Source organism: Corvus cornix, chromosome 2 (assembly GCF_000738735.6).
Source record: "Corvus cornix cornix isolate S_Up_H32 chromosome 2, ASM73873v5, whole genome shotgun sequence".
NCBI lineage: Eukaryota > Metazoa > Chordata > Aves > Passeriformes > Corvidae > Corvus > Corvus cornix.
Genome location: NC_046333.1, coordinates 142,023,441 through 142,095,529, shown reverse-complemented (window position 1 = coordinate 142,095,529; position 72,089 = coordinate 142,023,441). Strand labels below are relative to the sequence as shown.

At 41.2% G+C, this 72,089-nt stretch overlaps 1 long non-coding RNA gene across 1 annotated transcript; it reads left to right on the top strand.

Annotated features, from left to right (window-relative positions):
• The first annotated feature begins 31,817 nt into the window (after positions 1 to 31,817).
• On the top strand, positions 31,818 to 63,080 carry LOC109145405. Its single transcript, XR_002046768.1, has 3 exons — positions 31,818 to 32,053; positions 33,929 to 34,195; positions 62,515 to 63,080. It is a non-coding gene; the product is annotated as an uncharacterized LOC109145405 (long non-coding RNA).
• The last annotated feature ends 9,009 nt before the right edge of the window (positions 63,081 to 72,089 follow it).

Here is a 72,089-nt window from a genome sequence, read left to right as displayed (position 1 = left end):
AACTGTAACTTGAAGCAATTTTGACCTTTCACGGGAGGAGAGAAAACAGAGAGGAAGAAGGGTATGTGTATATTCATTATAGGCCTTAAAGTTTACAGAAACACAGGCTCCCAAGAGCCTTCTCAATAATGGTTTTAGTCAAATATTTATATTTCTATAACTTTATATGTTTAATGATTTTCCCCATTAAGGTTTTTGTGGTTTACCAAGGAAAATCCAAATATTCTTGATGATGATTGGTGAGTTAAAATCTCTTGTAGCAAGACAGTGTATAAAAACCTCTCAAAAAAACTGCCTTTTTCACACATCTGGAAAGACTCCATTTTTTTATCTGCTGGAGCCTTACAAGGGCAGCTTATTGCATAAATAAACAGAAGAATACATGCAGTCACAGAATGACTGAATTGAGTATAATCTTACAAAAACAAACCCTGTCTCAATACTCCTTTGTTTGTTGCTTTTTGGCACTATTATTGACTCTCCTGTGTGTATTGTATAATCATTACTGCCCCCACTTTCTCCCTGATGTGAAACATGTCCAGGTGGTCAGCAACAAGGCCAAGGCTCGCCTAGCACTGCAACCTTCTGGAGCTGAGTGCATCCTGGGAATGGGATCTCTGGTTCTCACTCATTTTCCAAGTGCTTAAGAGCACCATCACTGTTCAAGAACTTATAGATGATGTATATAAAAAATCTGACCTGCTGAGGCACCAGTAATTTCTTCTCAGAGACTCTACAAAGAAGGTAAGGGACCTGAAACATAGAATCATAGAATTATTTTGGTTTGAAAGGACCTCTAAGGTTCTTGAGTCCAGCCATGGCCATGAACATCCCAAAAAGTACTTTGTACTGGAACACTAATTCTGTCAGATGGAAGGAGAAAGCTCATGAGCACTCATAGGGGAGAAAATATTCCCAGAAACCAGAGGGAATTCACTCCTGTGTGAATTAAAACCATCTTCTAGTCTCTTGCAGATCCATCTATGAATGCCACTTGCCACTGAGAGAAGATGCTGTCACATTATTCCCATTCAACAGGCACTCTGTAGGGTGTTAACTCCCACTCAGTCCTTTGATGGGAAGGGAACTGTGCTGCTGCAGCACACCAGGCCCAACTATAAATGTCTGTTTCATACACTCATTGGTGAAACATGACCCTGCTGGGTCAGGACTGCATTACAAAATCTGGCACCTTCTGGCACTGAAAAGATTGGAACACTCTGAAAGCATGGGATGTACTTCCATATATAGAAGGTACATGGCATTATAACTCTGGCAGCAGAGATATTTTAGTTTCTGTGTATATTTGTAATTTCAACAATTTTATTTAGTAGAGCAAAACAGAAAATAAAAGGTATTAAATGTATTTTCTTATTGCTATCTATCTTAATCTGGTCCTAGAAGCAATAAAAAGGCACACAAAAAACTGAGTAGTCTAATCAGATGACATTTACTGAAAACACATTTTCATTTCCGTCTGTTAAGATAACTTTTATTTTTTGAGTCATGATTTCTGTGATACAGCTCTATTCATTCACCCTATTGCAACAAATACCAGCTACACAGATAAAGGCTTATCTCCTGCATTTCTTGAAGCTTGGGAAAGCAAGGAAGTTACTTCCCAGTAATGCCTTTAACACAGAGTTCATAATTTAGCAACATTTGTGTGATGCTGCCACTTAAAGTGAAGGTAAGTTAGGAAGTGTGTGCCTGAAGTTCAGACTTGTCTACAAGTATTCATGTGTTGGCTGAAGGAATTAAGTTCCAATATGTAAGTAAAGTTCAGCCCAAACCCTGGAAACCCAAAACTGAAAATAATTTTTCTGCTTGGCATCATCTTAACTGTAGGCTCTGTGCTCCCCCAGGCACAGCAGTTTGGAAATGAGAAACCTCAGGCTGCAATTGCTCAAAGCTTAGGGTGCCACATGTGGTTCTTGCTCTGCTTCTGCCGTGGCTCTGACAGAGGAGGGAGGCTGAGGTAGGATGCTGTATCTGGGACATCACACATTTAGCTGCCTGCACAGCTCTGTGGCTGCTCTGGTACCCTGGGACTCAGCAGCTCAGAGCGGCCGGCGCAGGGCAGGGATACTCACCATGTGTAACACAGCAAGGCAAAACAGAAGAGAAGCCATGCTGCTTCACAGGCAACCTGAGCTACCCCCACAATCAGCTAGAAATGTAGGAAGCAGATGGAAGGGTCACAAAACCAGAAGTTCTGGGACATAAACACAACATTGTGAAGTAGGAGGACCTCGACCTGTGGAATTGCAAATGTCATCTTTCATAGCCAGCCACCAACCCGTGTCCAGCCAGAAATAAGCCCATAGATCTCAGGGACAGGAACAGGGGCAGAATGCCTGGCAGTGCTCCTGAACACCATCTGGGGAGCACAGGGGCATAAAACACCCAGAAGAGTAACACATTGTTTTGCTTGTCATTAGAAAGTTAAGCCAGTTCCAAAATGGCAAACACCCACATATAGTGAACTCAGCTTTCCACATTTATGGAGCTGAGTACTGAAAAGGACTCATTTAGGGGAGAAGACAGTGAGCTATTTTGCTAAGATCCTTCAGATGCCATGGTTTAAATGTGTTCACCACGTTAACCCAGCTCTGCTTCACTGAATTGTGTGCTGCAAACAGGCACTCCACACACACCTCTGATCAACCCTGTCATTACAATTTGCCACACACTTCATTTCACATTCGGTGTTCTATGCTATGTCCTCCATATCGCTGTAGGCTGGAGCAAAGCATGAATGGGGGTGGGGATAGAAAGAAGGAATGGGAGGACAGAAAAGAAGGAAATTGCAGGTATCAGAAACTACCAAATTTCCTCTGGAGGTCTGACATTTCTAGTAGAAATAAATCAGTGCCCTGACAGTGAACACAGTATAGTGGAGGCATGCTCAAGCTGATTTAAAGGTACCGTCAGCATCCTCAAACCCATGGAAAGAGGAGCTGGTTACAAAATCAGCAGAGCTGCGTAGTGAATGCTCAGCTCTGAACCACCATGGAGAGACAGCTGTCAGCATCTGGATCTGCCAGTCTAATGTTAGAATGGCCACATCACTCTGCAACATAACCAAATGGAGCATGTGGACACATCTACAAGGAAAGATGCATCTTTGCTGCATCTTCTTTTGAATCTTAACCTGTTACCCATCACCTGTCACATGTTTGTACATTCTCTTTGGGGCAGTAAGGCCAAAGCATACAACAAAGGAGATGTAGTTTGATTTTTAAAATTATTTTCATTTTGTTGGGTTTTTCCTTCTCCTGATGTCAAGTCATTCCTTCAAAAAGGTAAAAATATCTATAAAGTAAAAATTGCCATGTATTTGCAGAAAACTTAGCAAAGTGTTGTACTCAAGTTTATGTAAAATATGATACTGGTTCCAGTCCTAGGGCATCCATGCAAACCTCTTTTTTAATTTTACTGATCTAATAGCATTTAGTTTTGCCTTGGAAAAAAAGCCGGTGATGAAAAACAAAAGTAACAAAAGCAGAACAGTGAGAGGACATAATTTCCATTCCACAAGTAATACTGATATTTGATATCACTTTGCCTGAAATCAGAAGACAACTAATTTTCAACTGAAGTTGGAATATTTTTTAAAAAATCAGCTATACACTTTGGGTCGCTGAAAGAGCTTAAGTTCGGGAAAATGAAAAGAGTTCAGTACAGAATGTCTCCTCTTCAATTAATAATTGCTTCCGTTTCATTCTATTTCTAAAGTGAACTCTAGAAAAATAATCAAATGAAAAATAGAATTTCAAGTTAAGTGTTTGAGTTCCCCTAATTTCTCAAGAAAAATGTACTGAAATACTTTTCCAACTCAGTAAAAAGTCCTTAATGCACAGCTTACATCCATAATGCAAAAGGCAAAAAAAGTCACAGTCAGATAAATATATGGCTTGAGACAATAACCAGGCTGTGGAAAGGTTGCTAAAATCAGGAAAGTGTTCTGGTGTGAACAGCTGTGGCAGAATCACAGAATCATAGAATTGCTGAGGTTGGAAAAGACTTTTAAGGTTACTGAGTCCAACTGTAAACCTAACACTGCCAGATCCACTCATCTTTTAGCAGCATTCTTAGGATAATCCTTCTCCCCTAGCATTCACTTTGATGGAGAGAAATAAGCTGTCAGTAAGAACACAATTTTTCTCAGCAGAAATACGTGGGCTTTTGTTAAACTGTCTGTATATGAAGCACTTACAAAAACCCCTCAGCATAAGCCTCACTTACGGCAAATTGCCTGCAGCTTTTGTCAGCAAAACACGCAAGAAAAGGAAAAGTCATCCTAGATAACTCTACCTAATGGTTTCTCCTGATTTTGTTACCCCAACAAAAACCAAAACAAATCCCTCCTCCATCCTCCACCCATTCCCTCCTACGTTAAAAGAGAGGCAGCAGCCTGCTCAGGCTATAAAAGTTTGCAGTCTTTTCATAGCCCCAGTCCCCAAGGACTGGTTGAGCAGCCAGCTCCCACTAACCTCCTTCCAAAGAACACCCCCACCCCTAGTGAGTCAGTCATTTTCATAGGGCTCCCCAGGGTCTTCCAGGCTGCTTTTGCCCAGAAATCCTGCTCCCCTGCTCCAGGCTTTCCACCTGTGAGGAGGTGGCCTGCAGGAGACCGGGCACGTTTAGGTTACCTCCTCACCTACCAGATGCAGGGTGGGGTCTCTCACACTCCTACATTGCATGATGTCAAAGCTCTTTTTTTTTTTCTTTTTAACTTAAAATTTAAAAATCCTCTGTGTTTACATTTCAGGAACTTTTAATTCTCCTTCTCATGCTTTGTATATTGTATTGAACTGGTGAATCTTTCTCATTCCCTGAGGCTGATTAGAAAATCTTTGATGTTACTTGTATGGGTTTTTTCAACTGGAAAATGTAGTTGTTTTAAAATCAAAATGCCATATGTAAAATCATTGCAGTTATGTTTGAATCTCCTTTTGAAAGTGAACCAGGAATAAATGGTCTGACTCAGCTGAAATCTCTGTCCCACTTCAGCATTTTTTGTGATGAGTCTTTGTCCCATTTCAACATTTGTTATGATGAGTCTCTTGAGTATTCCATTCAAAATAACCTTGAGTTTATGACATTTTTCTATTTTGTATGTTGTATGCCTCTATGAAAATGTCCCAAATCAAAATGAAACACTTTGTTCAATGCAACAATATTTGTATCCAATTTCTCTTAGAGTTTCAAAACTTGGTGGTTTTGTTCTGAATTGACAAAAAAGTACTTTTATGGAGATAAAAAAATGTGTATTATGACCAAATGCCTGTGTGAGGAGAGTGCTTGGGCAATGTCTATTTTTTAAAGCTCTACTTGTGGAAAGCCACCTGTGACTGTCTTCCTGTGACTGTAATTATCTGAACAACACATTTTTGTAGCACACAACCTGCAGTATTTACTTTGCATCCCTCCCCCATCAGTGCTGATCTCCAGGATTTAGTGCTTTTCAGCTCTCAGCATTACATCGCTGAATTTTCAGGCCCAGACCATATATCCGTAAGCCTAAGAGAGATGTTCGTGCCCTGAGCGAGTAGGCTGGAGCTAACAAGTGTGAACAAAGGAGCAGAATGCTGGCCAAAAGCAGTGCTTTGAGGAAATAAATTCACTAGAAACATCAGAGAACAAGGGGATTTCTTAAGTCCCTCTCCACTCTGCAGTAGCCTTGGATAGCTACTTTCCCCACTAGATGATGTTACTTTCCTTGGAGGATTCATGCCTCAAACTCTGCTGAGAAAGGGGGAAACTATGACATTGAAAATACAATGTTAGCAGCAACATTATATTTTCCAGATTTATTTTCTGCCCTTATTGCTCTGATTATGTCCAGGTCAAGATCTGACCAGACATGAGCTGGCAATGTGCACTTGCAGCCCAGAAAGCCTGGGCTGCATCAGAAGCCCCATGGGCGGCAGGTCAAGGGAAAGGATTCTGCCTTTCTACTCCACTGTCCTGAGACTCCACCCTTAGCACTGCACCCATCTCTGGGGTCCTCAACACAGGAAGGACATGGACCAGTTGGAGCAAGTCCAGAGGAGGCCACAAAGATGATCAGAGGGCTGGAGCATCTCTCCTATGAGAAGAGGCTGGGAGAATTGGGATTGTTCAGCCTGGAGAAGGGAAAGACCTTACTGCACCTTCCAGTACCTGATGGGTGCTTACAAGAGAGCTGGAGAAAGACTTTTTATAAGAGCATGTAGTGACAGAAGAAGGGGTAAGGACTTTACACTAAAAGAGGGTAGTTTCAGAGCGGTTATTAGAAAGAAATTCTTGACTGTGAGGATGGTGGGGCACTGGCACAGGTTGCCCAGAGAAGCTGTGGATGCCTCATCCCAGGAACTGTTAAAGGCCAGACTGGAGCCCTGAGCAACCTGATCTAGTGGAAGGTGTCCCTGACCATGGCAGGAGGGTTGGAACTGGATGATATTTAAAGGACTTTTCCAACCCAAACCATTCCATGATTCTAATATTGATCTGTTCTCCTGCTGCTGGCATGAAATTCAGCAGAAAATCTGGCAAGTGCCCACATGCTGAGGCTGATCTGGAGTCATGGAGCTGGGGAGTACTGCACTGTGCAGGTCTTGTGGTAATGATGGGGAAGTCACAAATGCCAGTAAATTTTTAACTGAGTCCTTCTTTGGAATTCATTTTTAGCAACTCTCTGACACACAAGTGGGTGCCTCCCCACAAACCTTACCGAGTCCTGCTTTCACAGGATTACAGAATCAAATAAGTTGGGAAGGTCCTTTGAGATCATCAAGTCCACCACCACTTTGCATAGTGCACAGAAAAAGGGTGGGAAGTTCCTTCTAAACTTGGGGTTTTTTTCAGAGGATAAGAATGCTTAAGGTTAAAATCTAAATTGTTTTCAGGCAAAGATATGTTTGGGAGATTTTGAATGTCCACAGAAGTCAATTTCATAGCAGTTTTAACACTACTGGAGAAATCATATCTCTGACTGTGCAGCAGAACTAAATCATCAATTTTGCTTCACAAAGCTGCTTTTTATTGTGTAAGGACAGCAGGAAAAACCCTCAAAGAGCTCCCCAAGCATCATGAGAGAGAGAGAGAGAGAGATGTTGTGACTCGTCTCCATGGCAACTGGGGCTGATGACGTGAGTGGACACTCTGGATTATTCTTGTTTAGCAACAAGACTACAATTCATAAATGCATGTTTAGTGACTAGAGTGTTACAAAGAAAATGATCAGTTGTCTGCAGATCCTTATCCATTGAACTAGCCAGTAAACCTGTGGGTGATAGAGATTACTGGAAACCAACATGGCTAATAACAGGAGCTGCTGTTCTGCTGGTTTAATTTTCCTTTTAATATGAAGATAAACAGAAGGAAGTTATAGTATCCCTAAAGGATTTTGTTCTGGAAGAATTAAGAGGTTACTTTAATTGTTATTTATTTTTTAGGATGCAGCCTACATTGACAGGTGTTAAAATCTATGCCTGTGTGATGACCCTCTCCTGGGCTGTGACAGAGGTGTGATGTGGGAGCCCGGAGCTGCCAACTGTCCACCACCATCTGTCAGCAAAAGGAAACGACTGTTGCGTTTGAACCACTGGGATGTTTTTTCACATCTGCATGAACTGCACACACATAGTTGCAGCCATAGTGTGCACTCAGGCAAGAGCAGGCTTTTCACAAGCTACTCTAGCCATTGAATTTCTTTACTGAGTATGGAAAATGCATATTGTGGTAATGATGTCCTTTTTATAGATCCTTTCTAAGAAATATGAAGAAATGCCCTGCTCTGTAGCAATTAAAAATGTTTTTTTCTTTTCTTCCTGAAAAAGAGATTACTTCCTGTTTTAAAAGGACCCACACCCCTACCTTATGCATCCCACCTGCATTTCTATAATACCTCTCTATTTAATCTGTAGCACTTTCCCATGTGTCCAAGGAGTATCACTTCTCTTCAGAGTGCCCTTTCCAAGCTATGTGCACTTCTGCACCTGGGTGGCAGGTCAGACCCTTGGAGCAGCTCTGCTTTGTAACTGAGTCATAGCAGACAGTAATGCTGCAATGGAGAGGATGTCCTTTCACTCAAGTAGCTGTCACTGTCTAACTCATACCTATGACCAGACTGGAAGTGACTGAGATGTCTGAGATGAAATATCTAAGCTGACTGTGACTCTAGAGGCAGGAAGCACAGCTAGATGAACCACCACTATGACATTTTCTTTGTTGCTGTGACCTGTAAGCCTTTATCTACTAATCAAAGTACTTTTCAAACTGTTTTTCCATATCCCCTTTTTCCAATCAGGCAGACTTTTTCCCTTCCCCTTTATGGGGGAAGCCCCCTACCTCAATTGGTATTGTGGCTTCCAGGTAATAACACAAAATAATAACACAAAAGAGTTACATCCATTTCGGAAGCACCTCATGCGAGGCAGCAACTCAGAATGGGGAAATCAATTCTTTTTGCTGAACTGTGGATCAATTATAAAATACATCCTCGCCAATATTAAATCAGAATTATGATAGGGAGAGAGTGAGCAACAGGCAGCCTACCACAGCATGAGACAGCCCTGCACACATAAAGCCTTACTGAAAGGCACACAATGCTAAATCCTCCACCACAGCCAGAGGAAACAAAAGTCACCTCCATGCTGAAGGAGGCTGTTTCCAAATGAAAGCAGTCTGGCAGCTCTCCTGGAGTGAGCAAGTATCTGGCTGCACAGCAATTTGGACAGCTTATCTCCCTGTTTGCCTGGCAGCTGGAGATGCAAGACATGCTTCATTAAGAAGGATCACTAGATAGGGATGGGCTTGTTTTTTAAAACAGAAAATAAGCAACATTCCTGTTACTTTAAAGTATCGGTTTTCTTTGGAAATTTAGCAGAGGCCTGGTAACAATTACCATATTTTAATGGTTATCAACAAAGGGAATATGTAAGTCAGAGCAAAATTTTAGAAAATAGTTGGTGGTTCTGAAAACATACATTTTTGGTGCATGACTTGCATGAGTTCTCCGGAGCCTGATTTTCAAAGGTCCAAATGTTCAGTGCTTTCAGAAAATGAGATGGATTTATAACTTGGATCAAAAACCAGGAGGCATTCAAACGCATAAATTTGAAAATCTCGACATTGTATGGGCTATTTGTGCCTGCTTATCCAATTAACTTCCCATTATGTGCACAGCTACCAAATGGACTGTCAGAACCTGTACCTGTGCTCCTGCTACTGTCGTCTTGCCAATCCAGAGAGTTTAAGTATTATAAATCAGCTTCTTCTCTCCACAAAAAAAAAAAAAACCAAAAAAACCAAACTTAAAAAAACTAAGAAAAAAAGGAAAAAAAAAGAAAAAAAGAAATTTTTTGCTAAATGTATAGGTATTTTTCTCCAAAATGTTTGAGTTGATCTACAAGACCTATTGAGGTACCTTCCAATTTAAACTATTCTCTGATTGTCTCATCCTAATCATGTATGAGTTTGGTCCTTTCCTTTCCTTTTTGTGCTATCTACCATTCCCAGCAGTCATAGGAAAGAATTCTTCCAGCTTCCCTCTGCACATGCTGGTGTAAAGTTGAGCTTCCCAAGGTCCCACAGGCTCCAGCTGGCTCTCAAAGTTTGTATCAATCTGAACTACTTTCTGCATGTTGAAGCAATATTCAGCTCTTATGCAGATAAAAAAGTTGGCATCAGTTGGCCATCCCTTCCGATGCCATCCTTGTCTATTGCTGCCACTAATTTTATGCCTGAGTGTCTCAGCTGAGACCACTGATCTGAGCCTTGGACAAGCAATGACCAGGGACGAATCCCTCCTCAAGCAATTGCATACTAAATGTAAGACCAGGATAAAAAATAGATATAAACAACCAGAAAGAAAGAGTGAGACAACGTTGATCAGAGAGAAAGGCAGAATATCCATGATTTTAGCGGTCTAGCAGCTTTTATAGTGGGATGGGGACTGATGAGTTTAACTTGCAGGAGTTTACAGGAGCTCTTCCTGAGACCAGAAGGAAGCTGGGGGGAAGAATGCTGAAGGTTCTACTTGAAATTACACAAATAAAAGGTGAGTTGTTCAGAGCTGGAAATGGATCTTCCTACAGTGAGCAACAGATGATAAATGATCCAGTTGAAGGTAATGAAGATCCCTGAAAGCACAGATGTCAGTGTGGTGGATTAGTTAGAGAAGGTTGGTTTGGAAACATTCAGAGAAACAGGAATGCTAACTATTTGTGCCCACTTTAGCTCCCAGTTAATTTCTACAATTTTTCATTTATTTAATCAGAATCCCACAGTTGCTGTTCACAATCAGTGCTGTCCTCAGTCTGCCCACACTTGTTTTCTGTCCCCAGCTTCATTCCTGTGCCTCCAGTGTTATCCATCTTTATAATTTATGTTTTCAGCCCTCAAGCATCTGGTGTCAGAGACTGCTCTTCCTTTCCCTGGCCACAGCTCAATTCAGTTTCCCCTGTGCACTTTATAAGATTATCACAATCTTTTTCTGTGCGTCTGACAAAAAGGTCAAACCAGGTAAACAAAATTGATCTCCTCCCACAGTGCTCAAGTATGTTTGCCCACTGGTGGAATGGACTGACCTCTTTGCAAGCGTGTGATATCATATGGATATTTCCAACTTCAATTAATAGAAAATAATGATTATTATCAGAAAATCTAAGTAAAAGTTTAACATTTTCCAAGCTTGTAAAAAACAACCTCAAGCTTTCTTTTCACTTTTCATTATGAGGAACTCAAATACTTTTAACTGACATAGGAAGGTGTTGAGATGATTGCTTTGAGGATCAAGTGGCTGCAGTCAGAGGGACAAGATGTATAGGACTGGTGTTAAACCAGTAAGTATAGCTGCAAAATAGCAGGCAAGCTTTCATTGCTCTCAGGTCTGAAATGAGAATGGTGATCTTCCCAACTCAATAACAGGTTAATAATAACTCCTCCAGGTTTGACTTGACCATTTCAGAAAAAACAGAGACAAAAACTTGTGGGCAAATGATGGGTAAGGGATTTTCAAGCAAAGCAAATGAGAGTTTTGAACAGTATGTTACAAATAGACAATCATTAACAAGACCAGTGATGTTATCTAATTTTAGAAAAACTCCAAACACCAGATTATGTCATTGTGCATTTTAATTTTCTCCAGAAAGAGATTGGAAAGAAAGACTGTGGCAAGGGAAGGTAACCAAAACAAATCTGTATTTTAAGAAAGTGAGGGAAACTAATATCCTTGTGTCCACTGGAGCTCTCTCATATCCCAGATTTGTCAGGTGTATTTAATTCCTGACAACGAATACAAATGTATCTCAAATAGAGCAAGGTTAAGAGAGGAAATATTGCTAAATATTTTTTTTGCAAGATTTTTTTCATTTTTTTTACAAGAATTTTGCATCTTTTACAAGAATAGTCTTTGAAAATCATATTATGGAAGTCTAAAAATTATTTGTATCCAGCACCTCAGGAATTCAAATTCTTTCTGAGCATAGGGCTGGATTTATTACTATATCTACTTTGGAAAACTAGTCTGGGTGGGTAGCTGACCCCTGCCATTTTATGGCTCACTGGCTCTTTGACAGCTACTTCTGGGTGGCTGTAGGTTATGACACAAATATTTCTTCAGTAACCATTTACCTGCTCCCTTGTGCATTTCCCTTCCTCAATGTCTCCCTGGCTTCTCATGAAGGACTGGAAAGTCATCACATGTGAGTTTGTAAAATCATGGGCAAAGGGAAGTGACTGACTAACAAAAGATCCCAAACAACTTCTAGCTCAGCTCTTTCTGTAAGGGTCACATACATGGAGTTTGTTTCAGGAACTTCGTTAAAAGATGAGAAAACCCCAACATGCTCATGTTGCCTATCTCATCTTTTTTCCTGGATTTTGCATGCAAATATAATGCTGACTGGAAGAAAAGAATGTTAGAACATTTAACTCTTATTAGGCTTTTCAGTGCAAGCTAAAAAGGAATCTGTCATGCTCAGTGGCTTTGTTCTGTTTAATCAGAATCAGATGAAATGTTTGTTGGGAGATTTCTGCAGAAACGTGAAATGTATTCACTGACAATTTGTGAAAAAAATTCTGCATTTCAAAAATTAAGGAAGCCAGCAAGGTTCATTTATTTCTTCATTCTATGTTTCCTGTAAAAGCTAATCTAGAAATTCTCAAGAATATATTGCATGTAATTTATATGTTATTAGTTTGGGATGTTATCCCTTTTTACAACTGTAGGACCTGTTTTGACACATCAGAAAGGGATCCTGACCTGAACAGGTATCTCTGAATTGCTGACAGGTGAGAATTGCTGCTAATAAAAGCTGTGCAGTAGTCCTAATCATGACATTTGATTTAGCATTTTTCACCAAGTGAATTCAAGTAATGTTACATCATGGAAACGAAACGGAGCAACGTCTGCTTTAAAAGGCTTTGGGTACTGCTTTGTTAAGAAAACTCATGTAACAGACACAGGCCCCTAGACCACAGCCCTCTCCCTCAAGACAGTTGTCCAGGCTCATGTGCTGCACCAGTGATCTCAGCTGGACTTTGCACAGCTTTAGCATCTCTAGGAAGATGAATTTGCAGAAACGGGGTTAATTTTAAAACCACTGATAATTTGCCATTTTTGCATACTTTTTACTTTCTCTCTAACATCTGTTTTCTGCTATTGTGTTTTCAAAACTAGTAGTTTATACTGTCAACAGATTACATCTGAAAAGGAGTGGGTCTCTAAGTTTTTCTGCATTTCTTTCATAAAATACAATTCCTTAACCAAGACAAGGAGGAGAAATACAGCTATTATCCCACATCCAGGTCAGTGTCCAGTGTTGCCACTATTCTACTGGCTACTCCACTGGGAGAGCTTTTTTCTCAATGAAAATGTGTTCATAACAGATCCATATGTGGGAAAAGTCAGACTTGGGTGAATCATCTTTTTTTGCTAGGAAAACTTTCAACTGAAGAAATCCTGATCAGACCTCAAACTGAAGCTATAATGTCATATTGGAAAGAGGTTTTTGGTAATTTGGCTCTTATCCCTTTGTCTCACTCTCTCAGATTGATCAAAAACATGCAGCTCAGACCTAAGCATAAGAAAAGCCCTTCCAGTTAAAATGCTGTCAATGTCAAGATTGTTTTAACATTGCGTATCTTAATTCTCTTAATTCTTAGACAAACAGCATTAAACCCTTTTTTTTTTTTTCAATTGTGTTTTAACTAGAATATTTTTTTTCCTCTAAGGACATAAAAGGTACATTTTCACTTGGCCAAGTCAATAAATGAGCAAAGTTGCCATATTGGTTATTGTCCTTGTAGCAAAGAAATTACATTATATCAAACACACACACAGTTGTACCAGCAGTATTTTAGGATACAAGCTTCTTGGGCTTTCATCCAATCAAAAATCCAGAGAGAAAATGAAAATGTATGTCTTGGACACTTTATGGTTAATTATAAAGAGGCCTAGAAACACTAACTTAATAAGCAGCCTTTGTAAGGAGTATATGCTATTAAAATACACTTGTCAATGCCCAGTTCTAATGATGAATGAATGAATAACACTTCTGTGATGTATGAGGTGGTGGCAAAAGGGAATGATAAGAAGGATATGATAGCTAAAGGATTAAATTAAGTAATTTGAGGAGGGCTACACCACACAGAGAGTCTCCCTAGATGCCCTGCCTGCAAAGGAGGACAGCTATCATCATTCATACCTGTACTTCTCCTGTCTCTGCTCCCATGCAGGTCCTTGCACATGTCTAGGATCACTTCCAAAGGCCATCCTAATTTTTCCAGAATCCAGTATGATTTTTACTTTGTACAAATCTCACAAACATGTTCTGAGATTTGATTTCGCTTGTAAATTATATGTGGCAATAGGGCAGGGGAGTTGGCAAATTTAGCTTTTATTTCTGAACAATTTATGAGTCTTTGGTGAACATGATTTAATTTCAGGTGGATAACTAAAACAGTTCTGCCTATTATCATCATGTTGTCTTTGGAAAAATAAGAAATTACCTGAAAAAAACCCCCATACTAACATGTGTTCTGTCAGAATCATACATGATCATAATATTAAAGCCATTAAAACTTTTTATTGTCTCATCAATGAATATACAAAAGCCTTAGTTACAGTGGATTGTACTCCTCCAATGATTTTAATAGGAGTAACATTTTCTTCTTATTCAAGGCTGGCTCTGATTCTCCTCAAGCTCCTTATTTTATGTCGTAAATATCAGAAAGACTAGGTAAGGACTAAACTTGTTGGTATTCAGAAATTACTAAAAAATATCCCAAAAATATTTCTTGGCAAATATTGCCAGTAAGCTAGAAATAAGAAATGTAGAAAGTATAATAGAAGGTGATTAATTTTCTATATTTAAAAATAAGGAGAGTCAGATTTTCTGATGATGATGCCAACTCAAGCCACCCATATGGCTGGATCCTTGTTTTGCCTCCCTTCTCCTTTTGCTCTGTCGCTTGAAGCCCTCACCTTCTGACTACTGGTTCCACTGCCTCTGGGCCCATGTTGGGCTTTGAATTAATGAAATGTTCTGGGTAAAATTATTGTGCTTTTTTCTTTTTAAATTAAGTCTGAATAATTTAACTGAAATTGTTTCTACTACATGCCTTGTTCCAACAGAAGACAGGATTCAGTGCCAGGGGACAGGGAGCCAGCACTGGACAATGTGAGCACACCTTCACACAGCACCTCTGGTCATCAGAACTTCAGGAAAAACACTTTGATCTTGTTTCACTAACAGAGAAAACGATGTAATCTGAAGTAAATGAAGTAATCTGAAGTGTTTTGGCTCCTTAAAATACAATTTTCTTAGTTTGGTGCTAAATCACAGAACTTTTGGCTGCAAGAAACTTTTCGCAGTGTTCAAGTATCACTGCTGTGTTTCTGGCTGGCCCAACAAATTAATTTTGTCTTGAGAAGACAAAGGACCCAAATGGTCCACAAAGACCAGAAATGATCTGCCAGTCTTTTGTATTGCATGCAGCACATTCTTCTCTGTGAACATAATTAGGTGCTATCATTACATCCAACTGAAGTGATACAAATGTACAGTAAATAATCTACTTTGGCTTTGGAGCCACTGTAAAATAACCACCATCAAAACTCACGAAGAACACAAATATCACTCCTTAAGAAATATTACTACTACTCTATCTATGAAACCAGAAACTCCGTTTCTTACCTTGTTATTGCAAATCCAGAGGGCTCTTTTCCTTCTCTAAGGAACTAAAAAAAGCACCCCTCCCCCCCAGCCCCCACCCCCCCAATTATTATGAATAAGGAAAAAAGCTTTAGAGACGTGAAGGAGGGGGAGAAGGTTCAGTGAATAGCTAAACAGGAGAGTGTCTTGAGTACATCTTCCTGGACATTCCCAGGGCAGTATGACAGTGCTAGTGCAGCTTATGAGCCACTTGGATTATTAAGACCCAGCTATCAATCTGAAGGGATCCACATCAAGGCACATAACAGACCTATAACCCTATTTCAGTTTGAACAATTGTCAACCTAATGCTCATCCTTCTGTGAAGAAATCCTTTTTTTTTTTTTCCAAAACCTCCTTTTTTCTCCTCACTTTCTGTTTGTAGGATTACAGAGGCAACCTTGCCGTACAATCCACCACCACCACTACAGGACAGACAGTGTTATGATGCACTGCCTGGAAATATAGCAGTTGTAGGACTGGGAAAACATTTTCCTTTCGACAAAGGCGTAAATGGTTTACACTGCAGTGCACTAATAGACGGTTTAAAGGTGTTTTTGATTTTTTGTGACTTTGTTTTGTATACATCGCATGTGCACAAGCCCTGGGTGTTGTAAGCTTAATGTGTGTGTATGTGTGTGTATGTTTCAATAAAACAGATTTGTGTAACACAGAAAAACAAAAAAAATGTATGCACAAATGAAACATAAGTTGCCCATGTTTTTCAGTAATCTATGTTAAATATTGAACACTACCATCTGTTCTGGAGGGAGAAAAAGAAGTTGTTCACAGAAATAACTTGCTCTAGAAGAAAATCACCTGTAACCCCCTATTCATTAGAGGTTGATTTGTGCACAAAAGCCTGAGGGTTTCTAACCTTTCCAAAAGTCTTAGATATATTTGTTTTATAAACAGTTTTCTGAAAAAATAAAAAATCAGTTTTGTTCATATAGTTCACCCTAATAGTGAGCCTAATAGTTTGCTGAGATTATATTGATAAAATGGTCTGGACAAATCATACAGAGTGACTTATATTTTACATCATTGGAAAGGCAGCTTGTTTGCTTGGATCAAGCCCCATCAGGATGGTCAGTGACTCCATCTCTACCAGACAATAAAGCAGTACCAAACAACCTCTGGAAATGGGAACTCAGTGGTCTCTACTCACAGGCTGTTCAGGTGGTCCATGGCACTCTGTTGGTTGGGTTCAACTCCCATATAATCCCCAGGCAGTGCTTAGATTTTAGTGCAGGCCAAGGACATTTCCTTTTGGTGGAGGCAGTATAGACCCCTTGAGTCCAATGTCTGCCTGGTGGTCTTACACCCATGGACTGGTCCTGGGCATCTATAATTAACCACTGCAAATACTGTTATATTAGGCACACTGCATCTCTCTATTTGTCTGTGTCTTTATCTATTGTTTCCCAGGTTATAGAGTGCAAGCATTTTGCAGCAAGGACTTTGTTCTCTTTGATCATGCAGCCCACTAAGACTGTGGTTCATGGCTGTATACTCTTCTGCAGTCCAAATAAAAGATAATTCTAAAACTAATTCAGAATAATGCTTCAGACTAGGGTATAGTAAAGCATAGTATAGGACAGAGCTATCAAAAGGCAGAGAAGAAAGCAAATAGCTACCTTATTCACTGTGGAAACCATTTATTTACTTACCTTTGTTATCTGTGGGCAGTTATGTTGTTCACAAAACAAGCAACTAAAGGAAGGTGAGAATATATTTTTTAGCTATTGCTAGTGCTGAAACTATGTGCAGCTGCTGTCATGTAAGACACTTGATGCAGTCATGAAGAAGTCCCTCCTCACACCGTGTGTTAGGAGGCTGGAATGAGGGCTGACTGCCATGAGCTTTCCTATTATAATTTTCCTTTTTCCTCTTGACATTTCTGAACAAAAACAATTGTAATCACTTCTAGAAGGCAACCCTGTGTTCATGCAAAGCAGCAAGGGATTCCAGCAGCAAGACAGATACATCTGGACAATTTGGTAACCTCCCAAGCTTTGATTTAACTATTAAATTGTTGACCATATTTCTCTGCAGTCCATGTGGAAATCTTCAGTCTGGAGCTTTGGAGGGCTGGTGTTGACATTTTTTTGATGCATTCAGGGCACTCCCAAACACTGCAGATGTTCAGATGCACCAGTTGGAGTTCTGACATTAATGAAAATGTAAAAATATTACAAACAATCTGATTTCAAAACTCAGAGATAGGACCAATTCATTTGGGAAGTGTTTCTTTATGAAAGGCAAAAATATTATACCCCAGAAGTAATTTGGCATGAAAATGTGTCTTGAAGGATACTACATTGTGTCTGAGAAAACACATTAATTTTTGAAAGTTTACTGGGGAAAAACTCAACCATTTTGCCTCAGGGATAAAATGCAGTGGCCAGGTCAACACATGACGAAAGCTCATTATGTCATACATTACATCAGTGAAGGCCCTCTGCTTCAAACATGCAGCTTATTATCTTCAATAGATAGGAAGGTGAAACTTTTCCATGGGATTTGAGTTAATGAAAACAAATATAGTGTTGGGATTTTTAATTCAGCTGAGACTCCACTCCTAATTAATTAATTATGTTAATTCAATGTTTTTTCACGGTGTATAAATCAAACAACTGTGTCTTTTGCTCTAAGGCAACTCTAAAATCCAGCTTGGAGATTTTTCCTTTGACCCTTTAAATCAGCCTTAGCTGGTTACATTCCAGAACTGTGCCTTTGGGAACAGTTTGTCAAAAATAAAGAGAAAAAATCTCAGAAGAGAAATTTCAGGCTGTATTTTTAGCCCTTTTATGTTTCAACATTTTCATTGACTTCAGTGGTATTTGCCTACCTGCATCTGGCTCACAATATTCAAGCCTCTAAGACTGGACTTCCCAGCATTACCTGTGAACATAACTTCCATGGCAGAAACTGCTCCAGGCTTTCACTTTCCTATTGTGTCCTGGATCTAATAAACCTTCTCTGCTGTTTGTGGACTTCTAGAGCTAAGAGTCTGGGCTTTGCTGAAAGTCATCCTAACCTCAAACACAAGTTACAGATCTGAAGGAGGGATTACTAGGTGATATTTTATGCAGTAAATCCAATTATAATAATAATTCCATTTATAAAAGAGATATCAGCTCCCTGTCTTTTGATTGTGTTCTGAGGTTTTAATGAATATTTCTATCCATCATGATAAAAGGCATAAAAATTGCTTTAAAAAGGCATGTGTATCCTACATCTGATCAAATCTGTAAACTCCAAGATCTACTATTCTGGGATACTTCAATAAAATTACCCCATGAAAGAAAGTTGAGTGTGCCAGATAAAGGTAACAGAGATTTTTTGCCTCCACTTTCAACCACAGACAAAGATACTTAAGAAGGACCACAGCATGAGAAATACCCCAATATGTCCATGAGACTCCACAGCAAGGTATTCAAGGGACTATTATTATCCCACATCAGTCACATATGAAGTGACTTATTCAAATTTGGTCAAAGATTTTAGACTGCTATATAACTTTTGAGTATGTTGCATAATTTTGAAAGAGCCTTGACTTCCTGAGAGGCTGAAAAAATAGTTTGTTTGTTAAAATTATGGATATTCAGCAGTTTATAACTTTTTCCCAATGCACAAGTTTTTGTGACTGTGGTTTCAAAAAATATATTAAAGGGAAAATTATTTTTTTTAAAGTTATGGACAATCAATATCTATCCTGATCTTCTTCCCCATAACCTCTTAACTTCTAGTCTCCTATGAACATTAGGAAAATTGAGATGTGGTTGTCTATCTTGGAAAAATACTGTGGTTCCTTTTTCATTTTCTGCAACACCATGAGTTATAGATGGTGTTGTCAAGCACAGCAGTTTTTCTTGGCTATATCTTGGATATGCTTCCTCTTGTACTGAACTGGAAATAAGTATCTATAGTGCTGAATTTTCCTCACTGTCACTGGTAAAGGGCTATTGGAAAAAAGTTGGTTTTGCTTCCGTCTGTTGTTGACTGCACCTGCTGATTACGTTGGCGTGCTGTCTTTGTCAGCCCAGTGGCTGTGCTGCTGAGGAAGTGAAGTTCATTTGCTTCATAACAAGAATAATAACATTCTCAAAGGGTATATTTTGAAAGAAAACAGGCCATTGTGAGATCAGTCAAACAAGTGGGCTGTTCAGAGCAAGCATTTGCCTTTTTGGTCATAATGCATATGCCAGCATCTAAACTGGAAAACACGTGTGAGCCCACAGCAATGGTAGGACAAACAGCTGCCTTGCTCTGCCCTGCAGGCAAAAAAAAATAGCACAGGAAGTTTTATTTTGAGTTTTCATACACTTATTGGAAAATGCAGTAAAACAAGTTGAATTACAGATGATATACTTTGGCTGAAGTTTTCACATCTGCCTAGGAGATTTCGTTATTGAGTTCCTAAGCTTTAACACGGACAATGGTCCAACATCTTTGCACAACTTTGGAAATCTCAGTCAGAACATGTAAAATAAACACATAAAACTCACAGATATTAAAAGATCCTGTTTTTCTACCATATCCTGAGAATCTCATGTGCTGGCTAAGAGATCATCCATTCCACCCTTTTTACTCTCCACTTTGCTCTGCATGATTGATGTAGTTACTCAGTTCAGCTGAGCAGTTTTTTCATATGGCATGGAGATCAGGGTAGTATCCTACCTTGTTTCACACAAGCAGAAACTTACACAGTTTGAATTATTGCTGGAAATCTGCTGAGTACTTCTTGGAGCTAGAGCTAAACTGTGCATGTTCCTGGTAAAGTTAGCAGAGAAAAGGATGTGCCTGGATCTGGCTGAGCTGCAGGAGTTGACAGTGAGGACCTCCCAAATGCAAAGCACCTTTGTGTACCTTAAGGATGAGTTAGTTTAGTGTGAGAATTTTAGTTGCATCAGAAAGGTTGTAAAACAAGGTGTGTGTTCTGTGAGACACAGACCATTCCTTAAAGCGTTCTGCCTAGCAATGTGTCTGTTTTTGAGGAGCTGCTGTAAAGATCCCCACAGCCCCATGTGGGTTTGTGCAACCCACACCAATCCTGGAGCTGCCAGTGGTTCAGTTACCTGCATCTGTGGGATGAAAGCTGCCTTGGGTACAAGTAGCCATGCCTTGCTTCACAGTGCAGATGGCTGTTGGTGAAGAAAAAGGAATTTTAAAAGTGACCTGACTCACTGGTTTGATGTTCTGGGTCAGGCAATAAGAATGGAAAAACTGGCCTTTTTTCACATCACAAATGGGTAAGAGCTGGCTCTGTGTCTACTGACACCAGGCTGACTCCAGCCTCTTGCCCCCGGCTATCTTAGTAAGGCCTTGGCCAGTGTCCTCTTGTTTCCTTCTTGCCTGAGCTCTTGCATTCCTCCTTGTGAAACCAACCCAAAAGGGTGGAGGGCTGGGACACACTTAGGTCATTTCCCTGCAGGGCTCACAGGATGGTGGAGGCACGTAGCCAAGGTCCATCATTTCACATGGACCTTGTGTTTACCAGGGTTCACCCTTAACAGCACCATGGCATTTGGAATGGGCTTGTCCACACTGCCTCAAGGCCAGCCTGCCCTTCCATGTAGAGTCAGTGGTAAGTCCAGCAGCTGAAGCATGTCCAGAGTACCCAGTACTCAGAGGCCAAGCACACCTGGCTGTTTAGAGCCAAATTTGTGCCCAGAGGCTGTCCACCAGCTTCCAGAGGGGTGTCAATAAATCAGTCAGGAGTACTGAAGGCAGATGGGGACAATCTGCACTATGCTCACCACTACTTTGGCTGACAAAACAGGAAATTATGGGCAAAACAGGAAGAGAGATAAAGAAGCTAAGTCTGTCCTTCCAGGCAATCTTTCCTGAAAAACAGAAAAACTCACAGGACAGTGTGTAAGGAAACCTGTAAGCTGTCTTCCCTGTCCTGTATATCTTGCAGCTGAATCCAACTCCACTTTTTGCAGCTGCTCTCATTTCAGCAGGTGAAGCACTCTGGACTTGCTGTAGCATGTGGAACCACAGGAAAAAGCTCATTTGCAATTTGTTTGTACCTCCCTGTAAGGTTCATATAATTACTGGAAAATGTTGTTTTAGACAGATAGAGAACATGGCACTACTCTTCTCCAAAACAGCCATACCTCTAGCAGACTTACTTAAAAAATCATCTAAGAGCACAGTGAAAACATAAAGTCTTTAAAGCAAGAGAAGTGCAACCTTAAATGCCAGGGGAAGATTTATATGAGAGATTAGAGTTGTGGCTTTCTATAGGAATTTGTTCTTGGATCTACTCAAAGATTTTTTTTTTTCACAGTTTTGGAAGATTTTTTTTTTCACTTGACGCATTGGCTTGAAAAGTGGTGACACCCCTGACAGAAGGGTAGAGTGATGCCAAAATAGTGCTGCCATGTATTTCTTTATGAGCTACCTTGGTAAAACATATGGACATACTTAATGCTAACGGATTTAAGAACCTGACTGAAGCTCAGTTTTGTTGTCTAGGCTTGCCTGCAGAGTGACAGCTGCAGTGTTTTATTTTTACCAATAGGTTGATATTGACATGGCTTGATAAGGAAGCTACTGTAAGAAAAACATCACATGCAGTCTTTTCCATTTGATTCAGTCCTTTTCTACACTGGGTCCTGTGAGTTTGTTTCTCTCATTTTTGTTCCCTTTTGCTCCTAGAAAAGAAAATGGTGATCCTCTATTCTCAGCAATGCTTTTCTTGTTTGTGTTTCAAGTCTTGGGAAGTCTCAGAGACATCCCTGGAGACAGAATACCATCTGGGGTAAATCAGTAGCAGAAACACTACAGAGAGTTCTCTTTGAGATGTTTCATTGTTGGGTGTTCTCCCTTGATTTGGGTCAAAGTGACCACCAAATATGGGTGTAAGAACACATTTGCCCTTAGTACTCATTACCTTCCTTGGCAGTGTGTGGCATTGGGCCAGCAGTGGCAAGGTGGATCCTGATGTGTCGTTTTCACACAATGCATGGCTATGAACATATTTTACCTAGTTTTACCCTCTCTCTGCTTTTGGCACCTAACAGTGCTTTGGCAGCAGCAGAACAGAATACCTACAGGCCCACTGGAGTTCTGAATTTATGATAACAGATAAACAGCTTTAAAGTCATGCTTTTGTAAACATTCTAAATCTTATTAATGTTTGACTAGACTCCTGTGCTGAAATGTGTTATGTGCAATCACCAATACTATTTTTTTTATTCTGAGGCGAAGTAATAGTAGCCATTTTACAGACATGCAAACATTTCAGTCAGACAACTGCTAAGTATACTTGAAAATCATATTATATATATGCATGTGGACACCCCACGTGGAAGATCAGAAACTACTAATATTTTCCAAAGTTGAAAGATATCTTTTAATTCTCAAAGAATTAAATGTGAAACATAAAACATTTCCCAGATAGTTTAGTAGCTTTGATCAAGATGAAAACATAACTAAAATTCAGGTCAGGTAGATGAATACCTGCATTTAATGTGAAGCCATAACCAAAGTCCAGGTGAAGGCAACATAACTTTAATCTGGCTTTCAATTTCAAGGTACTTAGAATCATAGATTGACCTGGGTTGGAAGGGGCCTTAAAGATCATCTAGTTCCAGTCCCCCTGCCATGGGCAGGGACACCTTCCATTAGAACAGTTTGATCAAAACCGCATCCATCCTGGCCTTGAACACTTCCAGGGATGGTGCAGCCACAGCTTCTCTGGGCAACCTGATCCACTGCCTCATCACCCTCACAGTAAAGGTTTTTTTTCCTAATATCTAAACCAAGTCTACTCTTTTTCAGTTTGAAACCCCCTTTGTCCTGTCACTACATGCTCTTGTAACTTATGGACAAGACATTTGGATTTGCCTAGAATGCAAAAGAAACTGTTTTGTACTACATATCACATGTTTTTTCTAAGTCACAGAAGATTTATAGTATATAACTGTACAAATAGGTGGCATAAAAGACCAGAATCTGTGCTAAAAATCTTAGATAAATATCAAGTGATAGAGAGTTCCTTCAATATACTGACCCCATGTCATCATCTCAGCAGGGACCAGAGTAACTGAAATAGAGGAAAGAGGTGTTACCCCATTTCTGTACCAGGAGAGTTGGCATTTTTTGCCAGCAGAAGGGTGAGGAATAAGTGGGATTTTGCTCCCTTTTGGCCATGGCAATGAGGAAACTCCCTCTTTTTCTTTTAACCTCTCCAGATCCTACCAGCATACCTACAACAGTGAAATCTTTGAAATAACATCTAAGAAATACCAAAGCTGTGTACCAGTAAGATATTAAAATGTTATTAAATCTTAAAAGGTAGAAATCCTTCTGCTAAGAGGAGTTTTTACACCTACACCCACACCAAGATGGGGGAATCCTACAGACACCGTGATAAACAATAAGGGCACAGCCTGAAGTTTTATGTGGAAGATATTTGTATGACATGGTGATGGGTAACAGTGAAAAACATCTTGGAGAGATGAATAGGCAATGACTTAGACAGATTACACCATGGGAGCTACAAAATCCTGCCCAAAATGGATTTATGATGCTTCAGCTGAGTGTAGAATTACTGGTGTAACTCAGCTGCATCTCCGGAGAAACACGTGGAGCTGTTGGTGTTGAAAGGGTCTCTGAACTAATAAGCACTTTAAACACTTTTCCAAACATCTTTCTGATGTCTGTGAATGACCCTTTCTTGTTCCCTCATGTTATCCCACAAACCACTGTTAACCCCACGACAGCATCCAAACAAGAGGCACGTCGGGTGGCTCCAGGAGAACGACTTGCCACCACATTTATCACCAGACTTTTCCGTCTCCCAGGCTTTTGTGATCCTGACAGTTATTTGGGCTTAGTTTCCACCAGCCGGTTGTGATGAATCTGAGCCTGCCCTTCAGCTGAAAAACTCAGTGGCTGGGTGGGCCTGGAGGAATGGCCCTTCTTTCCCCTCCCTGTTTAAGCCTCTTGTGAGTAACTCCCTGCAGCTGTCTGTAAACATCACTTTCTGAATGGAGTGAGAGATGTCTGGGGCAGGCCGGGCTCTTGTGGCTTCTCAAATGAAAATAAATAGTGCTGTCAGCCACTGCACAGAGCATTGCTGCCTTACTCCAGGGCTTCACAACCACCTCAGGCTGGGTTTTTCTGTTTCCAGCATTTACTCTCTGAACCTAAGTGTCCCAGAAATCTATGAATTTACATAGTGTGTTTGAGTAAACACACACACCACACAAGACAGGAGAGAGCCAAAACCCATAACCCTTATCTCTTCTGATAAACCTCACAATTAATGGCAATTATTAATTAATGGCTTACTAAAAGTGCAAAGCAGAAGACTGTGTAAATGTGGGGCAGCAAGCATGTCTTTACAGCCAGTGTGAATTTTGCCTCCTAGAAAATTGTTGTTAGCCTGAAGCTGTGCTTATACACCCATCCTTCACACACCTTTGCCAGCTGAGGAAGCCACCTCCTCTGACTTCTGCTCATCCTGCTGAGGACTGTGCTCTTCCTGGAGCATGGGGGTTGTTTGTGTCTCCTAAGTCGATTCACATTCCCTTGGCCAGGTTTGGCTGAAAAGTTGACAGGCTGCTAGTGCACCACCTGCTACCTCTGTGGCATGGATGGATCCACCCCTTTTTCCTGCCCTGGCCACTGGTGTTCTGTTTCTTCCTGGCCACCAGTGGCCATTATACCTCCGGTGTCTTGGTCCCAGAATTCAACATGGTGTTTCCTCATCCAGTGTGGTCACACAGCCAGACAAATCTAAGGCATATAGACAGTAAGCCCTTTCTTACACAGCTTATTTTGACAAAAAGGGTCTGGTTTTAGCCTGTTGTCTGTCTCATTCAGAGGATCTGAGGAGGCAACAGCCTCCCTCAAGGGCTAACAAGACATCAGGAGTGGGCTAGCAATGGCAGTGTCCTCAGCTGGCACTGCCAGGGCTGGCCAAGCATGTCTAGCCACAGCCATATTTTTCAGGCCGAAGTGTAGGATGTTAAAGCAAAGTCCACTTGTTTTTCCCCACTATTTCTGCTTTCTCTTTGATCTTTCCAGCTTTGCTCTCTTCTGGGCATTTGGGTTTGCTTGTATTTTTGAAAACAGGATGAACTGGTTTAACAATTGGAGTTTTATTTTTGCTTACTTTTTTTTTTTTTTTTTTGTCTGAATTCTGTAGAACTGAAACTTCATTTCCATCCTTTTAATTAGTTTTTCAACATCCTGGGCTGCTGAAAAATTTTCAGTGTGGACCTGAAATTTTTATTTGCTATGACACAGGGACATAAACACTGGTCTAGGCACCCAGGGTCTATCAAGCCCACACTTACTGTGTCTAAAAGCAACCCAACCAATAAAGTAACAACCTGTGTAGAAGTAGGGGATTAAAGTGGGGTGGCTTTGTTCAGAACTTACAGGGATTTCAAACTGTGGCAGAAAAATTCAGAAATTTTTCAACTGAATCCTTCTAAGAGTCTGTAATTATCTCACCATTTTGAACACTGATTAACTGTAATTTTAAGAGTGGACTGTTTGGTTTTACCAGCTCAGTAATGTTATTATCAATATTTATCTTATTGTGACCTGCATAACTACCCAAGATTTTTCAATTACCCAACTCACAAAACCAAACTAAACCCCCAAACTGTATTGTTTGACATTATGTGTCATATGGGTAGGGCACCTACAAGGTTGGAACTGTTAGATCCCAGCCCAAAAGGACACCCAAAAAACTGATAGCACTAACAGACTATGAAAAGACCCTGTAACCTCAAGGCGACCTTGCAGGATGGACCTTGTTTCATTATTTGATGTCTATGCTCAAATTCTCCATTCAGCTGCTTGATCTTGGGAATTTCAGGAAATTTTTCTTTTTGCTTTTATATTTAGCTAACTTTACTGCTGAGATCTCCAGGTGATTTAACTGAGAAACTTTTGTCAATTCTGTAGTTATCATAATCAGAATGCAACAAATATGCTGCCTGGGGAAAGTAACCAATTTTTACCAAAGATTTAGTGAAGTAAACCTGTCCTTTCCCTTATATTTTTGCTGGACGTCAGGGCATATGGAGCTAAGATTAGATAGATGACTTGAAGGCTGAGATAATTTCTTGTTTTTGAAAGAGAGCAAAGAATTATCTTTGAACAAAAGCAAGTCAGTGTCCAATGAGCATCTCCTTGTTGCTGTCTTTGTTGTTCTCACTGTGCAACAATCACTTCGAAGACTCATTTTACTACAAGGGCACTTGTGTGAAGAGTAGCCCACAGGACCCTGCAATGGTGATTAGTCTTTGTATACTCCCGGATCCTTTGTGCCAGACCTTCAGCATGACAGTTCAAACGGGTTAGGAGTTCACTCTCACTTAATTAATCCCAGATTTTGTTCATATGGCACACATCGTTGGTGGCAGGACTTGCAGACAGGACTGCATAGGTATGAAATCAGCAAACAATGACTTCATTTTGCTTTGTGGTTCTCTGTGAAGCAGGCCTTAATCTAGCAAAAAAACCCAACCAAATGAGCTAAAATAACCCCTATATACAGAGGTATTTTCCAGAAACAATATCTAGATAAAAAACTTCAAATGTACATTTTAAGTGTTATTTTCAAGACTCAGAGTCACAAATTGTCAGAAAAAAAGTCTAAAAGCTTTTGATTTTCCTTTAATATGACAGTCTTTCAGCACAGGATTTTAGGGACTCCACCTCCTTTTCCGGTGCAGAAACCTAGAACAAATAGAGTCACCTTAACGGCCTGCAGCAGTGAAATGTCACTAAGGTCCTGGAGGTGCCTCCTTAAGTTATGTTTGAAGATGTGATTGCAGAGACAATGTCCAGAGGTTGGCAAAAGGAGCACTGATAGACAAGTGTTCGAACACCATCAATGTGCAGAAGACACCTTACCTTCCTCATGTCTGCAACTCTTCCACTGGTGTTGTCCAGATCTTGGATGAGATCAGTTTTTGGTTAAACAGAATTTACCAAGACTTATTCCAAGCAAAGCAGAGGGTAGGCAGCTAGGCAAGCAACAATGCTTTGAAAGATTCTGCAGGTTTAGTACAAAATGCATTTAGATTAAAGATATAAAAAGAAAATTGCTTAATTTAGCGATTAATGTAAGAATTCTCATTAACTTCTTGATGTTAATGCCATTCTGCACAGCAGCTCCAGGGTCTGTCTAATTCTGGTGGACAAAGTGACTGCAATTGTACAGGCCTTTACTGTCTGGGCTGTATATATTATTGCATCCCAGAACAGCTGAGAATTAAGGTATTAGAAAGTAGGTAAATTCTGCAAACACTGAATGTTGGAAGCCATCTCTATGTGAATGTGAGCTTTGATAAAAGAAGCGTCTAGATTACATACCAGCATACCCTAAAAATCCATTAAAGTTTCAAAGGCACATGGTTGATGACTCTTTTCCTTCAACACAAAGGGTCTTTCTCTCTGTAGTACACTGCCTTACACTTTGGCCTAAACTAAACCTTCGTCTAAGAGTCAGGAATACGTGTCTCAGAGAAGGAAAAGTCTTCATAGCGCTCACCACATTTCCTCAAGCTGCACTCTGGAAAGGAACAATACATATCGAAGAGCAATTCTGCCAGGTCTGGTGAAGCCAAAGGCTACAGTTCTCCTGAAGAATTAATGCAGCTATATATCATAATATCAGTTGTGCCACTTAATGTGCAACTATTGTGTGTTTAGATGCTAAGGCTACCTCTCTAATAAAAATTAAGTGCAGCCAGGACTTTTGTCTGGCACTGAGGTCACCTGATATGGAGCACTGCCAAAATCAATACTGCTAAACGCTATTAAATACTACATCAGTATATTAAAATCTCTTCCTCTGCAAAACAGGGCAATTGCCTATTGGGAATGGCTCCTGTCATGTGCTAATCTCAGAACCATGCCTGGGAACAATTTGAGAAACTGCTGAAGCGGGCCAAAAATATGCCAGAAACTTCTCTGATAGTTTAAAACTGTAGAAAATTGACTTACAGAGCCTGGGAATAGTCCTTCACCCTGCTAAATTTATATTGTAAGTGTAGTCTGTAGACATTAAGGCAGTCTAAGAACCTATAGAAATAGGGTTTCAGGAAATATGGACCACTCGATAAGTGACTTAGTTCACCCAGTTTTCCGCAACCCTACATTAAGTCTATGTCTAATTAAGTATGTTGCCCTAGAAAACATTTTATATGATGAAGCATTGATTTCTAATTTCTTATTATTCCATTGTTAATTTTAAAGTAAAAATTCATCAGACTCAAGGAGAAGAAATGCAGTCTTTATAAACTAGGGATTGGCAGATAACACAGGAATATATCAGAGCATTGGGACCAGGGATTAGCTTCACAGAAGCTAGATGCAGTTGGAGATGTTAGGATCAATGAGCTGAGACAGTCTTTAATTTACATGCCTGAACTATGTTTGAAAGTTTAGTTTTTATTTTGAAGCCTTTTAACAAGCCTCTTTCCTGGTTGTTATAGCAGCCTCAGTTTGTCTGTGTAAGGTTTTAAACTTCTCTTTGTGTGTGAAGATACAGAATAATTAGTATTCTGACAGGTTCATATTTTTATTTAAATTATGCATTATCGAGCATAGCAGGCAGTGCATTTGCAATAGTATCAAATCATTTGTTCCATCAGGATACTCTTTGCATGACAATATGCACCTTGTTCTCTTGACTATGAGATGTAAAAATTCTTTATGAGCTTACTATATTTAAAGGCGAAAGGAAAAAGCACTAAATCAGGCAAATACTGAATTTCATCTGGCCATGTGTTGCAGATAAAACCCCCTCCGTTAAACCCCACAAAGTTAAATCTTTACATCTTCAAAGGAAAATAGAATTTTCCTTCTGAGGCTATTACATCTTTTGCCATGTAATATTACCACTAAAAAAGATTGCATGTTAGTGAGAGAGGCCCTGAGTAGGTTCAAGCAATAGACAGTTTTGTGGTTTCTGTTGTTAACAATCTGTCAAAGTCAGGCTCCCAAAACAGTGTAAAGGAAGAAATAGAAACAGACAGAAAGAGAGAAAGAAAGGAAGAAGAGAAAGAAGGAAGGAAGGCTGGTTGACTTAATACAGGGGCACAAATTAAAAGCAGCAAAAAAATAATGAAAAGAGACCAGGGCTCAGGGAGGAGAGATGAAAGTAAAAGAAAAGACAAACATACACAGCTAAGGCCAGAGTGCAAGTCCTTTCAAGTCCTCATTAACCCCACAGTAAAGAGTTTCCTTGTGAACATTTAGCCTTTTCATTGAGCTCTTCTTTTTCATTGTCAAATGTCAGCTGTGAAACATGTTTGGACACAGCAGTAACCCTTTAAAAACCTCTTTCACAGAGTGCAAGCCAAATCCACCACTATGTTTTAGCTCCATAAGCAGATGCACTAATGTGAATAGTGTATTAAACCAATATGTGGATGTGAAAATCACACCCACGTCTGCGTGAACAGCTGTGCAAAAATGGGGAAACTAAAATTTCCCTGGTTACAACCTGAGCACCAAAGTCACCAGGGCAGCATAATTGTGAGGGAAGGATGAATGATCACTCATGGTTGATTTCTTTGAAAACCCCTCAAGAGACCATGACTGCCTCATTCATCTTTGAGGGCCTCAGGAATAACTGTCACAAAGAGGGACGATGGCACTGCAGCCCAGGATGGCTCCTTTCTTGCAAGCACAAGGTCAACATCCAGGCTCTCTCACCGAGAGCCTAAACATGCGCTTAACTCTTCAGTTCATAAGTAAACCCATTAACTTCAGTGTGGCTTTTCACAGAGGTGAAGCTCAGCTGAGGACCGGGATTTTTTGAAAGCCTTGAAGTACGACCCCTAACAGAGTTTGAAGTATTTTGAATTTACAAAGTTCCTTCCCAGGTCAGATTTTCAACAACTCTGTAAATAAGTTTGATATAGGGCATTATATGATTTAGAAGGGACAAAAACAGAGTGATATTTATAAAAGACTCGTAAGAGGTTTTTGTTTACTAGAAGTTCTTTTCTTGCCAATGGTTGTTAGTTTGTTCTTTCTTCATTTTTTGATGCCAAGGAAAAAAAGAGGGGGAAAAATGCCAATTATTTAAGAAGGTCAAATATGTCCCAGCCTAAATTGTGAGTTACTTAAATAACAGGACATGTCACAAAACTGACATCAGTGTTTCTCTTCAGTCCCACCCAATGATAATGAGAAGCCATTTGAACAATTTCAGCAGAGCAAAATAAACAAAGATTTTGTGCAGACCCTGTTGAGGGCTTGATCCAGCAAACCTGTATCCAGCCAACTCTTTGTAATATTAGAAATCTCTCTAATATTTCCTTATTCACCAAGTAGGGAATGTTTGGATTACTGCAATAATGAGCATGTACAAGATCAGGAAAATGAAATTAGTCCATATTTCTCTTATTTGTATCAATTGACATCCCACAGAAGACAGCTGTCATCTTTAAATCTTATTTTAGAGGGAATGAGATACCACTTTTGTGGAAGGGGAGGAGAAAAGACAAGATCAGGGAGAAACAGTTTAGCTACTAAGAATAGTTACCAATTATTTTATTACCAAATGGTACAGACAGAGAACAACAGGGAACAATGAAAACATTCCTGTGAGAAAGAATAGGAAAATATTATTTGTAATGAGAAAAACGTAGGCAGCACACTTGGAAGAATGGTTTTCAAGGAAACCCCTTTTACAGAGATGAGAAGCACATGGAACAAGGCTCTGAAGTGGAAGCATATGTGCTCACCGAGGGGAGCTGACGTAACTGGTTAAGTGGATCTTGGCTTCCTCCAGAAACCACGTCTTTGTGGAGGACGGCAGAAGGGTGTGTGGCAGCAGCAAGGGAGGGGTGTGACAGGGAGCTCTCTCACAGCTGAGGTGACGTAGGCAGCTTCACTGCTGCTGTCCTTGGAGTCCACACCAACACCTCCTGGACACCTTTGTCTGCAAGAACAAGCTGCAGCCTCCTCTCTGCTGTATGACATGCTGGTTGTAATTATTCCGTGGCTAAACATAGCTACTTTGTCACCAGTCTGGCCAGAAACACTCTCAAAATGGCTCATGTAGTTGTCAGTACCTCTGAGCCCTGAATCCATAGGGCTGGACCCTGACAAAACGCAAAGAGAGGTGTCCAGGCAATAGATACAAGGTGGTGTTTGCCTTGGCAACAGCCACTTGTGGCAAATCTCATCTTGCAGGTGAGTCAGTGACTGCACATCCCAGCCTGTGTATCTCAGCCCAGGTACCAGGCAGCCCCTCGGAGGGTTCTTGTCCTCAGCTGCACACACTCTTTTATATCTTTTCACTCTGTACATACAAGGTACAGTTTCTGGCACGTGAATTTGTCCTTACTACTTATTTCATTCGGCCTTCCCAGATCCGAACCCTTAAAATAATCAACTTTGCTATCCTTTGGGCATTCCTTGAGGACTGCTGGTATTACAGAGGTTTCCACTGCCATAAAGACAAAAGCAGAGGCTCAATGCAATGAAAAGGTTAATTGTTGTCAGTATGTTTTGGAGAGGTATGCTAGGAAGGAGGAGTGTGTGGTTAGAGCAATAACCAAGACAAAAGATCCAAGCTCTTTCCCCATCTGGGCAGCAGTCCTCTTGCATGACTTAGGGGGAGCCACTTCTATCTTCTGCTGATGTTGCTGCTAACTTTGCAATATATCTAAGCGTGCCCACCTGATTGCAGCCCTGGGCAGCATGAAAGCACATGAAATTATTGCTTAGTCTTCATGAGAAGGAAAGAAAATCAACAGACATATGAGGCAGAGCAGAAGGATAGAGATATTACTTTGGACCAGATGAGCCCGCAGAGAGCACAGCTGCTACCGAGTGTTACAGCAGAGGTGAGTGTTGAAGAGACAGCATTACAGACTGGGGGACTGGGGAGCCCTTCTTGTGCACAGGATGCAGCAGGGGATACAATCCAAAATTTTTAAGAGAAAATTACCTTAACAGGTAATAAAAAATGGCAAAGCAGGCAGGGGAATTGACAGCAGCATGCTAATAATGTCATTGGCATATATTCTTTTCAGGTTCCATATGTGATGGATAAAGCAGATACATCCCTAAGCATCCCCTCTCCTCCTCACTTCCCACCTAACTCAGGGCATCACCTCCTCAGATGTAGGGACTGAATAGCTCCTGAGTGTCTCCTTCTATTATTCTAGTCAAAGCAGTTTTGCAGAGTAAATGCCTGTTATTTAAAACCTAGTCTAAATAGGCTGCCTTTATTTAAATAAAATGGAATAGAGCATGAAAAAAGAGCCATTTAAATGGCATTTATGAGAAAGTGTTACTTTTTGATGATGAGGAAGTTGTGATGAGTGTCTGGAGCTTGTAAACCTTTTCCTTACACACCTACAGAGCATGGGTTTCTGACCTCAGAGAGAACAGGCAGGTAGGAATATAACATTTATAACCTACAGGAGGGTAACCAGGTAACACGGATAATGTTTAAGTAGTGGCACTAAAATGATTAAGGCATTACTGTACTTCTCTAGCTGGAAAGCAGTAAATGATTACAAAGCATTATTATCTCATCCTAAGAGCTCACTCAACACATAAGGAAAAACAAATAGTTCACTTTGTACATTTAATTTAGTCATTTGCCTGTTTACATTGAAACCTGGCTGCTTTAACTCCCCAAATGTTTAATATCAAGTAGGTTCAAAGAAAAGTATAACTCCTCAGCAATGAATTTCCTGACTTTGCTCTTTCTGTTTAGAAAAGATGATAAAATGGATTGCAATGTTTTACAGAATTTCAGTATTTATTACATATTGAAGCTATTGCCTAGCATTTTAGAAAGATTTACAGGTTTTTGTCTTCAGATGTCACATAACAACTTTAAGACTAATCTCAACCAGAGATGCTAAATTGCCAAAGTAGTTTCACAACTGTCTGCAGTCTTAAACCTTTCACACCAGAATTTTGCTCTGCAGGGTCCAAAGAGTACGTGAATAAAGGAAAAAAGGAAATAAGTGAGCCAGCTAAATCATTTGTACAGTGATTAAGTGAAAACACTGCAGTGACCCTTAAGCCGATGAAATGAAACACTGCGGGAAGCAGAAAAGCAATAAACAAAATGGCAGAGGTTGTTGAAGACTATGGATAAGGTGGTGTTACCAAATACCAAGCCCCAAATACTGTCCTGCAGGTAGAGGCACTGTTTCCCTTATCCTCCTCTAATGCAGGAACACTATACTCTACTAGGGTTTGTCAAACATTTACAAAGCACATTCCCCTTTTGGTTCATCTTTCTCGACGTGACTGTCTCTTTCCCAAATCCACTGCAGCTTCCTTCTTTCAGGGCAAGAGAGCAAGGGTGGGGGATTAAATGCTTGTCCTTTCCTCCCTGTTCCTGCCAGGACTGAGTGCTGATAGCCATTAAAGGAGTGTAATTAGCAATTCCCTTGCTATTGCAAGCACTGACAGCCGATTCTCACTTTGCTTCTCTGGAGGAACTGAGCTGCTGCTGATTTCTGCTGTCTAAAATTTCATTACCCTTTTGAATGCTCTTGTAACCTTCAAGGGGTTCACGACCCTCACTGAGAAACATTGGGCCATTTCTGTAAAACACTATTATTTTTTCATGGGTAAATATTCCTGTGTTTTGAAGTGCACCAATAGCTTGCAATGGGCCCCTGCAGCTGTTGGACAGTGGGGACGGACTTGCATGACCCTGGCACCCCAGACAACATCATGTGCTATCTCTGTAGCTGCTCATCGCTGATGCTGTGCAACATCCTGCCAGTCCAAAGGGCAGAGGCAGCCTCAGGCTGAAAGGAGAACGAGGGAGAGTCATGTGCTCTGACCACAGAGCAAGATGGGCAAGTGCACAGAAAACATCATCTCATGTGAGCTGCAAAGCTACAGACAGGCCCCTGGGCCCTACAGACACCTGCATGCAGTGGATCTGGATGGTTCCAGGAGCAACAGCAGGAGATTTAATCATGTTGTAACTGAAAGCAGCACTCTGTTGCAAGGTGAGTGGCTCCAATGCTGGCGTGATCCACTGTGGAGTGGTCTCATGTAGTGCTTGGGGAGGTTTTCCAAACTGGGAGAACCTCAGGGGGAGCCGAGAGAGCCTCTGGGATCCTGCAGCTCACATGACAGCAGACGGTGGGACCTCGGTGGGGTTGGAGGCAGAGGTGGCCAAATGCCCTCATGCCTATAAAAGAACCACTTTGGCAGCCCTGGTGATCCGCAGTGATACCAACAGGGTGACAGTCTGCATGGCAGTTGGCACAGAAGGTGTGCAGGAAGGGCACTAAAGACCTGACAACTTGCCCAGGGAGCAATGGTATCCCCCCACAGAAAGTCATGCACTTGCTAAGCTCTGCAGCTACCGGGAAGTCTATGGGCCCCGATGAGCACACCCATTGGGTACAACCAAGGGTACTGAGGGAGCTGGTGCAAGAGCTGGCCAGGCCACTTTCAATCATTTACCAGCAGTCCTGGCTAACTGGAGAGGTCCCAGCTGACCAGAAGTGAATAAATGTAACACCCATTTACAGGAAGGGCAGGCAGGAGGATCTGCAAATATACAGGCCTGTCATCCTGACCTCAGTGTCAGGGAAGGTTAGGAAGCAGATCATCTTGAGGGCCATCACATGGCACATACAGGACAATCAGGGGATCAGGCCCAGCCACAATGGATTTATGAAAGGTAGGCTCAGCTTGACCAGTATAATCTCCTTGAATGACAAGGTGACTCACTTTTGTGGGTAAGGGAAAGGCTGTGCATGTTGCTTACCTGGACTTTAGTCACCAAAGCCACAATATTTTCCTGAGAAGCTGGCAGCCCATGTCTTGGATGGGTGCACTCCTGACCAGGTAAAAAACTGGCTGGATGGCTGGGCCCGGAGAGTAGCAGTGAACGCAGTTAAATCCAACTGGCAGCTGGTCACAAGTGGTGACCCCAGGGCTCAGTTCTCAGGCCAGTCCCATTTAGTGTCTCTGTCGATGATCTGGACCAGGGGATTGAGGGCGCTCTCAGTAACTTTGTAGATGATATCAAATTGGGTGGGAGTGTTGATCTGCCAGAGGGTAGGAAGGCTCTGCAGAGGGATCTGGACAGGCTGGATCAATGGCCGAAGGCCAATGGTATGAGGTTCAACAAGGCCAAGTGCTGGGTCCTGTGCTTGGGTCACAGTAACCTCATGCAGTGCTACAGGCTGGGCAACAGTGGCTGGAAAGGTGCCCTTGGAAAAGCACCTGGAAGTGCTGGTCTGAACATGAGCCAGTGTGTGCCCAGATGGCCAAGAGGGCCAATGACATCCTGGCTTGTATCAGGAACAGTGTGGCCAGCAGGACCAGGGCAGGGATTGTCTCTCTGTACTCAGCACCTTGAGTGCTGTGTCCAGTTTTGGGCCCTCACTGTGAAAAGGACCCCGAAGTGCTGGTCCAGAGAAGGGCAACAAAGCTGGTGAAGGGTCTGGAGCACAGGTCTGATGAGGAGCAGCTGAGGGAGCTGAGGGTGCTTAGTCTGGGGGAAAGGAGGCTCAGGGCAAATTTTATCACTCTGCACTTCCCTGAAAGGAGGCTGTAGCCAGGTGAGGATTGGTTCTTCCCACAGGTAAAAAACAATGGAATGAGAGGAAACAGCCTCGAGTTGCACCAGGGGAGGTTTAGGTTGGATATTAAGAAAAATTTCTTGACCAAAATGGTTGTCTAGCATTTGAACAGGCTTCCCAGAGAAGTGGTGGAGCCACCATCCCTGGAGGTATTTTAAAGAATATAGATGTGTTGCTTGGGACATGGTTTAGCAGTGAACCTGGTTTAGGAGTGGACTTGGCAGTGCTGGGTTAATGGTTGGACTTGATGATCTTAAAGGTCCCTATGATTTGCATTACCCCTGGTTGACACCTTCCTTTCCCTGGGACAGAACTCTATAGAGCTGATGGGCTCAACCTTGGCACTTTTCATCCTGCCATGGAGAGCTTCCATCTGAAGTTTACTCTGTGCCAAATGGAAAAGTAAAAATTCATAGGAAAGCAGTATCAATCTGCAGTCACCTGATGCAGAAGAATGAGTGAAGAAAGGGGCAGGAGATTGGCTAATGTATGACACAGAAAGACTAGGAATAAATACTGAATACCAGTCCAAAAGCCATGCACATGAAGTTTACCTCTTCTAACTTACAGACTCCCAAATTTCTTTATTGGGTATGGTCATCTGAAGGTGATATGAATTTATGTATCCAAGGAAAGATGACACATCCAGTGCAAAATATTTATAGAGTGATAGTGAGAAAGCAAGCCAGAGTCACCTCCAGAGAGCAATTCAGCACAGAAAAGGAGTGGTAGCAGGAGAAGCATTCACATGAAAGTCTCTGGCTTGATTCATAGATCCCAGCATAACTGGGGATCCCCTGTACTGCAGTATCAGGCTTTGGAATCAGTTTTGCACCACTCAAGCAAGGAAAAGTGTTCAGCCCTAGGAGTATATTCACACAGGCAGTCAGACAGGGTACGGCAGTCAGCCTTGGATTTGGTCCCAGCTTGACCTCCCTGCTTGATTTTAAGCAGCCTGTGAACAAACATTTACTACAGTAACAGCAAACAAGGGAGTCTCTGTAAGGTGTAAAGCCAGGATGCAAATTACAAACATATGTAAATTGAAATAGTTTAGGTTAATTTCTGGGTACTGAATTCAGTGACTAAATGCTTATTTCAGAATGCTCATTCCATGCCTTGAGCTACTGCTTTGTCCATCTATCTCTTCAGTGGCAGAAAGCAATTTAGCATAATCCTTCTACTGTAATGTCCAGTTTTTCCATAAAGATTACAGATTAAACCAAAAGACCTCATTCTAAAGAAGGCTTACTGCTTTGCAAAGCTGGCCACTGTGTGTTTAACTGCATCAGAATGGTCCATTGGAGAACAGAGGGAAACCTCACATTTAGAAGGATGCAATGAAGGAGTCCCAGACAACCTAAACAATCCTTGTTTGCCAAACAGTGTGTGTGAGGCTTAAAAAATGATGAATTCAAAACACATTTCCCTGCTTCACAACAATTGGAAAATACCTTTCAATCAAATGAATAATAAAACTCATTGAAACCAGCGAGGCTGATTATCATCTAGCTTTAATCACTGTAACTACTCATGAATGTGACTGCACCCACCAGCTGATATCATCTGAGGATCTGGTCCAGGGATCTGCGTAAGGGAGACTGCAAGATAACCATGGGAGACCTTTAAGTTTTTGGCACACACGGCTGGCTGTTAATCTCAAAGTCAGTTCCCTTACCTCCTGTACTGGAATACTATGGGTTTACTTTTTTTCTCACGGTATTTCTGCTTCTGTCTTTGACTTTCTTTGACTTCAAACTGAAATACAAATGTTAAAAGAAGCACACAAATTATTTTTAAATGTGGCTCAGAAATCTTGCTGCATTGTGGGGGATGAAAATTCAAGTCGTTGTTAATTTTACTCCAGCTATTCAAGCAAAAATAGTGAGACACTATGTTTCTTTAGAAAAAATAAAATGTTGAGGTCTGTTTATCTAGAAGGATATTCAACGTTATAGACTTGGCCTCATGAGATGTGGTTCATGAAAGTGGGACATTCAGCCTTTTATTGAACTACTCTTGCTAAGGATACAGAAGAAGTCTTAATCAAAGATTTCCTGGTTTTTGTAAAAGAATTTTAGTTACTGGAAAGTCAGTCTTTGTAAGTCAGAGGAGAAGAGGTTGATGTTTACCTTCAGAATTTTAAAAAAGCATTTTTAAAATGGACCAAAGCTATCAAAATGACTTTAAAAACCTTAAAAATTTGATACAATTTTTTTGGGGGGATGGGAACAGTTCAGTCCATTTCACTCTCCTTTCAAAGCCTTACGTGGCTTTCTATCCCCATTCCCAAAATCTGCAACTTCCCAGCATGAAGCTGGAAGAGGTAGATTTGCTGTAATAGGATGACCTTTTTCCCTGGAAAAGCTAAGGTAACTCAGAACTGGTTCCTCTGTCCTTTTGAGCTCGTGCAAGTGGAAAAGGCTGTAATTTAAGTGTAGGGGATATGGTTCTTTGAAGCATAAGATATATATACTGCAGACAGGCCACCCAAATCTCTCAGGAGTTCACCACCTCTGTGGTTCCCAGGGTACTAGCAAAGAGTTTTTCAGTGCCTTGTTTTCAATCATCGCCGCTACCATGTTTGTGCACTTTCCCTGGAGAGGATGTTTTATGATTTAGGCTGTTTTTAAAAAGATTCTGTTGGTTTGGTCCACTCCAGCTGGCCCCAATGTTTCACTAGGACTCAATCGAATGTATTTGCATCCATTTTTAAGATCTGTCAAGAGTGCAAGAATTTAAGCGTCAAGATCAAGTCAAGCTGGTGTGGGGTGAGCTTGGAAAAATGGCTGAGTTTACATTCTGCCAATGCTTTAAATACAGCTTCTGGGTTTGTAGCACGTTCACCCTAAAGAAAGTGTTTAAGGATATTGACTTACAAGAATAGTAGGATACATCCCTTGCTGCAGGAGCAGCTCTCACTCCCAGCTGTGGTAGCTTCCCCACTCTCCCACTGCCACTGCAGCCTGCAAGCCTGAACTCTACATCAAGTTGCTCCTAAATGATGTGATCATGGTGTGCTGGCCCAGCCCACTTGCAAATTCTATTTGACTTTCTAGTTCAGTGAACTACAGGCATTTACTTCTGCCTGTGATTTGCCTGTTCTTGCCACAGAAGGTGGTAAGAGATAAGAGTGAGGCACTCAGGGAGACAGGGAGACCAAACCTCCTCCACTACTGGTGCTTCATCTGCTGTGTCTCTGTGTCAATGCCTGAAACCTAATCTGGGTTTAGCCAGCTCGAGGTGGTGCAGTCTAATCTAAACTTCCAGCTCTGCCTAGCTACTCCTAATGAATCCTGATGGGAGATTTCAGGGTCTTGCAAGAGAGGAAGGTCCTGCAGCTGAGCCAACAGCATGTGTCACCACATCTGGGCACATTGGCATAATTGTCCATTGAGTATGTATTAGTGCTCCAGCTCTGGGGTGGGTGAAAGGACACACCCTTCCTGTCCTCCTGCCTGGTGACTGTGGGCAGAACAACAGAGAGGGTGGCTGCAAAGGCAAAATATGTCCTAGCACCCCACTGAATTTACACAGAACTTGTAGTCAGTCTTCAGGCACTTCCCCTAATATAGGCTAAACCTGAGCTGTGCATTTTTCATGTCCAGCTCTCAGCTGGAACCTCCATGAACAATCACAGTCAGACAATGTTATTACAATTGCCATTGTTTGATAATTGCATCAACCTTTATTTTTCAAAGATCAGACACTCAAAATTAGCATGGAGTTTACTCTTAGATTTACTGGCACCATTTCGAAGTCATGTACAGGAGGACCAAGAAAATGAAGCAGCAAAACAGTCTCTTCCCTTAACTTGTTAGGACAGTTGCAGTCCTGAGACTGAATTTTCTCCTCTTATTTCCTTTCTGATTTTGTATTGAGTATATGCAATACAAAAAGAAACAAAGGAGAGTGAAAGAAAAAGAAAGACAGACAGACACTGTCTTTTAGTTCAAAACAAGCAGCTACTTTAACGACAGTGCTTATAAAAAACAATATTATGCTAAATTATTTAGTAGGTTTTATTTAATAAAAAGGAAAAAGGAAGATGAAATAGGGCATTGAGGAAACTCCTCTGTGTTTATTTTTGTCTCTGTGGTGGTTCATTTTACCCACCAGTGTTTTTTTTCTTCACTGCAAATCCCTCTTCCCTCTTGATTAAAAACAGACTCTCTAATAAAAGTGGTTTAAGATCACAGTGATAACTTCAATTCAAGAACATGAATAAAGAGCACCCTTGGAGGAAAGACCCCATCTGCTCACATATGATATTAGGAAGGGAGTGCATAATGCAGAGTAGTGATTGCTACCACGTGTAAGATTATTCAGGTCTTCCACGTATGGCTTCTAATCTATATGGCACTTAAAAAAAGAGGGATTCAAGTATCCTATAAAACAGGTCCTATGTTTTACATTTGACCTCTTCCTGAACATCAACCTTATTAAAAACAAATAAAAAAAAGTCTTGAATGGAAGCTGTAGTTTGATCTGGAGCTTATGGAGGCTGACAGCAACCCTGCTATTGCTTTGAGCAGGTCAGGAGCTGGCCTCTGCTTCATTCAAGAAGAAACCCATATCATATATGCCTTATGATGATCACTCCACAACTGGTTTTTATTTCATTTTATTCTAATAACCTTACAAAAATACATTTTTCACCAAATTGAAAGTTTGTCTTCCCTGAAGTCCTGGAGAGGATTAGATAGCATTACATCAGACATTTCAAACATTAAATTGTGAACTTGGACGAAGCACTTCAAAGCATGGTTATGTGAAGCCTCAAGTACCCAGGCAGAGCAGCAAAGGTGAAACAATTGTAATCTCTGCAGCAGAAAGCAGTGACTCAGTGAGTGTAAGCTGTGAATCCCATTATTTTAGTCTAAAATACGTATTATTGTGAGGTTTGAAATGCATGTTTGATATGCTGTGCTAATTGCTGTAAGAATGTATAATACAGGGCCTGGACTCCAAGACAAAATTTAATCAAGATAAAAGCAGGTTATGAGCAGAGGTGGAAAGACTTTTGTGCACCACTTTTTACAATTTTTAATAGAAGTGGAGCAACTGGAATTGGAGAAGGTACAATTTTTTTTTAGCTAAAATGGTTAAATTAAAAAAAAACACAAAAACCCCCCAATTAATATAGAAACAAATGAACATATGAAGAGAAACCTTTTTCTTGTAGAGTTTGCTCATCTGAATTTACATTAATAAATTAAATTGGAATTACTCTTCTATCTGTGTAAAGCCAGGGATAAGGGCTTACACTGCCTTAATTATTCTGGTATAAGCTGGCTAAGGACCTCTGCTTATTCACACAAAACAGGTGCCACTTCTCCAGCAACGGAGATGTCTCTTTGTTCCCCAAACAAGGCTTTAGTGAGCTAGTAGCAGTGGCCACATCTCACTGCTTGCCAAGTCATTAGCAGGAGGCAGAAATATATGCACTCAAGGAAAAGCTTGCTTTGGAGGTGGTTTGAAATGAGAGGCAGTTTATCAGGTTTTGACAAAGATTGTTTCAGCAAAATGTCTTTTTGGGAAAAAACTATTTTGTGGGATTTTTTTGTTATTTTTTAAAAATTATTTTTGCTTGAGGGTTTTTTGTGGATTTTTTTTGTTGTGGGGTTTAGGGATTTTTTGGGGGTTGTTTGTTTGTCATTGGTTTTGTTTGCTTTTGAACATTAAACACAAATATTTAATATTTAACTTAATGTGGGGGTTGATTTCTGCCAGCTTCCTCAGTGCTCTCTGCTCTTCCTGGGCTGAGTTGCATAGAATCCTACCACAGTTTGGAAGGGCAACATCTTTCTGAAGAACAGGAGCTACTCAGTGATCAAGGAGCCCCCTTTTCATCAAGCAGCAAAAGCACAACCAAGTAATACTTCAAAAGCTGATAGGAATTGGACATTTTAGCATTAAGCTGAAAAGAATCAATGAAAGCTTCGGCCTTGGACTGAGGGCTGTTTCCGGTCACCGAAAGTCCAGATAGAGTCTTTCCTAGATGTTCTGCATCCATGGAAAATAGTTATAACAATTGCTCCTTAAAATACTTTTCTTTATATGTCTGGAAGCACATGTACAGTATTTTACGTTTTTCTCATTGCTATATGCTTAATAACAATCCTGGCTTATGTTTTTTGCTAAACTTGGAGCAGAAATGCTAGACTGTTTGCCCACAGCCATACCAGAATGTCTGAAAATGACATTTGGATTCTTTCCAAGTAATTGGGATGAATATACTGCTTTGCTACCAAAAAAAAAAAAAAAAAAATCTTCCTTTACTATCAAGTTCCCATACTTACCTCTCCTACCCTGTGCTGTATAGCTGTGTTTCTACAGCCTTGTGACCCTCGTCTCATAAGCACCTCTGAAAAGGTGCCACAGGCAGGATATTGAGGGCTGTGAGGAATTAAAGCACTTGCCAGAGATGGGAGTTGACTGTTTTGCTCGTGGTGGGAGGCATGAAACCTTCATGTCCAGTCCAGCCACAGGCAGCAGCTTTGTCTCAGCAGCTGCTCGGTTGGTGCTGCAGCCACTGTGAATAAGTGGTCAGACCACATGCTTAACTGAGTTCAGATGTATGAAGAGCAGATAATCTGACATGAACTGACACCCTCACACTTCTCATACCTTATAGCTCCTACTTGCCTTCCATCACAGGACAGCCACCATGATCCCAGTCTCCTCCCATACCCCACTACTTCAGTCTTACATCCCCTCCTCTTACAATACCCTGTTCCTCTTCAAGGCTTCTGTCTCCTGCAAAACCTACCAAATCCAATATTCCCTGAATTTTATGTTGGCCACTTCCACCTCCAGTCTCAAGCCCATATCCCTCTCAGTTGCTTTTTGGCACCTCCTGAGATATCTCACAGGATGCAGCCCAACAGCATCACCTGGATCCATCCAACACCAAAACCCTGGGTGTGAGAGGCAGCAACACTGACAGACCTGCCCCTACAGGGACTCTCACAACAAGTCAGGGCAAGGGTACAAGCTTTAACTAGCTCATGGTGACAGCTAGCTATATTTCATGCTGGATGAAGCCTAGTGCTTAAGTGCAAAGCAGGTTTATTGTGTCAGTGCTGCCTCCTTGGGCTTGGGCAATTAAATATTATGCATCTCACACCTCTGTTTGTGAAACGAGGAACTTACTCAGCATGAAGATGGAGCAATCAGAAGGGCTATGGAAATGCTAAGTTATTGTTATAACCACTGAGTAGGTGGACCAGAGTTATGTGCTTAAGGATGTATATTCACTGATTTATAACTAACAAACAGGCAGCATTTTAATTTTCAATTAAATATACATCTGTCCCTTATCTGGCTTCTTTCTCAATTAACCTTACTCCTAGCTGTATTGTAAATGCCTTTGAAACAGAAGATGAAGAACACAGGTACTTTCTGGGATGGGAGGATGAATAAAAGAGATCATGTGAATTATCTCAGCTGAAACAATAAAATGTAAGTGACCAGGGAATGTCCTGTGTGTCTGGTTTTGGACCATAAAGTCTGCCTGGAAATGGTGCCATTTATCTGCACTAGTCCCTTAAGCAGGCTTAGGAGTCTTTTTGCAGGCCTGAAACTGCGTCTATCTATCACTGCTACTGTAATCTTGAAAGCAGAAGGCTTAATGGCAAAAGCATCTTAAAGCTACAGACATGGTTGGAAGTAAAACACCACACTTGTAAGAAGGGGGAATTCCCAATCAGTCACTGTGCTTGTTGCTGCAAAAACATTTCAGTTGTGTTTCCACATTAAATATTCAACAGTCTGTGCAGCAGCTCTTTGGCTCACGGTAAGGTCACTTGTTGCTGTCTGCATCTCCCATACATGTAGGTCTGGGCCAGAAGCCCAACTTATAATTGCTTTAGTACCAAGAGCTCAGCAAAAGCACTGCAGGAAAGGCCTCTGTCACAGTCAGCTATGATTCTCAATGACACCTTTAAATTCACTTGTGAATAACTGATTAGATGGATTAACTCCGGCTTTTTGCTTCTTATACCCGAAGGCAAATTTATTCCTTTGTAGGCAATAAAATCTTCTACAGTAAATAAACAAAGCCACAGATGGTGGTTTACATGTTCAATTAATATTTTGTTCTTAATTATTTGTTACACACTCTCAGAACTGGTTCTCATGATAATAGAGAAAGACCATGGATCAAGAACCTTATGTTTGCTGTGGGACCAGTGTTTACCAAGGAGAGTATAACAAGTCCAAAAAATAGTCACAAAAGAATCACAATATGCATGAGATAGATTTATAAAAGCTAAAGAGATGAAATTGAGAGGGGTGCTAAGAAAATGTAGCCAGTCAAAAATCAATTAAAATCTGGTGGGAAATGGACAAAGATGTTATAAAGCAATATGAAGCAAGCAAAACAGAAATGATAATTAACACACTTGTGGATACACTCCTAAACAAAGCTAAAGCTATTGTAGACAAATTTATGCTTGGTAGGATTAAGGACAATAAGTATGTTAAATGTGTTGGTAATAAAACAAATCCCTAAGACAACATAAGCCTATTACTACACAAAGATGGTAACTTTATCAATACTGCTGCAGAAAAACTATGTTCAGTAATTATCTGTGCTATACTTAGAAAGCACAAGGTGAGGAAAAAGATGACAGATTTTCCAGGCCATTAGTAGCTGAAACATTAGGCAGCATTTTCTAGAGATAAATATTTTAAAGCAGAAGCTCAAATAAGAAGCACCCCAGGGTACCATGAGAACTGACTAAAGTGGTCTTTGCTGTGCAAATGTTCATTTTTAAGACGTTTTGGAATAACAGAGAAATACCAGGGAGGACAGCTAATATTGTGTCTGCGTGGAAAAAAGGGAGCGGTGTGACAAGAATAGGCTGGTGGGCCTGACATCAACACCAGGAAAAATATTTATTGCTTTCTCTCCTCCTTTTTCACTCCTGACCTTATTTCTTTTTGAACACCAGCCCAGTGACCTCAAAGCAACCTTCTCATTGCTTAGTTTTTCTATGCATTAGGAGTTGAGACTGATTCCCACTGAGATCTCAGCAAGCCTGACTGGAATTCCAGTACCCTCCCTGCTAAATACAACCACACATGGTCCCCAAAAGGGCTTGGGGTAGCAGCTGGCCTGCTATGTGACAGCAGCATGCAGGAGCTGGGAATCAGCCAAGGAGTAAGAGTACCAGCTGATGGATTTAAATAGGGACTCAGCTCCAAGGGACCAGAGATGACCAGAGGCGCATTTCCGAGGAGGGGCGGTTCTGAGTGATACGGGCTGCAGGGGCTCTTCCCTGGTTTCTCTCCTGAGAACTAAAGTGGGAACACCAGGCCCATGGAAAGATGGTGGGTCCACTTGTGCATTTTTCTTTCTGGCTCATTTGTAGGATAGAAGTCTGGTCCATGCTTTTCTGGTGTTAACAGTCTTTAGCAAGCAACAAGAACTGTCAATAGCCCCTAAACCTTGTGTTTCCTGCTATTATTCTATCCCAATTTTTTCTGGTTTTCCTGCTTAGTTTTTTTTCTTTAAATATATATTTTTTCAGATATTCCTGGTACTTACCTTAGCCAGACACTTTGCCAAAAACACCACTTGCAATGTGCAGCCTTATAGGAATAATAGGAACAGGACAGGATTTGCACAGGTGATGGAGGGCATACTACAGAGTGTCTGAAACCTGCTGTGGGTGTTAAGTATATTGTGTTTCTAACACCGCAGAAAGACTTGTGGAGAGATTCACTTTTTGACCTCTGCTTCCACATATCCCAGGTATTTGGGCTTAGGTACTGTTTGTTGCACAGGCCAGCCTGAGACATGTGCTTGATGGTACAAATGTTTTCAGTGTGCCGTTACTAGTTTTCACCCAAAAATAAGGGAGACCTGCACGGATATTTAGGGGGCTGAGAACAAAAGCAAAAGGTAGTACAACATCTGGAATTCACAATTTCTCTTTCTTTACTAATTTTCTACAAGCCATTTTGCAATAAACAAGAAAATTGAGGGGCAAAAAAGCAGGAGAACACTGTTCCAAGACAAGTTAACTGGAGGAGCAAGTTGAACCAGAGACTATGCTCAACAAAGAGAATTTCAGCAAAAAGAAGAAGGTATAAAAATTGGAGACAAGAAAGGATAGCACCACATTGTATTCAACACCATTTTGTTTTTCTAGGAACAAAATTAGGACTTCTAATTATTCTTATACTCAAAAAAGTTAGATATTCTGCAGTTGATAAAGCTGAGTATGACAACTACAGCCACTGATTCCCTAGGTCTGAGATGGGTGTAGGACATTTTTGAAGCTTTTATTGCTATTATTTTAATGATCCTGGATATAGTCTCCAGAGGACTAACAGGATGTTATTTTTCATGAAAGGGGCCAAGGAGCAAAAACAATAACTTCATTTTCTTCAGAAAATTAAGGGAAACTCCCTGCCCTGACTACAGCTGTATAAGGGTTGAGAGGAGAAAAGGCAGGTAGTATCAGCCAGTGTCATTGCACATGTGTCCCACCATAGACCAAAAGATGCAAAAGGACAGAGAAAAGGACCTTCTGCCACCTCCTCCAGTGAACTATCATGGGTCCATGTGCATCATCTAGTTGGGAGAATGTGGATGCCTGAGAGAGAGTTCTGGCCAGTCTTTTCAAGGCAAAGGGATCCTGACTTGCTTACCAATATAAAAGATGGAAACCAGCTCAGTATTATATATATATTTCACCCTTACATGGCAAAAGTTATCAAGGCGTCTCTTATTGTTTTTCATGGAGGATCAGTGATGATGCTGTGAAACTGAAAGCAGCATCACTTAAGTAATTTGTCCAAGTAACATTCATTAGAGAGGTAATGTCGTCATGCTTTCACCCGTAAGTAGCTGCTCAGCAGTGGAGAGGCATTTACAAAAACTTTATGAAATAGCACATTTGCCGGTTTACTGCCTGAGAGCATGTTAGCTGGACAGGCTTTCTTGTCTAAATAAAATCGATTGATGTTAGCTAGACAGGCTTTCTCATCTTAGTGGATGCAATTCTTGTTAGCTAGACAAATCCCTAGTTTAATAATAGGAGTTGCAGTTGCTGAATATTGTTTGTGGCAGGCTTGTCAACAAATGTCTGGTTTAATTTATGAAAGAGAATTGTGTCAACAATGGGAATTTATTGTTTTCTACACTTCATGCCTTCTGGAGTCCTTGGTATATAACACATTGTTACAGGAAAGGACTTGTGCAAAATTCAAAGCTCTGAATGAATCTGGGGTCACACATTTACAGCCATAAGCATTAAATGCCTTGAGCTGTAACAGCCCTGGAGATGTTCAAAGTCAGGCTGGATGGGGCTCTGAACAACCTGGTCTAGTAGAAGGTGTCCCTGACCATGGCAGGGGGTTTGGAACTAGATGATCTTTAAGGTCCCTTCCTACCCAAAGCATTCTATGTTTCTATGAATTCAAACAGGCTCCTTGCAAGGCATTAGGTAGTGCTCTTCCTTGCTCACCATTTTTTTTGAGATATAATGTATGTATTCAAACACAAAATTTTTTCTTTGAGCTTTCCAGGATCTCCATAAAATAGTTGAAATATGCAGCATTCCACTAAGAAAATATTATTAGAAAACACTACTTTTTTCCCTACGTTGTCTTGCTGAATTAATGAATAATTTCAGGAACCCTAAAACTGCATCTCTCAGGGAAATTGCTGATGGCTGAGGGTATTTTAGCAAACTCTTCACAGACTGAGTCTTTCAGCTCACTCTTCAGGCTATGATCACATTTCTTTATTTCTGCTGGAGCTCTCTGGGGTTTTGTCCTCTGGTTGCCCAGATGTGGCAATGGAACCACTGCATAAAGCAGAAAATAAAGAGCGAGAATAAAAGTGTATTTCCTGATCTTTTCCTGATTGGCAGAAATCTGTCCTGGTCCTGAAAAGATGGAAATGTTCTGGAGTTTTGTAGTCTAGATAAATAATCTGTGTCCCACTCTAGCTCTGTCTCAAAGGAAAAATCTATCTCTAACTTAAATTTTCATGAGGAAACATCTCTAAATGTGACACATACTGTTTTCTTATGAGATAGCCTTTATAGAAATGTTCCTGGTGGGCTACGCAACTCTGCAAAAATCATTACTAATTTCAAAATGTAGGTCATTAATGTGACAGAATCTTCTACTGAATAGATGTTTCTCTGCAGAATTTCAGTACCTCTATTTCGGCTATGAAAAAGTAACTTCTTTTAAAATTTAGATATAATGATAGGTATTACAGGAGAGGACCAATTATGGTAGTTCTGATAAATAATAAAGTATTATACCTTATGTATATATTGATTAGCTTTCCTCTGTCATGGTACATACAGATCATGTCTAAAATGACTTGTAAGACCCCTAACAAAGCGATGGCTGAATCTTTTAAATCCTCTAATATATTTAATTTCACATCCACCTTGACAGGCAGGGAAATATTATAGTGCCCAAGACCTGTGTTCCTCCTCCTATCTGTAGATACCTCGCTGAAACACCTACGTAAATTCAGCCATTTTAGGGTCCTCACCTGGCCGTGAAACACAAGTGTTGTTGCAGTCTAAGTCACCCTGAGTGAGTTCTTAATTTCCCAGTTGTGCCACCTCACCAGGAACTGAAGGATGGTGAAGGTCATCATTTAAGGACAGGAACTAACAATTTACAGTAGGTGCAATGAATTTGGGCCTGACCTCATGAGCATGGAGAGGTTGAAAAGAAAGTCTCTGCCATGTTGTGATTGCAAAGTAACTGTGGTGCAGACATGCACTGACTTGCACAGTCAGTCAGCCTACTTCCCACCCACAGGCTTACCACCTTGTCAAAAAATCCCTCTGAGGTCTGAGACTGACAGAGACAGCCCTGAAAGCAGAACTAGCTTCTATCAATCCATCATCATCCACGTCAGAGTTGCTTGCTCCTCTGGAAGGGGTTAGTATTTGTGTTTTGCGTCTCCATGCTACAACTGGTAGCAAATGCTGACTAGAACTGGTCTGTAGCACCAGGAAAGTGCCATGGGCAGAGTCCAACAGGATGAAGTTTAGTAAGTCTAAATGCTGAGTTCTGTTGATATAAAAATGCTGCTAGCAAGGATTTTCTTGCTATTTTCTAAGTCCATGAGAGACTTTTCTCTCTCACAGAAGAGGTAGCAGGGAATGTAAACAACCAAGCCACCTGCAACCTTGAAAAGTCTTGTTTACGGTACAGTAGAAAAATATTTTGACAATGGATGTTTTAGGATTTTAGCCAATCACCCCCAAAGGGTGGCTGATCCTTATCCAATTAGACTATGAAGAAAAAAGTCTATAAAAGAGTTTGTAAAATAATTAAATAGATCAATCTTGATGCACAATTCCTGCCTGTTGGATCTTCTCTCCTCCTCCTCCCTATGGCTGTGGGACACAGTGATATACCCTAGGGCCCAGGCCTGCAGTAATAGAGTTCTGCATTTTGGCCACAAAAATCCCCAACAATGTTACAAGCTGGGGACGGTGTGGCTGGACAGTGTCCAGGCAGAAAGGGACCTGGGGATGCTGGTTGACAGCCGACTGAATATGAGCCAGCAGTGTGCCTTGGTGGCCAAGAAGGCCAACGGCATCCTGGCCTGTATTAGGAATTGTGTGGCCAGCAGGAGCAGGGAGGTCATTCTTCCCCTATACTCAGCACTGGTAAGGCCACATCTTGAGTACTGTGTCCAGTTCTGGGCCCCTCAGTTTAGGAAGGACGTTGAGATGCTTGAGTGTGTCCAGAGGAAAGCAACAAGGTTGGTGAGGGGCTTGGAATACAGGCCCTATGAGGAACGATTGAGGGAGCTGGAGTTGTTTAGGCTGGAGAAAAGGAGACTCAGAGGTGACCTTACTGCTCTCTACAACTTCCTGAAAGGAGATTGTTGACAGGTGGGGGCTTGTTTCTTCCATCAGGCAGCAACTGACAGAACGAGAGGACACTGTCTCAAGCTACATCAAGGAAGGTATAGGTTGGATATTAGGAAAAAGTTTTTCATGGAAAGAAGAATAAAGTACTGGAATGGTCTACCCAGGGAGGTGGTAGAGTCACCATCTCTGGATGTGTTTAAAAAAAGACTGGACATGGCACTTGGTGCCATAGTCTAGTTGAGGTGTTAGGACATGGGTTGGACTTGAAGATCTTGGAGGTCTCTTCCAACCTCGTAATTCTGTGGTTCTGTGAATCTGTGAAGGGAACAGCTCTCAGTGAAACAATGGGTTTTTCATGACAGCCTGTGACAGGAAAAATCCAAGACTGTTAATCAAGAAACATTTCTTGAGAAAATTTATTTTATTTTAAAATATGTTTGGGAGTGTTGCAGGGAGTTCTGGTTATTTTCAAGGATTTTCTGATACAGTAGAAATATACAGAAAGAGAGACGGGGAAAAAGATAAGTCACATAAAAAGGGATTGATAGACAGAGTAGTAAGTGGTGATGTGATAATATTCTTATATATGGCACCATCATTTCTCACAGCAAGACTGTGTGACCAGATGCGGGTGGAAACAGGAGGAAGGAGGCAGAGAACATGTGGTGGGTGAGGGAATCCAGGTCTTTGAGGATGGTCTGTTAAGTGCTGGTACATGTATTTCTGTGGGAGTGGGAGGAGCTCCTATTGTATTTCAAGCTGAGAAAAGAAACCTTATACCAAATTATCACTTGCAGTAAGTGCAAGGTCAGCCACTTCTGAGAAGGCAGTAAAACATTCCCAGGGAAAGTTTCTTTGCAGTCCTGGTTGATTTTAAGAGCTTCCTGAAATTTTGAAAATTATTAATAGTGTCAGGCATAAATAGGTGCCTGGGAAGAAAAAGAGATTTCCAAGGAACATATATGTAAAAATGATCCGACCTCCTTTTTGCGGTTTTGCTCAACAACGAGAAGACACCATTGCTACAGGGAGGAGCTGAAAGGAGGGTTTCCCCTGCACAGACATCTGTTTCAGGCTGAATGTTCATGCCCATGTTGTTTTCTCTGCTGGCAGTAAACCACTCTGCTCAAATGATCATATCCCTGTATTAAGGGACTTGAATGAATAGGAAGAAAAAACCTCTTCATGAAGCTTTGAAATGGCAAGAGGGATCAAATGAATATTTTCCTTGGCATCAGCTAGTCCCCCTTTGTTCAGAACAGGAACTTTGAAAGTCCAGTGCCTGGAGCATCACAGAGACCAGCACTTAGAGATCACCAAGATGAGAGGGAATACTGCCTCTTTGGATTTCCAGGCACTCCTTAAAAGAAATAAGGAACATACACAACTGGCACTGCCACCAGCTTTTTGTATTTAAAATTGTGCCCCATTCAAAGGCTTGAGACAGATATCCCCCTCACCTGATGGGGACAGTTTGCACAAATCCACTCTTTGAAGCTAAGAATCATTTTGAACAAAATTCTTGTTAGGAAGCACATAACAACACCACATCTGAGTCCTTTGCAGAGTGAGAGCTGAAATCTTTGGATCTCTTCCTCTGCCCACCAAACCCCATGTGAAAAGTGGGATGAGGTTCCCACAAGCAACTCCAATTTCAATCCTTTTCAGACTTTATTTCTTCAATTCTGTGGCCTCCTGTGGTAGCAAACTATGCAGGCTGGCTACCAGCTGTGTGAAGGCCTGACTTTCATACATTTTAAATTTACCTGCTGGCAGCTACCTTCATAATCAAGTGCCAGAAGAATGGAAAAAATAATGTAATGCATCTCAGTTGTTACCCAGCGTTGCTATGGGGACAGGATGGGTCTGGAAAAGAGTATCAGAGAAGGGTCGTGCCAAAAAACAGTATCATGTCTCTCAGAAAGGCTCTCCAGAAGAGGGTTTAAATCTCAGTCTGGGAATCTCCCAATGTGGAAAGTGGAGCAGGAAAGGAACAGATCGATCTGCAAGGATCCGGAAAGAAATGGTTTGACTGTCCCCTGCCTGAGCCATTCAGGATGTAGAGGAAGAGAGGAAGGACTGAAAAAGAAAAGAGACAGTTAGACATGGGTAGCTGTGCAAAAAGGAGCCTGTTGCCTGAGAACGCTTCACCAGCTTCACTAGCTCATGCTTCTGAGGAGTTTAGTATTAAGCACTTTGGGTTTCACTCAAAGCCTGCTAAGTCAATGGGAATCACTCTAGTTTTCTCTGAGTTTTGGACTGAGTCCTTTCAAAACAAGTGGTGAATAGAAACATAGGCTTTCTTCTTCCCTGTGGCCAGGATTTTCAGCATACCTCAACTTTTAGGATCATGACTAAGTTTTCCAAAACAATTTCCCAGGGAATGGACAAATGATCACAAGTGACTGGAATACCCGGGCTCTCTTCAGGTGGTTCACTGGCCAAGACAGAGAGACTCCCTGCAGCCTCACACTTTGCCTGGTGATCACGAGACAAGAGCAGACAGGCTGGCAGCCAGCACTGTGGTTCTCCAGTGCAACCAGGAGCAAGCAAAGCCTTACAGGAGCTGAGCTTTGCTCCTTTACATCTGCCTGCCAATACACTTCAACTGCATTTAGGAAGTTCAATAAATTTCTGAGAATCTGGACTTACCCAGCATGTTTTGGTTGTAATTATGGCCAGATTCTCCCAGTAAGAGCTCCAGGTAGTTGAATTCCTTCAAAGGTCTTGTCCTGGTTGTGAGTACTCAGAATTTTGCCAGCTCTGCCCCAGCACCCAGAATGCATTCTTTATTTTCTGTGGTAGCAGAAGGATCTACAGTGCAAAAGGGATGAGTTTTTCACCACATGCTGGAGCTGGAGTTCTCTGAGCACATAAGCTGTCCAGAAGTGGTGTTAAGTCTACTGAATGTATACATGTGCAGTTCTCTGTTAAATAAATTGTCTATCTAATTAAATTTGAGATGAGATTTATTACATAGGGCATTAGGAAGAAAAGATCCTGAAAAAAATGAGGTTTTTTGCTTTCACTAAATCCTGGACTATTGAGGTATTTTTGTGTGTGGTATCTCAAAAACACCTTGTCTAGCTTTTGATTTTAAAATAAGTACATTTAGAGCGGCAGAAAGTGTTGCAAACATTTATATTTTGCTTGCGTTTTATTTGAGTTCCTCTAATTCTGAAGCAGGAAATAATTTTTTGTCCTTAAGAGGAACAGGTCTTTTTATGGCATTTGTGTTTTCTAAGAGGCAATTCTCTATTACTTATTATCAGTTATATTTTCCAGCTCACAAAGCGTAGATGGTTCATTTCCCTTTTCTAAAGGACCTCCATAGGTGTTTTAACATCTGCAGGAAAATAGGCACAATCTTTTCTGCATCATGGGGAGGTCCTAATGGGACTAAGGTAAAATAAAAGGGTGTGAAATCTGCTTGGAGCCTCTTATATAAAACATTTTTGCACTAAAATTTTACAAATTGTCAATTTAAAACCTCTTGGGGAGGAGGCCATTAAGTTTCTTTAATTACTTGCATTTTTTATTTATTAAAAATCCAATCTGTTTTTTTTTCCACGATCAAATTTTAAGCCCAGTTTCCAGCTTCAAATTATTTTTGCAAAACTTATAGTGGAAGATAATTAGAAAAAAGAACAGTCAGATAAAAACAGTGTATCCCAAAGGCAGTTAAACAAAGCACAAGGATTGTCACAAACTTCTATTTTGCTTGTCCCTTTGTAACAAAGAAATAGTCACAATGTCTTTGCATTATGACACAGGATGAGAAAAAGTGTGAAAAATCTCACAAACTTTTCTGAGACAGAGGAATTGTCTCCACCTGACCATATCTTCCACCTGAGACTTGCAAATTACATCCCTTCCTCTGACTTCCACATTCCGTTGGCACAGGCTGTGCTTCTCGCCCTGATTCTGCAACACATAGCCCAGAAGCGCCACCCATGTGAGGAGATGCCCTCAGCTTGGTGACAGCTGCAGGAGCACAGCTTACCAGCTGCTTTACAGAGGAATAAGGCTGTCAGGCTGCAGCTGCAGCTCTAACCAGCACCAGCAACTAAACCTCCAAAAAGTGGTTCTTTCCCACACCCTGGCCAGCCCAAGTGGTTCACCTTAACTGCCTCAGGGACGCAGCCTCCTGGAGAGGCCTTGGCTTGTTCACTGCATCTGGCTTGTTACTGCTGTATATTCTGCATTTATGGTGTTGTGGCTCAAATTCAGAGTTATTGGTGGGGGTCTGCAGCTCTGGTTTTCAAGTGTCTCACCGTCTCTGAGGCTGCTACTGCTGCTCTCCAGCTGTCTGAGGGACAGGTCTGTGCAGACTACCCAGAACAGGACACAGAATCATAGAAAGTCAAGGCTGGAAGAGATCTTCAAGACCACCCAATCCAACTGTCCACCCAGCACTGCCACTGTAACCTCTAAACCACTAAACCAAATCACCCAGCTCCAGATGCCTCTTAAACATCTCCACAGTGTAATTCCACACCTCCTTGGGCAACCTGCTCCAGCGCCTGGCCACCCTGAAAATAGCTTTTCTAAAATCTAATCTGCCTCTGCCCTATCTCAGTTTAAAGCCATATCCTCTTGTCTTCTCACTTCAGGAACAGCAGAAGAGACTGGCCCCCACCTCACTACACTCTCCTTTCAGGCAGTTGTGGAGACTGATGGGGTCCCCCCTGAGCCTTCTCCTCTCTAGACGGAACAAGGGTAGCTCCTTCAGCTGTTCCTCATAAGATAAGCTTTCTAGTCCTTTTGTGAGACTTGTTGCCCTTCACTGGACTTGCTCCAACACCTCAAAGTCCTTTTTGAAGTGAGGGGCCCAGAACTGAACACAGCACTCCAGGTGCAGCCTCACCAGTACCAAGTAAAGGGAGACAATGGCTGCCCTGCTCCTGCTGGCCACACTATTCTTGATACAGGCCAAGATGCCATTGGCCTTCTTGTCCACCCAGATACACTCTGGCTCATGTCCAGCTACTGTCAACCAGCACCTCCCAGGTCACTTCTGCCAAAGAGCTCTTGAACCAGTCCTCCCCAGGACTGTAGAGCTGCATAGGTTTGTTGTAAATCAAGTGCAGGACCTGGCACTTGGCCTTATTAAACCGTGATCAAGGCTGTGCATCTGCAAGAAGATGATGTTCCCCACTGCTGCTATTTAACCCCAGCCAGCAACTATGTACCACACAGCACTCACTCACTCACTCCCCTCTGCCTCACCCTGCTGGGATGAGGAAATCAGAAAAAAAGGTGAAACTCATGAGCTAAGAACAGTGTAAGAATTGAAATATAAGAGTAATAATGATAATGATAATATTAATAATAATACTGTAAGGAAAAGGAGAAAGAAACAAGTGATGCACAGTACAAGTGTTCACCACTGTCCTCCACCAGTGATCAGCCCCTCTTGGCCTCAGTTCATATATCAGGCACTATGTTCCATGGAATATCCTTTTGGCCAGTTCAGGTCAGCAGTCCCAGCCGTGCTCCCTCCCATCTTCTTGTGCACTTCCTCAAAGGCAGAGCATGAGACACTGAAAAGTGCTTGACTCAGGGTAAGTGCTACCTAGCAACAACCAAAACATCAGTGTGTTATCAACATTATCCTCCTGCTGAATCCAAAACACAGCACTGCACCAGTGGCTATGAAAAAACGAATTCTGATCCAGCTGGGACCAGGACACTTATGTGAATGGCTGAGGATTCCACAGGACAATTGGGGTCTGTTTTGATTTCCTCAAATGGGAAATAGAGAGATTTCAGATTCAGACTTCTGAGTTTGCATAGGCAGAAGAGACAGATTCAACCCCCCTTTACCAAGTGTGTGCTAGTGCAGCAGTAGAGGTGTGGATTTCAAGAACTACAGTGAGCATTGGTTAGGACTGCTCACCCAAGGGAGACAGGAACTCTCAACAGGGTGATGATGCAGTCTCACCCACAGGTACAGCCACAATGGGGTGGGCACAATGGTTGTGTTGCTGGGAAAGGGAACTGCTTATCTTAAATAAAGGGATGCAGAGGATGGCTCAGCCATAGCTTTCCTGTAAGACCCTGTATCCTTCTTTGCAGATGTTGAAAAGTGAGCTGAACAGGGCCCTGAGGAAGTTGAGTGAACTGGCCATGCTCTTAGCACAGTCAGTCAGTCAGTCAGAGGATGGAGCCCCTAAGATCTCTTTCAATGTAAATTTTTGTCTGATTGTGTACATGTCCTGCAACACCAGAAACACAGGTGAAAGAAATAGTGAATGGTCAGGAGCACTGAGAGAGAAAAGAATGACCTATGGAAGCCATGCAACCATTCTTAAGCATCATAGGATGGCCTATGTGGCCAGTGATGATTCTGAATACTTACAGACAAGCCCAGACTGACGGGGGTTCACAATGCAGGGGAATATTTTTAGTTTAGAAAAAAAAAAAAAAGCCATTGAAGCTTGAGCTAATCTCCTGGAAACTGAATTTGCTTCCTTGATTTCACTGGTTTTCTGGAAGATTTTAAAGCTCCCATCAAACTATCAACCTGAGGGATGAATTTATGTATTACAGGACCTAAAGAAACTGTAATGATCAAATTTGATTCCTTTCTAACATATACCATAAGACTACCCTTCAATCACTCCTGTAGTGACAAAAGTGTATCTTCTGGAAAAAGCTCTGGGATTTAATGGAAGGAACACAAAATGTTCCTTGGAGCAGAGTTAACTGGGACAACTGAAGTCCCTGCCAAAGGTACTGATCATTAGAGCAGTGCCTGAGAGCAGCTAAGCTACATGGGATGAAAGGATTTCTGTTGGACCAACCATGACTCTGGGGGCAAGAGACAAGGCCAGAAAAAGGCCAGAGATGCAAAATACCGAATTTGGAAAAAATCAGGCAAAAAGCTTCTGGCACATTTGGATTTCTCAGCAAGAAAACCACTTCCTGCTTACTTTTATTTTTTATTTATTTTGTGGAGCAAGGAGACCTGGCTCGCACTTCTGGCAAATAAATCAGATTGCACAAAGGCTCTGCATGACTCTATCAGCTTGTCCTCCCAAAAGAAACATGACACAGAAAAACCCTGAATAGCTGCTAAGCATTCAAGCCAAAGGAGCATGGGATTTCCTGCAGCAGAATTTTATGGTTTCTTTGCAGCATTCAGAGAATACTTGGTGTGGGCTCTTCTGCCAGAGGGGCTCATGTGACATATAACTGCTCCTCAGAGCACATAGAAATCATAGAGAGCACAATTAACTTTCTGCCTGTGGGTAACAGTGAAGAACACAAGGAACTACCCACATGTGCCCCTGCCAGTGAATTGATGCTGCTGGTAAGTGGCACTCTCAGTGTGCAACAGGGATGAGAAAGCTTCCCAGGAGCTCGCAAAGAAATCCTTAATGCTTGATTTCTTATTAACATATCCAGAAAATATGGGGATGAGCTTCAGATGCCTTGTGACAAATGTCCCATGTGGTGGTCCCCTGACTGTGCTGGGAAGAGACAGGGACAAATGAGCAATTGGGCCCAGGGTGAACAGGGGTATTAATTAAGGAGACTGTGCCAGCCCTGTGAGGCCTGTAGATCCCTCTCTGGCAAGTGGTTCAGAGTTTAAAAAATTCATATATTGCCTTTAGGTTATGTCAATAATGTAAAGTGTGTAACATCATATTCTCCATAAAATGCATCTAGCAGAAAGACAAGAGAGCAGCTGGAGCAGGAGATGCCTGGAGTACATCACTAGAGTTTCCCCAGCTACTTACAGAAAGCATCTCTCTTGAGAAAGAAGGTATCATTTATTCCTAATTACAGTAGGATATCTATTAGCACTTAAGTTTCCTACATTTTTTTTTATCCATTCACATCCTTACTACTTTTTACATTGCATTGATGTCTGACAAGGACAGACAGGCATTAGAGAGACAACATCCTTACTGTCCAGCAGGCCCTGTAAATTTGATGGATGGACATCAACATCATTGGCTTTGGTTCCAAGCCAAATTCAACTACATCACATAGATGGTCCAGATTGGTTAAGCATAGTTAAAATTCAGATGCTTGTCATACATCTACAGGTCATGGCTGAGAGTGAGATCTATAATAAAACCCAGGACATCCATGTCACTAAAGTACTGAACCAAGTTCCCTACTGATTTCAATGGGACTGAGGTACCTAAATATTTCTGCTTGTAAGCCTTCCTCGCTTTGTTCATCTCTGTCCCACTATGGATAGTAAAAAAGCTGAGGTAGAGGCTATCCATCACTGTGTGATCTTTGCATAACTCGCACAGTTGGACTGCAGTGGCTGCTGGGTGGTTCGGCACTCTAATGGTACAAAAATGCAAGTAATTCTCCAGTTGATGGAAGATATGATTGCTAGGCAGATGGGGTGGTTGCTGAACTAAGCCATGGCTGGAGCTGAAACAGAAAATATATCCATTTCATTTTCTAGTCTCCAGTTTCACTGATCACTTCTTTGTCTCCTGAACTGCCTGTAATCACCTGTAACTTACTGCATCTTCATGTTTATGGTGCCTCCAAGGAAGAGGATGAATCATTCCAGAATATTTTTACTTCCAAACAGATGTTTGCTTAGACAGTTTTGAATCCATAATGGAGGAATTCAGTTGGCTAAAGATACATACAGTGTCATCCAAGGTGCTTGGGATATCAAGGCAGATATCTGCAAAAGGCAGATGTAACAAAAAATTATGGGAAACTTGCATCTTTATAGGACAGCAACTGGTTGGGAAAAAGATATGAATTCACTAAAATGGTACCTGGTGCCTATATTCAGGCCATTGAGCCAGGCTCCAAATGTCATCTTCTGAAGTAAAAATTATTCTGGAAAAAGGTATTTGTCTGGAAACCTTAGACGACTTCCATCTTTATGTTATGGAGTTATCAAGACATACCATAAATTTTGAAGATGAAGGCAAGAGACCTTTCTTAAACTATATCCAAGCTTCAGGTACATCTTCTATGATTCAAACTCACTGAGCAATTTAGTCACAAATGCTGGAGGCACTGGAGCTGGGCCAAGCAGTGAGGCACTGTGGGGCAGCAGGTAGCCCCAGACCTCAGCAACAGCAGGGAACTGTGTTGGCTTCCGGTAGGTACAGGCAGTACCCTGCTCCCAGGGCTCCCTGGCACTCTCAGTTGATGAAGGTTGTGTTCAAGACACACATCGGCCAGAAAATTGCGCTGGCTATCCTCAGCAGGGCTCCCCGATGGACACATTGCCCTGCAGTTACGTGGGAGCACACATCTGGCTGCAGGAGGAGTGTAAGGGGGAGCCATTTAGGGAGTGTCTTAACCCAAGAAACTCAAAAATTTTTGCATCTGGAGGAATTTTTGCATCAGTCATCGCTTAGGTGTTGGGGCATTTGATTCAGAAATGAGCCTCCTCCCAGACAGGGGCAGGAGAGAGATGTTCCCTGTGTCATGAGCAGGGTGGGGACTCACAGCTCATTGGTGTTTGTCCTGGTTTTCCTAACACGTCTGAGTCAAGGAAGCTCTGCTGTCGGAGAAAGTGATGGCTGTCATGGTAAAGTGAAAATTCCTCTGTTTGCATCATTGCAAACAGCCACTTTATTTCCTCATCTCTAGCAAATAAAAGCTGCTATGAAATGCTGGTTTTCCTTTCACCATCTGACAAGTTAGTGAGCCCAATTAAATGCAGCACAAGACAAAGCAGTTATATGCATCTCCCACTGTCTGACTCCCTTTCAGAACTCTTACATCACTTTTAAGTAATTTCCTTTCCCAGATGAGGCAGCTCCACTTACACCAAAGGGCTTGATCTAAACCAAACAGTCTTATAATAAGCCAGACAACCTCATTTTTGATATCATTGGCCTTTATCCTCAGAGGGGCTTCTCCAGATAGAAGCTGCAACTTCTTAAGAATGTCAAAAAATATTCATCTTCAAAACCTCAAGTGACAACTTGGGGGTAAGTATCCTGAGCTTTGTGATTGTATTTTAAATGACAGAAATTTTTTTTGGTGTAGCAGTGTCCAGGGCGGCAGAAGGAAAGATAAAAGAAAGTATTTCAAAACCAAGTCACAACAAACCCAAGTACCCTCAGCTTGATGATTTAGGCATTGGATTTCTCCATAAACTGCCAATCTGTGGTATGAAGAAGCAGCATTTGTGGGTTTCCTTAGAGAAGAGCAGAAGTGTTCCACATATTATACTATAACAGTGAGTATTGAACATGTGACTCAGATATTATTTAGGAAGAAAATTTTCAGCAATTCCAGCCCAGGTAGAAGCACCTCTATAGTTTTATATGTCAAACAGGGTGGCCCAGGTGAGATGGCTTTACTTTGAGCAGAGGAGAGACTTAGCAGAAGCAGATGTAATTCTCCTTTCTTTATGAAGTCTTATATATTACATGAATCAATAAACCCACAAAGCTAAAAACTGCTATCATGGAAAGCTGTAGCTGTTTCTTAACCTGTTGTTTCCAAAGGAGTTGAAAATAAACCCAAAGGAAAACCTGGATCAGGAATTGTATCTTAGCAAGACATATCTTCCCCTGATTGTGTCCCTAGTACACATTAATCTGTATTAGCAACTCTTACCAGATCCATCACATTGCCTTCTACACCAATTCATGACCACACAGACAGCAATGTGAAAAATCTTGTTCCTTTAAGAAACAGTTATTCCTTGGTTTCTTTCAGGACAATGCCAGAACTCATGGATTTATTCTTTATAAATGAGAAATTCCACCCCTCATTAAACAGATAAGGTTTGTAGAAGATAATTAACCACTTCTTATGGTTTATCCAACCCACAAAATTTGGGTCAGATATTGCTTGCCACCCACATTAATTGCCCAGAACAGACTGACTGGTTTTGGATGAAATACTGTCTCGCAAGCACTTAATATCCCTGGCATGGCATAAAAGGAAACAGAAACCTGAGAAGAAGGGAAAATTAGAATGGTGGGAAGAAAAACAATTTTTTAACAGTGCAGTGGACTTTGTCTGTCTAATGAATCCCCTTTGAAAACCACCCATAGTAATAAATTAGGATGTAATATATTGCAGATGGATCAACAGGGGCACATACATAGTCTTAAGTATCTGCCACAGGTGTTTGATTTTATGTTTGACGGCAGGTCAAGGAGTAACCATGCATGGACAATCGTGCTATAGCTTGCAGGGCTAAAATCTTGCTCTAGATTGGAAGGAAAACTAAGCCTCTTTGTTCATCTGTGGAGCAGAATCAGTTGATATAACTGGCTTTTGATCGAAAACATTATTAAAAAATTCATGTCTGATCTTTTTTCTGCATATAGTATTTAGAAGACTTCTTCTAACCAGAAACATCATTGTAATCCAGTAACTTTAATATAACATTTTACTTTGAGAGAGCAACACATGCTGACAATATTATGTTAAAAATGTGTCTGGATCTGACCAGCTTCTGTGAGGTCCTTCGTGCATAGTCTTGTCTCATTGGCTTAGACATCAGATGGTTTCAAGAAACAAACCTCAGATCATACAGTCTTTAATTATACGAACCCTTTGGGGGTCTTCAGCACCAATTGTGAAGATATACTCAGTATTTTTTTCAGACTTTCAGATCAAGCAGCCAAACACAAAAGTATACACAGGAGAGTATCCTGTTCTTCCAAAGTAGTTTAAAAATCTACAGAGGAATAAAAAAACCCCACACGTAAGGATGTTAGAGACATTTTCATTGAACCTTGTACCATTCGTCTAGATTCCTGCTGCTGTCAGTGCTCCAGTTTTCTACAGCTTCTCAAAGAATTCTGGAATGATTAGCCATTTCCTGAGTTTCAGTCAGGCTTCCTATCCATGTAAACAGTAAACTTCCTATTCATGTCTCAAGTCATTTAGATTTATTGTTCCTCCCCTCCTTGTTTCTGTTTCTCAAAAAAACCCAGCCAAAGAAGAAAACCCCAAAGCCAAACTGCAGGAGTTTTGGGAATCTCCCAGTTCTCTCACATATACAGTATAGTAAGGGGTATGTGGTGCACCAGTCACTCCAGTGCACAGTACACTGAAACAGAAAGGCAACCCCTGGAAGCTGAAAAGTTTAAACTGCAGTTTATAAGTGTATAAGGGTTTACCCTCTAGTCCAAACAACTGCTAATAGTCAGCGTTGGAGCTGAGGGACTTACCCAGCTGGACCTGTGGTCTGACTTTTTCGTTTTTACAGTGCTTATTCCTGAGTTGAGCTTCTCCAGATGCTATTTACTGTGATCTTAGAGTAGAAAGTGTGCAGGACAGTCTTTGCTTAGCACTAGATATGAGTCTTATTTATTTAAATCATTCTCTCCTAGATGGCAGCTGATGGTGCAGGTAGGGTTGCACTGGAGCTGTTGTGGTCTCTACTGTGTCTGGGACAGTATTCTGCAGACAGAATACTGTGGAATGTCAGTGCATTTCTACTGCTGACTCTGATCAAATGTCATATTTTTAATTGAATTTCTACAGCAATGGTCCAGTGACAAATGTGTATGTTCTGCATTATGCCTACTCATGACCTAAAACTGTGAGAGCTACAGCAGAGTCTCTGCTAATAATAAAAAGTACTAAATGTCAGCCAGATGAAACTGAAGAGTGGAAAAAAGAATAGTAGGATTCAGGAGGTTCTCTTTTCACTTCCTTTCATTTTTACTGTGTTTAGAGGACTTTCACAGTTTCTCTGCCTTGAGCAATATTTTTGAACATAGAAATTCACTTCTATGTAGTGAAGTTCACAAGTCTTCCTACTGACTTGAGGAGAAGTAGGATCAGGACCGATGTTTTGGTTTCTCCTCCTTACCAACTTTCCCTGCCTTAGTAGTGTTTGTCTGCTCAGACATGTTTCTATTTTGAGTCTTTTCTTCTCCACAGATCCCCACTACATGCTGAGGATAGGCTTCAACTGCATCCAACGTTTTGCCACGAGAGGCGAGTTGTTCTGCAAGCAAGGAAGAATGTTTTATTGTTCTGGTACTTTGTCTCTTTGGATATGGTTTAGAAATCAAATAATACATTGAAAACATGCTTCAACAGAAATGAAACCCAAGAATCCTCATTTTTTGTTTATTTTATTTTGTTATTGTGAGACTCCTAGCAAAGCTAACACCTCATAGCTTTAATGGAAGTCCTTCAATAAAAATGACAATAGACAAACAGTATCCAGCATTGGCACTACAGGTCAGAGTTTGTTGTGGTTCTACTGATTCTGTGGAAGACTTTCCCTCTTTTAACTCTTTCTGTCCTTTGAAAAGACAAAACACTCTTCGGTATTTCTAGGCTAAAAGTTAAGACCCATGAAAATCAGAAGCTATCTCAGTAGATACAAGAAATTATGAAGACAGATTACCTCCAAATATTTTGCCTGCAGTTGCCCATAGCAAATAAAATTGCTTTCAAAAATTATACCCTCAAACTCTGCCTATTTTTTTATGGCATGAACCAGAAAAACAGAATTTGCTCCTCAAGGCTGTAGGTCAGTAGTTCCCAGAAAGTCTGTGGGCTTTATGTAAAAGGGCAAAAGTAAAAAAGATTAAAAAATTCTACAAGTGAAGAACATTGTAAACTGCTGTTAATTTCAAACTTGAGGTTTTAAAGCTATTTAATCCTACAGTAATTATTTTAGGGAAGGTTACCAGCTATTTCTGGTATTTTTCTGGATATTTCTGGAAACAAACAGTCTGGCTACTCTGTCAGCATGGGTCGCATTTGCACAGAGACAAAATCGAGGCAATTATTTTTGTGTGTACAGAGTAATGGAGAGGATTACACTGGCAGCTCACATCACCTCAGAATCCACAGGATCCATCGTCATGAGCTTTATAATTAAAGCCTTGTCTAAATGGAAGGAACTTTCTCTGCAGAACCTTTCTCAGCTCACACAATTTTAGGAAAAAAAATGTACTAAAATATTCAGATTTTGTGTAAGGGCATCTTGAAAAGTAAACAGAACTGGAAAATTCATTCCAAGACTTGAGCACAGAAGTTCTCAAGAAATACTTTCGGGTGTTAGGATAAATATCATTTACTCAAGTCACAAAAATGTTAGGGCGTGAACAACTGCACAAAGATGAGGTTTATCATTAGTGGAGTCCGAAAAAATGTTTGATTTTTGCATTCCTCTGTTCCTTGCCATGCACGCAGGGCAAAATGCATTACAGGTAAAATTACATGCAGTGGTGACCTTAGTGACAAGTCTCCCACAGAAATACTACCTGCTTCTTCCTCCACAGATTTCTTACCACTATTCTTTCAGACAACATGCTATAAAATCACATGTAATTGGAGGAAAAAAACCCCACCATCTTCCATAACTGGAAGAAAAAAATGATAGCTTGGATTTTTTAACAGTCTGAGGGGACAGAAGGTTTATTGTGGATGCAGAATGAGAAAAATAACCAAGATAAAACCAGTTATCCTTTTTTACCTGTAAAGAAGTGGGAACAGTTAGAAATAAAGTCACAACCAGAAGAAGGTCAAGAAACCAAGATGTGAAATGCTCTAGGTCAGCAACATTTACTATCCATGATTTTTGGTTTTACAGGATAAAATTCTGACCTAGTGAAATCAATGGCAAAACTTCTGCTGCTGTAGAGCAAGAGTTCATATAAAACTCTGATGACTCATGAGTATGTGTCAATAGGCAAATAGATTACATTTTCTTACTCCAAACTCAGATTAAAAAATTGTCACCAGTAAGTGACAGCTGGTTTCTTAAGCAACGCATTAACTGAATTGTTGGTGTTCACATCACACTTTGAATAACCTGTGTTCATGAGAGATGGCAGATAGAAACAGCACTTTCTCTTTCTATAGAAGACCATTGTCTAGTTTAGAAAACCCTGAAGTTGGATGCAAATCAAAACTTGTGGTTTTAGTCCATCTCTGGCATATTCTGCCCTTACCATTTCAATTCCTTTTCAACAAAGTACCTTATATACAAGGAAACACTGTCTAAATCCAGCAGCCTATTTTGGAGGAGTTATTCAAGTCAAACCTTCAACAAAGTGAAATTCATGGCACTGAGCCAAATGGTGGTTTATTCATGCCTTTCTATCAGCAATCTATTTGAACTGCTTGAGACTGCCTGAATAAATAGTTGGCCCCTGCTGCTTGCCACTGAGCTCGGACTTCACTCCTGGCAGCATTCACGAGACGAACCCCGCAGTGCTTTCTCCTGTGCCCACCAAGCTCTTCCTGTGTTGTGGTTGACACCTGAACCTCCTGGCCCCTCTGTACCTCACGTCTGATCCATGTGTTCTCCTTGAACTGCTGTCCTATACTTTGACGTGTGCTACTGGAGCACCTGGCTTCATTCACCTACCAAACTCTGTGATTATCCCTCAAAAAATAACACATTCTTCCTCAAAACACAACAATACTGCACCATTTTTAGCCATAAGCACTGAGGAGATATATACTTGGTAATTCACTGGGCAAAATGTCCCAGACCTTCCCAGATTCTGGGACTACCATCTCATCAAAACTTTGTAAATTCTTCTGACTTTCATTATCTTTATTTTCCTTTTGTAGGCTATTTGTGATTTACTTCTCTAGTGAGGGCTTGTTCCATACACTTTTCTAGTGGCTACTTTTCTCCAAGCATACCATTGTTTTCTCAGACTAAACCTGGCAAACAAAAATATATGTCTATTTCTATTCTATAACTTTGTACTATGTTTAAAGCACCCATTTCAAATATCTTTAAATGATGTGAAGATTTTAGACCAATGTATTTGCTCTCCATTTTGTTTCCCCCAGTCTCTAGGCATTTGAGGTCTTGCTAGTTCCGGCTGTTGATATTTGTTGCAACTCTTACTCATTAACTTTGGAAAAAACCCTCTCAGTTTAAGTGCTTTTGCAAGACATGCCTGTTCCACACCAACAATTGAGGATGGCAGGTGTTTTTGTTTATTTCATTCCCCCCTCCTTTCTTTTTTTCCCAACACAAACTGTGGTAATTCAGGCTTTTAGAAAATACTTGGAAACATGATATTTTGCATTAAAAAACTAGGCCATGCTCATACTGCCAGCTGTGCATGTTTGAAGTATTAACACAAAACACCTAAAAGAAACATAATATTAATAAGGAACTCTGCATTAAAACACTCTTTCAAGACAAGCCAGCTACCTTTCTTACCCTGAAAAAAAGCCAGGAAACCCAGATGTAGAGGTAATCAAACTATTCCTTATAAATGATCTACCTGGCAATATTAGCTATTTATTTTCCCCTAATGATTCAGAAAAAATCCATGGTTTTTACATATTTATTATTTGAGTTCATCCAATACCTTGTGTGGGCAGCTGCTTTGATTCATTGTCTAGGCATTAGCCATTAGTGGTCTGACTTAATAAAGCAATGTCAGGACTGAGACTCTGTTGTAATACAGATTTTCTACTATGCTTCTCTGTTATCTGAAGCAAGATAAGAGGCAGACTATCATTTAAGAGAAACTTTTCCATGGGGAAATTTACACATGTGGCCAATAGCCCTTCATTTCTTTGGTATCTTGCAGCAGATACTTAACACAAGATGCTGGTGAACCTGGGAGAAGGAGCAATTTTTTTTTTAAAAGCAAAGGCCATTTTACCATTTATGACTAAAGTATAATCAGTCTGATTGTTGGTGGCAACACCATCCCTGGAGGTGTTTAAGACATGTCCGGATCTGGTGCTGGGTGGTGTGGTTTAACGGATCAGAGGTTACAGCGGTGGTGCTGGGCTGATGATCTTAAAGGTCTCTTTCAACCTTGATGATTCTATGAAAGCATCAGCAATTCATCTGTGTTTTTGACAATACCATAACAGACCAGGAACTCTGCAGTAGGTAAAGTAAAATCCCTTTCCATTTAAGGCCAATATTTTAAAATGCTCTAAAATTTACTGGTTTCTCATTTCCTTGAAACTACACGCTATTTCATTAACAGAGAGCAACACTAGCCTACCTCGAGTCATTTGAACATGAGAATCATGTGACACAGCTTCTTTTTTCTCCTGTTCTCCCTCTCTCTTTACTGCTTGCCAGAGCTGGGAATCAATCTCTCTCAGATTTTCCTCACTGCTGACCAGCCACTTGTTCCAGGCTACTTGTGGTTCCCACTGCTTCATAGGGAAGGAAAGGAAGAACAGTATTAACAAAGAACAAAGAGCTGGCAATTGTAAGTAGCTGTGAACCTGATTCACAGCCCAAAAAATCATATTGTGTGTGAACAGTGAGAATGCACTGGGTCTGTACAAGGGTCTGCAGATTGGCAGCTTTCACTGTAATTGGAGGATTTCTGAGGATATCCAATATTCAGCCAACATCCTTTCAGATCCAAGTAGGACAGACATGAAGGGAGCAAAGCATCTTGCTAAAGTCTGCCTCTGTCATGGCACTTTTAATTGGAGTGGGGAAGTAATTTGAAAACAATCTGAAAGTTGGAAAACAACAGAATTTCCAAAAGGAAAACAAACTTTGCATGTGAATACTTACAGGCCTGGGATCATGGAAAAGGGAGACAGTTTGAGGCCTTGGCAAGTAGACTACAGGAGTGAGTGGAGAGGGAAGGTGATGTTGGAAGAGGCTGAGGAGTGGGGATTCAGCAAATGCATGAGGCATATGAGCAGATAATGGTCACACTGCCAGCTCCTGAAGGGCAAAACTGAGCAGCCACTCACTACAATTGTCCCTTCCTAGGATCTTTTTTTCCTTTGGATATTTGAACTCTGATGAATGTGCTTTATTCCAAAGACAGACAATAACCTGACCTCTGCATTAATTAGGATCATCAGGGAAATTTTGGCAGGATTATTTTTGCTTGGAAGAAATATTGACACTTATTCAGGGATATTTTCTACTGGGTTTAATCAAGAATTTCTTCTAGACACTAGAGACAGACCTGCTATCATTTGCTGAAGATCTACCTCAGATGTATCCTCTTAGATGGCAAAGTCTGCAATATATATATATATCTGCTTGTATCTACCTAGCAAAACAGAGCAGCAGTCTGTGGCAAGGTTCCTAAATAAAATTGTAAGATAGCCATGTGATGCCCAAAATTATTTTTCCTTCTGCTATCTGAATAATCCCAGTTTAACCGCTGCTCAGTTTCCTTCTGGAGAACCAGTCAGAAACAGCCCAAGCTTCTTATGTGTCATCATGAATGAGTGAAAAAAAGCCAGCAGCAGACTAGGAAGTTATTCACAAACCCTGAGCGTTGGTCTCTTCCTCTCTGCTAAACCAGAGAATGATGAACTCAGGGACCTTCTGCTTGCTGAGGATTGTACAGTGAATGCTGGCATGCTGTGTCTGGCTTGGTGGGATCCTTTGTAGAGCAGTCACTGTGAATTTAAGAACAATCTTTGATTCACGCTTCACTGGTGGTCACAAGTCTGTCTCTTAACTTGATATAAACGGTCTCCTTAATTCCAGGTTATTAAGCCTATCAGGAAATAATGTTTTTTGGTTGTTTTTTTATGTGTGTGCTTTGGGTTTTTTTAAAGGATTTGCTTTGATCATTAACCAGATGCTGGAATGTATTTGATTTAAAGCCTTCATGATAGCAAGGATTGATAATCTGAGCTTTCTTGCTTCTGTCGAGAATATTTCCGAGTCAGCAAGTTGTGTCTGCAAGCTGTTACCAGCTGGTGATAGCTCTCAATTTGCTATGGGAGGAACAGGATTTTGGCAGGCTTCCTCACAACATGGAAATGCAGTTATGTGGCAACAAGGATATCAAATAGTAGCTGTCCCTCTCCACTCGATGTTGAGGACATCAGCCACTAAGGAGATGGGGAGCGGGGCAGGAAGAGCCAAGTACCCTGGGAAAGGGGAGAGGAGGTCAGCAGGGGAGAGGCTGGAGATGGGATGAGAAGGGTAATCAGGGAGGAGGAAGAGGAGGATTCAAGTGCAGAGATAGACAGGAACTGATCATGGAAGAGAGTCAGGGTGGCAGGAAGAAAGGAGAGCTTAGTACCAGGACGGCAGAGGAGTTTGTCATCCTCCAGGCTCCACGAAGGCCTGAACCTCGACTGAAAAGCACCTCCCAGAAAAGGAACAGATCCTCTGCTCTTACCTTCTGACATGAAAAGGGTTCCCTAAAGTCCACAGATTATTTTATTTACTGTTGAAATAATGAGGTCAGATTCTGTCTCTGACTCCTCCACACAGCAACACAGAGAGCTGGGTCCAGGCCACCCACAAAGCTCCATCAACTGTGAGTCATAAAATTATGCCAACTCAAGAAGCAGGCTCCACATCTTGCTCTCATGGTGATATACTGTTGTGGACATTTGCAAAAAATTTATTTGGTGGCTGCAGAATTAGCTGTGCATGCTGAGATCACACACACTGGTCACTGAGGTAAAAGCAGTGGACAGTACAATGAGAAACCGTGATTTCTTTGAGTCCATTGTGCAGAATGAGTTTCTTTCTCTGAACATCAGGAAAGAAACAATGCAAATTTTTCAGTCTAAAGTGAGAGAACCCTAATATTTCATAGCAGCAGAAACTTTCCTTTGGTACTGTAATAGTAACATGCTGTAAGAAACTCAACAGCCTTGGCAGTTAAAAAAAAAAAAATAACCTCTTGATAAAAGTTTTCTTTGGTGACTCTGAGGGATGTTATGGCTATGGCCACATTGTCAGCAGCAAAACACCTTCCCAGTGCTCTGTAAATTAACTCCCTTTTGGATACTATTAGAGAATAGATGTACCTTTTGCTAATTTGCAGATTTTTCTGCACAGCTTTGTCCATGTTGTCCAATCCAATTCCAATCTAATCCTCCCTTGGTGATATTTCACAAATGTTTTCGTCTGATCGTGCCCTAGTATCCAATTCATTTTGGGAGACATTGCTTTTCAGACTTCCCCTACATTACAAAATGTTTTAAACATTATGTTTGGAACACATTTAGAAGCATTTCTCGGCTCCTACCAAATAATTTCACAATTAATACAGCTTTTGTTTACTTCGAAATCAACAATAGGGGCTCTGCAGGTAAAATACCACTAGTGGAATGAAAACCATCTCATGCTGTGGGCAGGGAAAATTTTAAGAATGATTTATTGCTTGGTGCACTTGTGTGGTGCACCAAGATAAAGACAAGAAAACCCCCAAATTTGCTGTTTTAGGTTTAATCTGGTATATGACCACAGTTATCTAAGAGGAAAGAGCAAGGAGCTGTAGAAAGAATGAATGGAAGTGGAGAAAAAAGGAGAAAAGGAGCTATAAAACCTTTTCCAATCTATAGAGGGAAGTGCTGGCTAAAAGCACACAGGAGGCCTTTCAGGCCAGCTCCCAAATTCCTCCTTCTTTGAACATTTTGTAAACAGACATGGAGCCTTCAGCACAGCCAGGGGTGATGGATGGGCAGCACTGAAGACCATAAGTGGTTTAGGAGCCAACAGACCTTTTGAAGAAAGGATCTAGGCATCCAGAAGAAGGCAAGACTAACTTTTTAACAGATTTAGATGTCACCTGGTAGAACACAACAATGTATAAACCCAATGATCCAGTGCCTAAGGGAATTCCCAGTGCTATGAGCCCTGGCTCCTCTCTATCTGACTCTCTGGGAAAATTAAATACCTGTAGAGGGATCTTTTGGGGCCTGGCCAGCTGTGCTAAGAACTACTGAACCAGCCACAAGCTGAACATGGTGAGCCAAGGGCTTCATTTTATACCCAGCCCAAGGCACTGCTGTGGCAGCCTGGGTGGGAGCTGCAGCAGCCAGCCCTGGATCCTGCCTTGCTTCTGTAGTCTGATGCCTACAAACCTGGGTGTGACACTGTCATCCCTCCCCTTGCTGCCAGCTTGTCTCCTGCAACCTCCCAGGAAGTTGTCATGTATTCAGGAGGTGACAGGAACACTGAGACAGGCTCATTCACTGCATGTCAGAAATCCAGGCAGACAAAATCTTCTGTTTAAGATGCCTGTTCTGCCTTCTGTTTTTTCTTTAACATATTCTAGCTATTCCAGACATTTGACCAGTCTAGCAGATGAAAACAAACAAAAAATAATCAAAGCAATGCAAAGACCTGTTCAAAGTAGTTTGCAGGCGAAGGTTTGGGCAATACAGTTGCTGTTGCTAATTCTTTATTTTCCCCTCATGGAGCATCAAAAGCAACAGCAGCATGTTCTTTATCTTCCCGATGCCATCAAAGCAACTGAGATAAGAAGGAAGAGCCACTCTTCACCTTCATACACATCACAGTGAGCTCATAGCATTGCTTACAGTCTGTGGAGTGAGAGGGATCTATAAAAAATTATCTCTATCCCAAGCAGGTATCAACAGAGAGTTTAGACTTGCCAGACTTGCAGATTTTGGGGGAGGAGGAGAAAATATCATTCACTTTGGAACTCTATTAAATTTGAAAGCATTTATATTATACCAGCATGCCTAAACCTGTTAGAAAGAGGACTTGAGGCCAGGCAATATACATGGATAAACACCTTGTTTAGAGTAATATGTTTACAGAAATAGATAGAAAACTTCATCATTTTGGTACAGTTCATTTTGTTCTGTAATATGCTAGGCCAATATAAACAATTTGCCACCAGTATAATTGCCTGTTCCCTTGAGTACTTTCTGTGTTGCTGTTTCAATTATACCACTGTAGTTAAAGTGGCAAAACTATCAAATACAGACAAGCCTCTTTAGAGGGAACTCAAACTGCCTGCCAAATAGGAATTTGTATTGCTCAAATAAACTCCACACAAACAAAATATTCAAAGGCTTCCAGTCAATAAACGTCAATGATATTAGTTCATAGACTGCCAGCCAGTGTGGGCCAGCTGTGCAGGGGAAGTCAGGGGCCCAAATACGGAGATGCAGCAAGTGGAGTCCGCAAAACTGCCTAACCAGTCTAGGAGGCAAAGTGCCACCAGCTTTCCCTAAGTGTGTGTTGTTACACACAAGGGTGTATACCTTTGTACCCCTGCCCTAAGAGCACGAATTTCAACAACAGACTATGCTAATGCTCTGGTAAAAGTAATTTAACTGCCTAATCCTCACAACTGAAAGTATTCTGAAGTAAAATACAAACATCCTTTGAAGGTATATGAGGCTTTCCATTCAAAATTTCTATCCATTTAAAATTTCTCAACAACAAAAATGTTTGGAAATCAATGGAAGGGTTGTACCAAGCTCAAGGAAGATTTAACAAAAGGATGTGACTTAGGTCAGGTCACAGGCATGCATCAGAGACTCTCCCATCCAGCTCCCACCCCCTGCTCCCAGATCCAGTCCTTGCAGGTGTTCTTCTCTTCCACACTGAGCCACCTGCAAGGCAAATCTGACGAGTCAGCCTGGGAGCTCTCTGTCAGGACACGGAATCCGTGCGACCACCTCAGTTGCATGCTGCAACTGCAGGTTGGGAAGGGATCCTCAGCAGAGTACAACAAGGAGTGGTCTTCCATCAGCAGAATTAGGAGCCAGGCTTAAATTAACACGAAGCTGCAGCCTGCTTT